Raw genomic sequence first — 64,797 nt, forward strand, 5'->3', positions numbered from 1 at the left:
TGTCTTGGCTTGCTTGCATCCATGAAATATTGTAATGTTATGGCCGAGCTGGCTACTGCATATCGCGAACAATCTGGGGATGAGGGCATCCCCGAATAATGATGGGTATTTCGCACACTGCCATCTCAATATATAGCCTAACATATACAAATATATCACTGTACTAGACACAAATATATTTTCCACTAGCTAGTGGTGGTCATTACATTGTAGTGAAACTAGTAAAGACAACACAGCCTTATGTTACGGCGAAACATGGAGGCACTGACTGCCGCTCTAGTTTCGACAATGCGTTACTTTAGTCTGGTCTTTCTCTTCACTGATTGGTTAGACAGCCTTCAAACTTAGTGGTCAAGCAAAGAAGGGGAGGGGCTCGTTCTGCATACCTAATAGCCGGAGTGAATAACTAATAGCCGGAGTGAATGACTAATAGCCGCGGCTATTAGTCATTCAAAACCGTACGGAATCCGTACGGAAACCGTACGGAAACCGTACGGATTCCGTACGGAATTCTTGCAAAACCGTACGGAAACCGTACGGAATCCGTACGGAATCCGTACGGAAACCGTACGGAATCCGTACGGTTTCCGTACGGTTTTGCACTTTTACCGCGCCAATCTAGGTCCGGATTGTGGCCTTCTTGGCTTTCCATACACGGCAGGTGCGCTCTCTCTCGGACATTCACACAATCACTCCAACTTCTCCAACTCCAAGGCAAGACTGTTTCACACACAAAATAGAACCTATTTGTGAATAAATGCTTTGAATTCTGAATACTGGACTTGGTGAGCTTAAATAGGCTACATTTAAGTGACATTTAGTGAGATGGCCTAAAACGGAATACAAATGAATTATTCTAGGACAAAGGCTTTCAGGATCAATTCAGAGGTTCAACTGTTCGGGATTCATTTTGCTTAGCCAGTGAAAGTGATCAGCTGTAGATTCCACACACTGTTAAAAATACTTCACTACAAGTAGGCTATAAGTCCTCCAAATAATTAAGCAGAATTGCATTACTGCCACAAGCATAGGCAGCAGTCATTATGCGCTAAAATGGTCCCTGCCAGTGTTTTTCTATTCTGATGTTTGTGGATGAATCTTTCAGCTACAGCTTTGTTACATTTCCTTGCGATGGTTTGCTAGTTTAACAGCAATACATCAAATTATGTAAGATGATGTGTCCATTGCGTGGCTGTCATGTGAGAGCCCGCGTATACGCATTTTAAAAACACCTGTAATCAGCGTGACTATGACTTTCCCGGCCGATCCAGGGGGACTCTTCCAATAATTTATAGAACACTGGCCGGGACCATTTTAGAACACTGGCCGGGACCATTTTTGAACACTGGCCGGGACCATTTTAGAACACTGGCCGGGACCATTTTAGCGCATAATGACTGCTGCCTATTATTCTTATGGCAGTAGGCCCAATGCAATTCTGCTGAATTATTTGGAGGATTTATAGCCTACTTGTAGTGCAGTATTTTTAACCAACCCGCTATCACGCGATTTCGTGCTCATGCGCCACGAACGTTAATCTATTGAAGCGTGTTCCAGAGCACAATAGTCCGACTTTTTGCGTGCTACACAGAACGAAATGTAAACCAATGCATTCTGAATGGGAGTGTTCTCAGACAATTAACGTGCTCCACAAAACGGTACGAGAGAGAGAGAAAGAGAGAGAGGGAGGGACAGAGAGAGAGAGAGAGAGCGAGAGAGGCTTCAGAAAGGGTGTGCGCAGATAGTACAGTGCACCCTAGTTATGTTTATGCCAAAACCACAAGTGCTATATATATATATATATATATATATATATATATATATTGCCTAATTATATATATTGCCTACATATATATATAGGCTATATATATAATTAGGCTATAATTATATTATTTAGCGTGTAATGAGACAATGTATAGCCAAATTGTCGAAGATGCCCGAGAATCTCCGGGGATATCAGCATGGGAAATCGGCGCATCAGACCCATGAACCTATAAAGAAAGACGTCATCTCAAGCGGGAGAGAACGTTTGCGGTGCTGGTTTGTGTCACGTAAGTACAGGGCTCTCATGTCTCATGCATTCGGCGTGAGACACACGCAATTCAACCCATGCACACGCTCGAACCTAGTCTCACGAAAAAACGTGACACTGTCACGTTATTTAATCTATTGAAACGTGATCAGGGACACGTAGGCCTATTTTCTAAATGTTGTATTTCAATTGGAAGTAGGCTATTTGTCGTGTCAGCACGACTTCCAAACTAAGGTTCTGTCCGGGAGCGTTCTCCCTATGTCCCTTATCCATATGAAATTTTACCATGGTACATAACTTAGTACCCTGGTATACCATGGTACATAACTTACTGTATCATGGTATATCATGGTACATTGCTCGATGCCATCGTGTACCATGGTACATGAGTATAATGTACCATGGTAAAGCATGGTACATCGCTAAGTACCATGGTACTTAGGCTTAATGTACCACAGTATGCCATATGGTATGTTTGAAATGTAAAATATTCAAAACAAATCGAATGCTGCCAGTTTCGCCACCATTTTGTGTATGACATGTTACATCGAAGGGCATACACTTCACTTGGAAATAATCTGCGTGGATTTACTTTACAAAATAGATAATGAAACCAAGAGTTTCTTGAATAAAACAATCTGAAGATCTAGATCTATATGTCAGAAAGTCGATATAAGTGCTGATAATATATCACGCATGATGTACAATGTTTGTCAAAATTAAACTAGCCCAGCAAGAGTCCCACCCAAAGTCAGTACCCCTCGCCACTACAAAGTCCTCTATTGCCCCTTCTATCCCTTGTACCTTTCATAATGCACAATATCATGTTACATGGAACTTTTACTATGAATGTATTTTCTTAAACAGCACAACGGTACATGTGTAATAACATCAAGACACAAGCATATCCAATTATAAATGATTTATTTTCTTTCAAAAAGGAATATACTTGTGGAGACACAGCAAATCACATTTTATGAAGATGTACAATTGATGTATTTATTTAAACAGCATCAACGTTCATGTGAGATAACTTATAGATACCAACATATCATCCACTTATGTATGCTTCATGTACGATTAAAATCAGTGTACTTTAAGAGACAAGTCATATGAAGGACATGAACATTATACAATAGTCGTGCACAATACGTTTGGCTTCACATTCCTCATTAGAAATTCTCTTTTACACTTTTGCAAATTGCAAAAGCAAAGCAAACATTTGGCACGGTAAGAACAAAACACAATCCATAATAGAAATGACATTTTAAATGTTAAACCGTTTACTCCTGTACACCATTCGTTGAATCATATGTTAATAAAATAAGCAACATGAGTTAAAAACTTACTCTGAAGTTTACTAACATAAATGCATGTAGCCGAATAAAATATGCACTACCCATTTAGGCCTGCTTCAACACCTACATATAGTGATATACATCAGTTTAGAATACTTTTCATGGCCTAATTAGTGCAAGAATGATGAATACGTTTCACAGCGGCCCTAAAACTGCAATAATACAGTATAGACTACACATACATTTATGACAGTTGTTAAGGATTAAGCAATTGTCCTGGCATATTTACCATTCTATTTCAAATAAATGTTGTAAATGAGGATGCTATATATTGCAAGATTTATTTCGCCAAGTTTTGTCAATTTGACCGAAAATTCTCTATAGAATAACTATATATGAACGAATGAGCAGTGTAGATTACCACAAAGAAACTTATTTTTAGTCCCTTTCAAATGCAGGCATTTTTACAACGTGAACACGGTTAGCATGTTCCACAAGAGTACACTTGGCCTTCACTTCCCTTGAGGTGCACACCATCAAACGTCCAGTGTTCTCAACCTGAACAAGGAACTTTGACACATTGACATTGATATCACAGTCATAGACGACAAATTGGTTTTGCGTCGGAGACAACTCATAATAATATATAAGCAACTCTGAGCATGAACAATCTTGTTCGCATTGACAGACTTTGGATAAGACTACAAAATAAGCTATCAACTCATATGTTCCTTCTGTTGCAATTACAGAATTGTTTCTCTTGTAGCCAGCTGCGTAGCCTTGGGTTGTCAGTAACATTTTCCATACAACACAACGTTTGAATATTCGACAAGGAATATTGTGCAGATAATCGTTTTAATGGGAATCTATTTTCCAGTGCAACCCTTTCACACGCAGATAACTGCCTGTAATTACATTTCCCCAACATCACTATGTGCCTGGCAATGACAGTTCCTGCCTTCGTCAGATAATCCAAACCGGTTAATCTACAAAAAAGCTCACTGACTGGTCTTGGTGCATCCTCAAACACTGCAGTTCCTGAATGAATTAACCTCTGCTGGGCAAAGAAGTACTTGAAAATCTGACAAGGTACCGCCTGCGTGCCATTGAACAAATCAAGTAACTTCCCATTTGCATCTTCATATACAAATGCAGAGTTGGCCCACAACGACCCCCAGTCCCTCACACTCTGTGCCAGATGCACAAGCAAATGAGAGTTATATGAGCAGTGTTCGATGCCATACAGTTGAGGAATCTGTGCCACAAACTGGACCAGACACAGTTCTGCACAGTTGACCTGATCCTGCGTTGTCACGGAGGAGAGAATAATATGTAGCCCAAATGCAAGTAGCATCCAATGTTTGTAAAACCTCCTGGGTAGAAAGTCTTTCATAACAACTGGGGAATACAACAACAGAAACGCTCTCCATTCCGTGGCTTTCCAAAAGGCTCTCTCAGAAAGCGGTCTTGGGTTACGCCTGACTTCACTTGGGGGCTTGATCTCACATAGGGCACTGTCAATCTGTCTCATTTGGTCAGGGAGTAGGTGATATTCTTCGGCACTATACTTGCCATCAAGCCACAGGTTGGTAAACTGTCTAACGACTCCTAGACACACAGAATGCATGTAATCTGGTACAAATCCTTTGACAAAGTCAAAGGAAGGTAACAGAAACAAAGGACTTGCCCCTTTTACACCCATCTGAGCTTCGCCGCTCTCAGTTGCTCTTTCGGCTAACTCAACTGTGCTCGCCATGGATCTTAACGGTACTATATCAGCTTGTACAGGATACACCCTGGTGTGCCCCTTTCCCTTGTCAACAACTTCACCTTCATGGCAACAAAAGCCACATCCATATTTTCTGTTAAACTGTTTAAAGTTTTGAATCATGGCCCGCGCCACAGCATCACAGACACAAACTAGTGCATGCACTCTACTATTCCTCTGCAGGCCAGTACTATCGATCCAAGCTACACCATTGTCATGTAAACTCTGGAGCTCAGCAATGAACGGAGCGAAATAGGTGTCGACCCGGGGTTTGTGCCGCCCAAACCACAAACTATGCAACATAATGGATTTGCCTCTTTCGTCCAGTGACAGCTCGTTTATTGTGCAGAGTATTGGCCAAAGAGAATACTGCGAAGATTTGAAAACGGGAACGCCGTCACAATTGAAAGATATGGTGACATTGTCCGGATTGTCAATAAAATCACCCTGATCTTGGTATAGCTTTCCTGTGTTTATGTCTCCTACACTCTCATCATGTCGAAAGTGGCCCCGCAGTGCCGACTGTGGCAAGATGTTTTTGAGCTGATTGGCTAAAGGCATCACCAGAAAGTAACTTGCAGATTTGAGAAGTTCCTCCTTGTGCCAATGCTTCAGGCAAGTTGCACAATGGTAGTCTGGTCCTTTGCCGATGTATCCTACACAGTCCGTGCAATAGAAATGCAACTCTGCCTTGTCGGACAAATTTAAGAAAGCTTTGTCCAAGTACCACTTGCTTGAGGGAACACATCCTGGAATGACGGTATTCAACAAATCGAGAAGGTCTTTCATGGCAACACCAGATAATCAGTGCCTTAGGCACAACCCCATCAGCATCGCTAGCAGTTGTCCCTTTGAAACATCAGCTCCTTCAAAGACAGGGTTGTTGGCGTCAAAGTGCTTTTCATCAAACAGCTTCTCCTGAAAAAACGTCAACAAATATTGCACTTTAATAGGTATTATGCTGATAATTGTCATTTATCCAATACTTGCTACACAACAAATCATTGTTATCCCATATACAGATCATAACAATTTGCATTATTGATATTGTTAAGCAGTGTTATACAATTATACAATTAAATAATTGCACAACAGTTACAAAGATTAATCACCAAAAATTATAACCATTTAGGTCAGGGCTGAAAGGTGCTGCAGTTGGTGGGGGGGCTGTTGAATCAATGCCATGCCTTTGTTGCGAATTTGCATAGGGGAACTAGCAGAATGATAAGAAGTAGCACGGCATATGGGAACTACCATAATGGTAGGAAGAAATACAAGGGCAGGGGGCGCGTGGGTGAGATTGCGTAGTAAACATCTGCCAGGAGAGGAAAGAAGTTGAAGCAAGTTCGGGAGAAGATTTAGAGGATTCGAGTATTTATCGCCAGTATATTTATGAATAGTTTATGTATCTTTTTTTTTTTATGTAGCAAGTTTCCCCAGTAGTTCGAAGGATAATGATGAGCATCTTAGCCCTATTTTAAAGTGTATGAATACAGTTTCTTTCATTTCAGTTTCGCTCATTGGTCAGTTTAGGGGTAGCGTCACTCGGATGTGGGTTTCAAAGGCCCTACATCAAGCTAGAAAGCCAGTTGGAGTTTGGGGGATAGGGCAGCATCAGCGCACCTCTAACACTCTCTCAGCGCAACATTTGCGCACCTCTCTCCCCTTAGCGCAGCATCCACACACCTCTTTAGTAACCTTCTCTTCTTAGCGCAGCATCAGCGCACCTCTTTACTCTTTTCTTTGAGTCTTTGCTATTTTCTTTTATAAGTATTTGTGCAGTATCAGGAAGGTAAAATGTGGGAATAAGCTTGTCTTGGAGGTCTAGGTCAGAGAGCTGTATTTTGGAGGTATATTGAGAGGAATCAGCAGTGGTATGTAAAGAATTAGCTTGAGGATAAGAGGAATACTGTAATAGATTTATGCGACCAGCAATTAGGCAACGAGAGGATATATTGAATGTAAAGAGAGACTTGAGGCAGCATGTACAGTGATATTTCAGTTTGTGACCATGGTGGTTCTTTGAGATGTAGTTATCAGTATATTTACCAAGAGGCTGATGCCATATATATTTCAATTATATTGATAGTTTGATCATACATTTATAAGTGGTGGCAGCACAGGCGCAGTAAATCCGTGGAGGGGGGGGGTAGGGGCCCCACACCGTATACTGTGCACTGGAAAAAGCCTTCTGTTGAACCAATTAAAAAAAACAAGGGTAATGGTTCACATCTATATTACATAACTTGAGCCAATGACAAATATATAGCTTGCCTCAAACAATATTTCCTATATTCATAAAAACTAAATAATACAACTTGGCACCAAGTATAATTCTATTCTTTGAATGAAGTTCATACATTTAAATCGTATGTTAAATCCTAAACAAAAAAATATTGATTCACTCCAACAATTGTTTCTCATTTAAGAAATATCTATCAGAAATAATTTGTTTTATCCAATCAAAAAGATTAAAATTTAATCAAACAATTGTTTCTCATTTAAGTCATAATATGCATCCGATATTTGTTTTATCCAATTTAAAAGATAAAAATCGAATCAAACAATTGTTTCTCATTTAAGAAATATCTATCAGAAATTATTTGTTTTATCCAATCAAAAAGATTAAAATGTAATCAAACAATTGTTTCTCATTTAAACATGAACATTTTTAAACATAACATATTTTTGTATACAATATATATTAACAATCTAAATGGCAGAGTTAGGCCTACTCCAGACCTCCCTCCAGGCACAGACAGGCTGTGCTAGCTCACAGAACCAGTGAGTCATCCTCACTCTGGTCAAGGCTCTCTACTGCAGGTTCAGCTCTAGGTGCTTGAATAAGCAGCCGATATTCCAAAAAGCTTCAAATCATGATCAGGCAGCTGGTGCTCAAAGCAAGCATCACCTGAGCCCTGTTTCAGGTAGCTGGTTTTGAGGCAACCCCGAGTTTGTTCGCTCTGAGTTAGTGGAAACTCTGGGTTTTCCGTTTCAGGTAGCAGGTTCAGCGCAACCGAGAGTTAGTTGCTGCGGCAACATACGCCGTGGACCTAACCTGCTCGGGAGGTGGTTAGACCTACTCTGAGTTTGTTGTCTATAAGGCTGAAGGCAGCTCTCCGACAGAAGGAAGCAGGGGCGGACTGGCCATCGGGAATACCGGGGACATCCCCGGTGGGCCGATGGCCCAAAATATAAACCCACCGGCCTATCACCATTATGTACCGGCCCACGCCCATCATCGCATCACGGCAGAAACGTAACAATGGTTAACACAGCGGCACAAGCGTGATTTTAGAGCTATACCTATCTAACCGCACTGACTGAGTTTTATACTGCTACTCGCAATCGGTCTTCACACTCATGGTGACAATTTTTTTCGATTTTTTTTTAAGTGTCTTCTAATATGTGTTTTACAGACTTCGGAAGTCCAAAGTAAGAAAAGATCTCCACCTTATTAATAAACACCTCTAAATTGGTTCTTACACAGCCGAAGTGTTCTCAGCTGTGCGGATTGGGTAGAGAATTTGGATTTGCATACATACACGCAACGCGGCACTTAGTTCTACGCATGCGCTCAACCCATGAGGCCCAGCTCTTCGTTGCCCCTTCCAAACTCTTGTTTTAGGTGTTATTAAATATCACTCACTCTAGCTTATATTATATTTTATTTATTTTGTGCCCTTTCCTTTTATTGTTTATTGATAGCACATTGAGTTGCATAAAAAAATAAAAAAAATGAAAAAACGGCACCAAAACGAAAAGGTGGAGCTGAAAAGCTAAGAGATAAAAAGAAAAAATGTCTGGAGGAAGGTGCCTCAAAACATTTAAAAATATCTAATTTCTTTGGAAAACCACCGACTGGTGACAGTGAAAAGGTAAGATGCGGCGTTGACCTTGCCAAATGTGAGCTTTCTATTCGCAGGTGAGGTAACGTTCCCTACAGCTAGCCTTGCATATGTAGACCGTTATGATCTGGTAAAATAAGCAAGATGGTGTTGTTGTCAACATCTAGATTATCTATTTTAACATGTTAGCCGTAGTCACTGGCTTACAATCGATGAGCAAGCTATCCATGGTGGTAGTTGTAAATAGGGAAATCTTATAATTTCTATTAACCTTTGACAAATAAGTTAACCTGCTAGTTTGTTATGCTAAAATCTAAAATTATAAATAATGTTTATATGTTATCTAGATTGTTAATATGTTATGACAGCATGCAACACTACTGATACCACTGATGTTCACACCCCATCGTATTTTCTGTTCTGTTCATTTCTAATATATTGTTCATACTAATTCTACCCTCTGATTCCAGTTTCTTTATTGTGTGGTCTTTCTCTGCTGACATTCATTCCTTAAGGCTTTGTAGTTATAATTGTATAACCATCTGATACTAGCCAAGAGTTAAGCATATTCATCTAGCAAACTATACCTACCTTGGAGTGTTACAATAGCCAATAATCATTTTATTCCATGTGTCCATCCAGGCAAATTGGTGGATCCAAATGTTATTAAAAAACAAACATACATATATGATGTAATTTCTTTGTAATCATCCAAAATAATGTTAAGTGTATGGGTATTTTTCCCAGAAGGCCACTGACTGTTCGATAAGCGCGATCCATTGAGTGGGCAACGCAGCGTGTACTTAGTGGGCCGCGCGCCGTGTATTGAGTGGGCCGGTCTGACAGAAACTCCCGGGCCACTTTTTTCCCCCAGTCCGCCCCTGGAAGGAAGTGTTAGAAATGGCATGTCCTTTTCTACGAGAGCCTGTGGACGTAGAGGCTGCGATCCTCAGAAGGAATCTCCGTGAGGCACGATTATTAAGACCCCGGTTGGATATACTTTATTTTCCTGATAATTTTCTCCACGAGCGCTATCGTTTTTCAGCGCAATCTATCATTTATTTAGACCACCTTCTCAGCCCCCATGTTAACTGTCAAACGCACCGGGGGCATGCTTTAAGTTTATTTTTTTATCGCAATTAACAGAATGCATGTGCAGAATGATCCGCCCCGTGCATCCCACCCGCTCTGTACTACAGTCACTTCAACGTTGTGGCTTTCCCATGATCAGAGTAGCTGACTAACCACGGACCTATAACTGCTGCAAGTCAAGAAACTAATTTTAAGAATGCAAGGCAGAAAAGACCCTGGTACTGCTTTTAACCAGATGCTGTTCTTCTCTACATGCACATGCTCAGCATAATCGTCTGCATTGTTCACTGAAGTAAAACCCTTTGAGTAAACTGTTCAACAAAATAACTTGTCCCACCACAGCCCGTGTTCTAATAAAGACAATCTACTTATTATGAGGATTGAAGTCATTTATATTGGGTATGTTTTTAGAGCAGGGAACAGTAGCCTATCCCAGTTTGCACCTCACCCACCTATAACTTATGTTCCAAAATGTGGATCTCCAAAGCATCCTTTTGCATCTTTTGAATTGTTACAATTGCATGGAGGTTGGTGAGGGCATCTGGTTCAAGTAGGGCGATGACGCCATCAGTAACTGGAAGAAGATGATTAGACAGTGCAATTATTACTTGAGCCAGAATATTGCCCCATCTAATTTGCAACGCGCTGGTTTGCGTGTACATATTTAATTATTTTGAATAACCAACCTCTTATACTGTAAAGGCACTTCTATCCTGGGGGGTGGGGGGGATCAGAGGAGCTCCCCCCAGGGATGCCCTCAGCCACAGGACGCATACTCTGTTGGCTGAGGGCCATCTCCTCAGCCTCTGTGAGGGCTGCAGGTGGTGGACCCCCTCCAGTCTGCCGGGCCTCTGCATTTTTTCGATTTGCTAACATGGAGGAAAATGTTACCCTAATATTCAGTAAGCGCTATTTTGAAGACACATATATATTTATAATGCATTTTGCCTAGGTGTAGCCTTCTAATATATCTAAATCCTATTAAATATTGGCAGTGTTGGGGTGGCTGGGAAATGTAGGCCTACTACTTACATTTACTGCTTAAATATAGTATACAAATATATAATACATGTTGAACATAGCTGTTAAATTAGGTAGAGCAGGCAAAACAGCACAATTGATTTGATTTCAATTAAACATTAGTTTACCTGTTTAAACTATATTTTTGTACTTCATTTGCTGCCAAGTCCTCGTGGGGCAACTCGGGGTTGCGTAAATTGACACACACACACACACACACACACACACACACACACACACACACACACACACACACACACACACACACACACACACACACACAATTTACATATTGAATAAGTGGAAGATATTAAACTTTCCTCTTATTTTATTTTATTTGACTAATTTATTTGACTCACGCATTGACTTGTTCAGCTATTTCCTGCCAAGCTCTCTCTCGCGCTCTCGCTGCCGCGGCGGTATTGCTTTTTTTTGTTAAAATGGGTAACTGCTCGGCATACGCGTTCATTAGAATTTCCAATTCCGTGGGGGAAAAGTAAGTGGATCTACGCTTTTGGTCCATGTTTGATCATGTTATCAGAGATCCATTGATGATGGCTCTTCATAGTCAACAGGCACGCCCTCAACCCAGAGTGAACATACTCAGAGTTGATTAACCCAACGCTGATCACCTGTTCTGAAACCGAAAACCCAGAGTTGCTTTTCAACCCTGAACTCTGAGTCAACCAACTCAGAGCGCAGGATTAAACTCAGAGTATGTTAAACCAGCTACCTGAAACAGGCCTCTGACAGCTTTAATCCATATCGGATGTATAGGATGGAGTTTAAGGTCTGCAAGGACATCCGGTTCCTGAGTTTGCTTTTTACCACGAGGACTGAGCTGCCTGTAGGGTACGGCCACACCAAACGCGTTACTCGCGTTGGATAACGCGAGTAACGCGCCTAACCTGACGCTTGATCATTGTGGGGTGGTTACTCGGTTCAACGCTTCCAACGCGTCAACGCGCCAACGCAGCTAGATGAGTCCATGTCCATGCAAGTGAACGGAGCATTCCCTCTTCGTCATAACTATCAAACCAAACAGCCTTCACATTCACCGAGCGAACATTATGAAAGTAAAATGCACATTTCTCGCTAAAAATGTTTCCATAAACGCATTTAATGGCGTAACTATGTTACTATTTCCACCCAGAATAAAGATAGTTGTCGGCCGTGGCTGCGCTGGAGTCCGAGGTAGGAACCTCAAACGCTGCCGTGTTTGGGTGATAGAGTTTAGATCGGGTTAGATTAAATAATCTCTGATATAAATAACAATAATCGGGTTAAATAACTTCACATGGTGTGTCTGGTGTGTTTCAAGCATTCGTAGTGTTGATCAGCAGAGAAATAGTCCGCCAAGACGTTGAGGTTGCTTAGCATCCAGACACTCAGTCCATGCAATGGAACGGAGCGTTCCCTCTTCGTCATAACTATCAAACCAAACATCCTTCACATTCACCGAGCGAACATTATGAAAGTAAAATGCACCTTTCTCGCTAAAAATGTTTCCATAAAAGCATTTAATGGCGTAACTATGTCACTATTTCCACCCAGAATAAAGATAGTTCTCCCATAAAGACTCGATCACTGATAAGTATGAACAGGATTTATTTAAATAACGACATGGGAATATTTTGCATGGTAAATCTTTGGCATGAGCCCCGTCACTGATCCAGGGTGACGTGCGGACTCGGCGTATCCTGCCAGGACTAGCAGGGGCGGAGCCTTCCCCTGGACAAGTAGACTGAGGCCGACCTGGTGGTGGTGGGGTGGATGGAGGTGCGTCGAACGAAGACCTGAGCAGCAAAGACATATGTTAGACTACTCTTTATAGAGCAGGTGTAGGCAGGTGATTGGTAGCTGGTGATTGGTGGCCAGCCGCGCGTGATTTGAGTCCTCCTGGTAGAACTACCAGCAAGCTTAACATTTCTCCCATAAAGACTCGATCACTGATAAGTATGAACAGGATTTATTTAAATAACGACATGGGAATATTTTGCATGGTAAATCTTTGGCATGAGCCCCGTCACTGATCCAGGGTGACGTGCGGACTCGGCGTATCCTGCCAGGACTAGCAGGGGCGGAGCCTTCCCCAAAAGAGAGGACGTAGGCCTACGCCGGAAATAGGTGATAACTCGGCATGTCCTGCCGGGACTGGCAGGGGCGGAGCCGACCCCAAAAATAGAATAGCGAAAGGAGGTAATGAGACCATACATACCCGCGTAGAAGAAGTGGACAAGGATCTATACTGCTTCTGGAAGATAAAAGGCATACCCAATATACGACATATTAAGAGTCAATCATACATACCGTAAAACGATAAGCTTAAAACCGTCAGCGAGATCGATGAATCACGTAAAAGCAGTTGACTTGAAATACCTCAGCGAGATCAATTAAAATTTAGAGCACTCTGCAGCTGTTACGCAGCGAGCCACGAGTGCTTTCGTGCTCGCTGCGTAACAGCGAGCACGAATAATGATGCTTATATAATGATGCTTTTTTTAACACTTCAAAACAGTAAATTTTGAAGTGTTAAAATAACACTAAAAGAGTTAAATTTAACACCATTTCCGAGTGTATTTGGTCCTACTCTGAATTGGAGTTAAATTAACTATTTTCAAAGTGTTATTTTAGAGTTAAATTAACTCCAAATAGAGTTAAAAAATTAACACTCGTATACACTGTATAGTGTTACCTAAATTTAACACTGAACTCTTCTGTGATAACAAATCAACTCTGATGGTGTTAATTTGAATGCTGATTGACACTGCATTGAGTTATTTGAAGGTAACACTGGCCATTAAAATAACTCTGGCTAGTGTTGATGTTACACACTACTGTGTTGAAAAGTTACTCTATTGCAGTGAAAAGGTAGTGTTGATGTTACACACTACTGTGTTGAAAAGTTACTCTATTGCAGTGAAAATGTAGCTCTGGCTAGTGTTGATGTTACACACTACTGTGTTGAAAAGTTACTCTATTGCAGTGAAAAGGTAGCTCTGGCTAGTGTTGATGTTACACACTACTGTGTTGAAAAGTTACTCTATTGCAGTGAAAAGGTAGCTCTGGCTAGTGTTGATGTTACACACTACTGTGTTGAAAAGTTACTCTATTGCAGTGAAAAGGTAGCTCTGGCTAGTGTTGATGTTACACACTACTGTGTTGAAAAGTTACTCTCGTGCAGTTAAATAACAGTAAAATAATGACACTAACACTGAAGTATCATTAAAACTTCTGAATGTTCTAAAAAGCAGAATATTTAAAAAATGACAAGTTATCAGAAAATAATGCAGTTCAACTGGTTTATTTTAGTGCAAACTGTCAGGCGGACAGGCTTGAATGTCAAGGCAGAAAGAGACAATTCATTCAATCATTGAGGGCTACATAAAATGGCAGTATGGGATTATGTACTTTGAGCAATCTATATTTCCATAACACATTTGAACATCAAATGGTTTGAAGTAACACAGCTCATCAATGTGCAACACTTTTCGAACATTTTCTGGATGCAGTCTGATCTTAAAGGCATGGTAATGATGCTCAAAACAAACAGTTTCCATCAGTTTTCCGCAGAGTAATACATTTTCATCCTTCACAGCAATAGACTATCTTACAAAACAAAGGCATCTCAAATGCTACCTCAGTACAGATAATGAAGTCACGGCGGTACTCGGTACCATGGTATTTAATCCATTTGGCAGAAAAAATACTGGTTGTCAATTCAGCTCCAAATTTGGAAGCAATGTCTGGGCCATTTTTGAGCTCACTTAGTGGAAGCATTTTTCCAGGGCCTAAAGTTAGTCTTTCCTTGGTAAAGGATTCTCGATAGAATGCCATACAACTCTGGTGCTTTTTGGCTAATGTTTGTGTAATGTTTTTAAAGTTTTTTAATTGCTTCTTAAAGAAATTATGTTTAGCTTCGTAACGCATGCACCACATGTGCAGAATTGGGCCAATGGTCCTTATAATACGAGGGTAATGAATCATGAAATGATGCTTTGGTAAGAGATTGCGCTGAGGAAATAACTGCTTGAAGAGTTGATGATGATCAATGATTAAGTGTTTGAGGTATGTGGTCATGCCCTCTGAGAGGACGGGTGAAAAAACAATGTTAACAATCTGTAGAAGCAAAAGTAGAAGACGCCAATAACCATCACCTGTCTGAAATAAATCACCAAAAAGCAACGGCATGTTGCGCAATATGCACCAGGATTGTATAGCATTCAGTCCCAAATCATTACCTCCATCAAGCATTTTTACTCTAGGTGGTCGATTTCGCTGTTGATTATAACCATAATCAAAAGCATGGATTCTACCAGCCAGTTGTTCGGCATTCAGGAAGTTGCCCTGAATGTACTGTAAAACAAGTTTGACCTCAAACTGAGCAACCCCTTCCAAGATATCATGCATTATATCTACAGAAAAGTTGTTTGATGTGTTAAAATACTGTAGTGTATTCAACAGACAAGTGCGTTTCACACCATATGTATGAGGTAGCGTAGAGTCAGTTTGTAAAGTTTGACAGTGCTGGGTGTGCATCTCAATAGTTCTTAATACAACTTCAGGATTATCTTCACAGAACACAGTTTGAAAACAAGTTTTCTCAAGGAGACAGAAACGACAGCAATAGCGAGCACTAAATGATTCCACAAAGCCAAACAGACCATGCAAACCCAAATTATCCCCAGTGACCTGGACAATGGTACCATGAATAACACGTTCAGACATGGAAATGTTAAGTCCCTCTGTCTCAAGTACTTTTATATCATTCACCAGTGGTTCAAGTATCAGATTAAAACCATAACGTTTTATGTCCTGTGCGTGGAAAAGAGCACATAAATTAATATTAATCAAAGCCGAATTAAAGATTGGGGGGAAATTTCTCAGAGTAAAATATATAGCCCCTAATTTATGGATACCCTTTTTGGAGCCCAAGGGATTTGCTGTTTCAAAGTCGTCATAAAACAGTTGAGTCTGCAATGCATCATTCTCTTTAGAAAATAACAGATTTTCTTTAAAATATTTGGCATCTCTTATGTCTGTATAAACACCTTCTTTGGGAATGTGCCTGGGCTTGAACAAGTTGGTCAGTTCTGGGTTATCTAAAATGTTCTTAAGCGTTTCTAGGATGGGAACATATGAAAACTTATCTGTTATAATGACCTGGTCATATGTCCCAGTAGATTTGTTTCTTCTGCTGTCAAATCTTGTGCCGAGCACCTTTTCAACAGGTTCAACGTTTCCCCATTTCTCTTTTAAGTGTTTGTTTCGTTTGGTTTCTGTATTCAAGCATGCAAAGGGATTTCCATTTTCCAACTGTTTGAAGGATTCCTCTATTTTATTCTTATTTTCAGTGTCCTGAGGAGATAAGCACTGTAAAGCTGCATCTTTAGCCTGACTATTAATCTCAAAAAACACTTCTTCCATGGATGAGACAAAACTGTTTACAGTAGACTGACTTAATCCAGCTGCCTTGAGTTGTGCAACAGCAGAGGCACACATATCAAGAGTGCTGTTCTCGGAATTTATAGAAGGTTCAGATGATGTTGGCGTCTCATCTACATTACTTGCCACAACCTCTACTGCACCGTTTAACGCAACATCAGTTTCAGCCTGCTGGTCTAAATACTCTGTGTGCTTGGTGTTTAAATGCTTCCTAAAACCAGAAAAAGTACCGAACACAGATCCACATCCAGTCTGAACACATTTAAGGCGAAGGTTTCTACCAGGCACGTAACCATGAACTAAACGCAAGTGCCTAACAAGCATATTGGAACTTTTTAATTCAGCCTGACAAACAAAGCACCTCATGATGGAGGAAAACCCTCAAGCACTAATTGAGTAACCTTGCCCTTACTTCAGCAACACGAGGACTCTCCTTGACTTTCCCAACATCAATGTTGTACACCGTGGTCTGGATGAACATGTACATGTTATGGAGCATGGAGTTGTATGATGTGTCGAACACAAAATGTGCCTTAAACAGCTCATCGAAAGCCCCTAGAGAAGAAGTTGACCTGCAAGGTATGGCACTCCGATCCAGAATGATGAAGAACTGGTGGACTGCATCCTTCCTTACTCCAACAGCCAGTAGATATGGTTGAGCGCTGGTAGTAATGGTGTCGATATGTTCTTGGATGCTTGTTCCAGTCTGAGAAGATACACATACACAGATGACAAAATTAACTTGGTTAAATATATTTTTTATATATTATTGGGAAGAAATATGCACATTATACAATACATGCATATTAATTAGGAAAAATATAAACCTTCTTGAAGATGACGAGATGTTTCTCTGCTTGGGACGCGGACACTTTCCCTGGTCTCTTCCGTCCCTGGGCAGACGGTGGAATCAGGTGTGACAGCAGTAAAAACGATGAGAGGTCACTGTCCCAACCTGTAACAACACCAGTTTCATGTTTACAGGCTTGAATTGTGTGAACTCTGCATTACAATTCATCTGCAATGTAAGCATTTTCACAAAAAAGAATGGATAGCGGTTTTAAATCTGCAGAAAAAGATGCCAGACTAGAAATCTTGCCAACTCTTTTATTGGAAACTTTGTTGAATATACTGTACCAGTCAAAAGTTAGAATGCATTTTCTCATTCAAGGGAATGACGTTTTTGACTTTTACTATATAGAAAAATGTCTGACATTTTTCATAAAGGCATTGCTCCTTAAAATGATTGCGCTGTCTGCCATCTCCCATAAGGTAAAATACTAACTATGCATAAGTACCCTATGCAACACCAAAAATACTGAAGTATCCTTTTAAGCCTACAAGTCTAGTACACTCAATACCAGTATGTTTACAGATAACTTACCCAAGTCATCTTCCACGTCAATGCGATCCAGAGGAGGATCAGCTGCCAGCAGGAGTTCTTCAAGCTCACCGATGTTGGGAAGCTTTCTGCATTGTTGGATGATCTTTTTCTTGAATGTGCCTGGCCATCGCTCCAGAAACTTGTCGGACACACCCTCACCGAACATCAGAACGAAATCCTGTTCAACCTGGATTGGGGCAGTGGGTGAGAATTTGAGGACCTCATATGTGCTAGTTGTTTGACTATGAAACACAATTTATTTGTTATACTCCTGTCAACAGAAATAATAGAAAATTACCAAGCCTTTGACGTCTTTGAAACGTGGAAAGACAGATAGTATGTTGCTTGACTGCTGGGGGTCGAGGAGCATGTTGCGGCGATGGAAAAATGTCAGCTTCATCTTCTTCTTGACCAAGTCCTCGTCAGCTGAATGTCTCATCAGTGACATTGCTTCCTGGCACTCATCTACACTTAGGGATGCCTCAGGAAAAAATTGGGTCTCTCTTCTGACCGTTGGTCCTCCAGACAAGTCTTTACCGGATGATCCTTCCCCTGATTCTATGTATGTTTAAACAAATGGAAAAATATGTATCTTGAGAAATAATGTACAAAGAGGCAATAACTCATCTTGTGATTGTTTCCGTTTACACATTTAGCCAGTTATTACAGGTTTACCTCCAAATGATGATCGTCTGTCTTTAGCAGCAGATCTTTGAATGGTTTTAATCCTCCAAGCCAAGTACCCAGTGCCACTCTCCCCATCATAGTAATGCTCCTTGGCAGAGGAAAGGATAACAAAAATACAATTAATAAAAGCTGGTAGGATTTTAACTTTAATACACTATTTTCCATTGCAAAAACTATTACTCTACGCAACTCACATAGCCATTCTTAGCGTATGGGTCACTGAGGTAGGGGAATAATGTCACAATTCCTCTGGCGTACTTTTCTTTCAACTGCCTGGGAGGTGATGTTCTACAAAATAAAGAAGATTTGTCACTCATATTCCCTAGGTTCAACTTTAACCCTGAAAGCTAGATGAAGGACATAAGGTCTGACTAAAAACAATCATCAAATTACCCATTCTTCTCGGTCAAGTCAGCTGCCAGTATGTTGACCATTTTCCTCCTGGTTTCGTCCACCAAAGACTTGGTTCGATTGTATTCTTGTAGTATACGTTCCCCTCCAGGTTTTGTGGAAAGGATGGACTCCACCAACTTAAAATACAAAGCAAAACAATTCAGCAATATTGGAAAATATATAGACTTGAATTCAAAGTTAAATCTTAATGCTTTTAGCTTTTATTAAATAACATCGTTACTTCTAGTATTGAACCCATGTAATATACAACCTCCATTTGTGCCAATCTGAACTAAACTCTAAAAAATATTCAATAACAGACCACACTGTTTCACAAGAAAGAATTGAAGTTTGTGTTTCAACTCTTACTTGTTTAGCTTCTGTATCAACCCTCTGGCGTTTTCTGGAAGGGCTCTCTGTAAGGATAATTGTATCCTGCGAGTCAGACGAATCGAGTGATGATGGTGGGGACGGCTCAGAAGAGGATGCCACTGTGTGGACAGGTTCTAACCATGATTGGAGAAGCAGAATAAAGAAAGAAAATGACACACTTCTTCATAGAGCCTTACCATATCTAATCAATAATATAAGCTTCACATTACAAATCCATAACTTGTGAATTAAATATAGATGAATGTTTTACTGAAACAGACCTGTGTCATACTTGATGGTTAGTACCCCTGTTGAAGGATCCTTTAGTATGTCCTCAAACACATCTTCATCCAATTCAGTGCCTGAACTGTCAACCACTTTCACACCTTCTGTTACTGGAGGAACACCAAACTTTGCAAAAGCTAGGAAACAAAAATAAAAGCTGATGTAAAGAGAAAGGGTAATTTCAAATCAATCTACTATTCACTTTCACAAAATCTGTAACACCTTCAGGTGAAATAAAAACAACTTAATTGCTAAAATGTAGGATCCTAACTGCAGAGTAATGTGTGCATCCAAAGCCATGTGGATATAAATTTAAGTGACTTAAAGCTGATCACAAATATCGATTAAGTCAAAAGCTTACCTGCAATCAGAAACTCTGACAGAGTCGGCTCCAGTATTCTGACAAATTTTTGGCAATCACCGAGTTTCACCTTCACTAACATTCTCCCTGCAGAAAAAAAACATTTCCCAATTAATGTCTCAGGCTTATTATTACAATGAAAATGCATAACCGGGTGCAATTTTTGACACACACACACACACACGCACACACTGTTAATAAGATCCATAATATATTTCAGCATCATTGCAAAGTTTAGTTGTTAAACTGTATATTTTAGTGCAACCTGAAATGTATTATAGCATACCCGTGTGACAAATGCACAAAAATGTATATAAATTATAATAATAAATAGAATAATATGCATTCATACAGAACTACTGTTTACTTTTTGGTAACCAAGTATCCTTCACCGCAAATACCCATGCCATGCAAAGCAAACGGCTTGAAAATCGTTTGAAAATTCAGCAAGTAATGATGATTTAGATTATTGATAAAATGTCTGCCTCCACCGATGGCTATCCCGTGACAACGTGACAGGCAGACGCAGCGGCGTTGCACTTGGATGTGCTATTCCCGATGGCGGACAAAGCAAAATGGTGGACTTTGGCGCGCGTGTAATGTGAGCACCAGACAGTGACCATAAACTGAAGACAAGCACCGTGGCTGAAAACTATGGAAAGCCAAGAAGGCCACAATCCGGACCTAGATTGGCGCGGTAAAAGTGCAAAACCGTACGGATTCCGTACGGTTTCCGTACGGATTCCGTACGGATTCCGTACGGTTTTGCAAGAATTCCGTACGGAATCCGTACGGTTTCCGTACGGATTCCGTACGGTTTTGAATGACTAATAGCCGCGGCTATTAGTCATTCACTCCGGCTATTAGTTATTCACTCCGGCTATTAGGTATGCAGAACGAGCCCCTCCCCTTCTTTGCTTGACCACTAAGTTTGAAGGCTGTCTAACCAATCAGTGAAGAGAAAGACCAGACTAAAGTAACGCATTGTCGAAACTAGAGCGGCAGTCAATGCCTCCATGTTTCGCCGTAACATAAGGCTGTGTTGTCTTTACTAGTTTCACTACAATGTAATGACCACCACTAGCTAGTGGAAAATATATTTGTGTCTAGTACAGTGATATATTTGTATATGTTAGGCTATATATTGACATGGCAGTGTGCGAAATACCCATCATTATTCGGGGATGCCCTCATCCCCAGATTGTTCGCGATATGCAGTAGCCAGCTCGGCCATAACATTACAATATTTCATGGATGCAAGCAAGCCAAGACAATCGATCTATATCTATAGCCTACATGACAACACGCACACACACACACACGCAGACACACACACACACACACACACACACACACACACACACACACACACACACACACACACACACACACACACACACACACACACACACACACACACACACACACACACACACACACACACACACATTAAGCACACATTAAGCACACATTAAGCACACTGGTAAAGCAATAGGAGCCTGCATTGGCTAAAGTTGTTGGGATGCACCTTATTTTATAACAGGGAGGGGCAAAGTTGTGCATTACAATGCAAACACGACAATAATTGGCACCGTTCTTGCGCACTCAGAAGAACATGCAGTAGGACCGATCTTGTGACATTATTTAACCATCCATCTACAGCCCCCCATCTTCATCTGCCTGGAAGCTGCCTTCTCCGGGTAAAATTCGTCCTGAATGGGCTTCCTTCCAATCGGGCTCTGCTCCTCACATTAAGCATAGCCCATCTTTACCCAAGACGCAGATGTTTTATTCACTGTTATCCCTCAATAACGTTGATTTGATGTGTTGTTAATCATGTATGACTAATGCTGCCCTACTGTGTGAAAGGTGTGAAACGTTGGGATAGCTTATGGTCATGATGCTTACGTTGAGAAATATGTAGTAGGCCTACTGCTTAGAAATGAATTTTTATGAAGCTTGTTTATATGCTATTTCCCATGATGATAAATTAACATTTCATTGCTGTGAGTTGTGAAGATTATACAAATAAATAGTAAATGTGCTGAATCAGAATACTCATTTCCCATGATGATATATTAACATTGCATTGCTGCAAGATTTGTGAAGATTATACAAATACATTTTAAATCCGCTGAATCAGAATATTCTATTAAAACTTTAGTGATGGATTGTAAATGCCCTTACCGAAGTACTGTACAATAAGTGCAATTTGGAGGTACACTTGTATTTCACTTGAGTATTTAATTAAACCGACTTATCTCCAGATGTTTGCAATAAACTGGAGGATGACGGGAGAAAATCCTGAAAAATAAATGATTGAAGAGCCCCACATGATCCGCTCGGAAAGTCATAGTCACGCTGATTACAGGTGTTTTTAAAATGCGTATACGGCTCTCACATGACAGCCACGCAACGGACACATCATCTTGCATCATTTGATTTATTGCTGTATAGTTAAACCAGCAAACCATCGCAAGGAAATGTAACAAAGCTGTAGCTGAAAGATTCATCCACAAACATCAGAATAGAAAAACACTGGCAGGGACCATTTCAGCGCATAATGACTACTGCTGCCTATGCGTGTGGCAGTAATGCAATTCTGCTGAATTATTTGGAGGACTTATAGCCTACTTGTAGTGAAGTATTTTTAACAGTGCGGAATCTACAGCTGGTCACTTTCACTGGCTAAGCAAAATTAATCACGAACAGTTGAACCTCTGAATTGATCCTGAAAGCCTATATGTCCTAGAATAATTCATTTGTATTCCGTTTTAGGCCATCTCACTAAAGGTCACTTAGATTTAGCCTATTCAAGCTCACCAAGTCCAGTATTCAGAATTCAAAGCATTTATTCACAAATACGTTCTATTTTTTTGACAAGCGGAGCCGACAGTCCGGTGCAAACTATGCAAATTAGCCATGTGCACCAAACAGAAGATAGACGCAATGTATAGAACTGATTGTTGTGCATTATTGTGGATATGTAGGCTGGTTAGTTGTGGTTGTTTGTGGTCTTAGTGAAACAGCCTTGCCTTGGAGTTGGAGAAGTTGGAGTGATTGTGTGAATGTGCGAGAGAGAGCGCACCTGCCGTGGTGATGTTGGGCTTGTTGTGGGCTTTTATGTGATCGATGATGTATCTGTCTGATCGTATTAGCTGTAGATGGATGGTTAAATAATGTCACAAGATCGGTCCTACTGCATGTTCTTCTGAGTGCGCAAGAACGGTGCCAATTATTGTCGTGTTTGCATTGTAATGCACAACTTTGCCCCTCCCTGTTATAAAATAAGGTGCATCCCAACAACTTTAGCCAATGCAGGCTCCTATTGCTTTACCAGTGTGCTTAATGTGTGCTTAATGTGTGCTTAATGAATGTGTGTGTGTGTGTGTGTGTGTGTGTGTGTGTGTGTGTGTGTGTGTGTGTGTGTCTGCGTGTTGTCATGTAGGCTATAGATATAGATCGATTGTCTTGGCTTGCTTGCATCCATGAAATATTGTAATGTTATGGCCGAGCTGGCTACTGCATATCGCGAACAATCTGGGGATGAGGGCATCCCCGAATAATGATGGGTATTTCGCACACTGCCATGTCAATATATAGCCTAACATATACAAATATATCACTGTACTAGACACAAATATATTTTCCACTAGCTAGTGGTGGTCATTACATTGTAGTGAAACTAGTAAAGACAACACAGCCTTATGTTACGGCGAAACATGGAGGCACTGACTGCCGCTCTAGTTTCGACAATGCGTTACTTTAGTCTGGTCTTTCTCTTCACTGATTGGTTAGACAGCCTTCAAACTTAGTGGTCAAGCAAAGAAGGGGAGGGGCTCGTTCTGCATACCTAATAGCCGGAGTGAATAACTAATAGCCGGAGTGAATGACTAATAGCCGCGGCTATTAGTCATTCAAAACCGTACGGAATCCGTACGGAAACCGTACGGATTCCGTACGGAATTTTTGCAAAAAAAAAATCTTTTTCTCACCATTACTGCCAAATTCCGGCCGAGATAACTACCATTTCATGTCTTTACCTTTTGTGGAAGAGTGAGAGACGTCGGAGAACCTGACGCAGTCTATTCATACGCCGCGTAATCAAACCCCGAGAAGCCCAATCCCTACGAGAGCTTCCCGTGAACATCCGGAGGCGAACAGAGCTTTTGGCCGTGATATTATTATACTATTATATAAAGAGCTCCGGGAGTCGAAAACGGCAACGATCATTTTCTCTTCCATGATGCAGTTTACCCCGGACTGCACTGCACTGAGTTGGCCGGTTGAACGCTGATTGGCTGTTACGTTACACATGTCACTCAGTGGCCACGCTGTTGAACGCCGATTGGCTGTCATCACGCGAATGTCGCGTCAAAGTTTAAATATTTTTGAAGATTGATAGATTGCGGTGAAAATAGGACCCTTTTCCCAGAAAAGAGTCCTATGTTCCCCGCTTTTCCCAAAAAGGGTCCTATGCTCCCCGGTATGTATGGCTACAGGGGAACATAGGACCCTTTTTGGGAAAAACGGGGAACATATGACCCGGGGAACATAGGGATGTTCCCGCTGAAAACCTTGACCTCTAATAAGCCTGTTTCAAACTGTCTCGTAACTGCACCGAAATCACGTTTAAAACGGCCAGGCATCAGAGAGAATGTCTACAATTTAAGCGGAGTTGAAAGTAATTAACAGTAACTTTATTTGGATAACGTTCACAGTAAATTGTAAATCCGAAATTAATTTACTAGGGTTAGGGTAATATTAGAGTGGCTAGGCTAGTAAGCAGAGATGGAAATTAACTTTTTTGCCCACCAGCCACTGTGGCAGGTAGATTTAAAAATCTACCAGCCACTCATCTTTTTTACCAGCCACTTTTTATACGCTATATATTTTTTAATATATGCGTACATTTTAAACAATATAATAGTAACAATAGATAAGAAAAGTGTTTTTCATACACATCAGTTGGTGTTACGATGACAAGTTTAGGGATAATTCATCTAAACAAAGTATTTTCATTAAAAAACGAATTGACATATTAATAATAAAACAACATGCATGGCTACACCATCATAAGTCAATAGGAACATTTGTTTTTTTGTATTTACATGTGACTGCATACAAATGTGTCCACACAGACATGGTAACTAACGTATGCTAGCAAGCATTATATGCCCTTAACACTAATATTCAGAAGAAAATATGTGTGGCATTCAGTCCAATGCTGAAAATATATCTGTGGCATTCAGTAGGCCAATGCTGTGGTAAAGTGTGTAAAGTATGACCAAGTGTTTCTTTCTGTTCAATAGATAGAACTTTATCAATCCCCTGTAGGAGAAATTTGTTAATGTTTGTCCTTATAAAACAATAATGGTAAAATAATAAATACAAAACACGACGGTAACTGAGTAGGTCAAACCGTCCAATCTGAAGGCTCTACTTAACCACTCCCCCTACTCACTTCCACCAATGCGAAGCGAACAGAACTGAGTAGGGGAGGGCGTAGCCTAACTAGTTTGTGAACGACCCAGAGAAACGCAACTCAAATTCAATGTGAACAAATATGAGGGTTTAATAAAATCCCGGACGATTTTGAAATTCCGACACACATTTTTTTTAAAGTGTGTCAAAAAGAGGGCATGTCCGGGCAAAAGAGGACGTCTGGTTACCATACCGTGTGGCGTGTGAGCGTGTGCATGGGTTGAATTGCGTGTGTCTCACGCCGAACGCGTGAGACTTGAGAGCCCTGTTACCGATATTATCCCGGATATTGACAGTCGCAGTTCAGCAAAAGAGGCGAAGAGGAAGAAGGGGCCCGGATGTTGACAGTAATGGTTGTGGAACTGTGCAGCGCCGTATAACGAATGTATTAGATATGCAAATTTGATCGGACCTGACTGGAAAGTATTACCCGCCACAGTGGCGGGTGAAGTGACACAATTCACCCGCCACCATACAAATCCACCCGCAAATGGCGTGTGGCGGGTGTTAATTTCCATCCCTGCTAGTAAGGCTACACAATTGTATTGCCCGCGCAATTTGGTCCACTCCTCACATATGCAGTCTTCCCATTTTACCTACAGGAGTCTAAAATTATTACAGGATAACCACCAATGCACTTTTTATAAACCTTCATAACGTGAAAGTAACCTCTTACTGACTAAATCCTGTTTATGGTAGCATGTTAGCCGAAATGAAGAAGCTAGGTACTGCTTATTTGTTCAGCTAGCCACAACTGGATTTTCTATTTCTACAGTACACAACTAACTGCAGTACACGGTAAATGACAACAAGGCAGTTTAAAAACATGTCATGTAGATATGCTAAACATTTGGTAAAATGAAAGAAGAGGAGAAACTTACCAGACTTCTTCGACGACGAAAGCAGTTGAAAATGGCGGAGTGCAGACTCAGTCGTGCAGTTTTGAAATGAGAAAGGGGTGGGCGGAGCTTTATAGAGTACTTTTTACACCCCGTGTTTTAACTACCGAAATTGACACCAACACTAGGGGGCATTCTACTCCAGCTGTTATATTAACTCAGATAGAGTTAATGGAGTTTGACACTGCATATTTAACACTGGGGAATTTACTGTGTACCAACTACCGTGGTCGATTCACTCTCCGGGGTCGCTGCGTGACCCGAGTGCTTTCGCGTTGAACCACCGACGTGGTCAACGAAATCACGAGTGCCCTTGATGTGCCACCGACGTGGTCACGCACTCACCGGTGTTGCTGCAGCAAATATTGTGTACTTCCGTGTTGAACACCGACGTGTTCAATGAACTCCGAGTGCCCTGCACTTGAGTGTTTGATATTATGCCACCGACGTGGTAATTAAATTTGCATGTGCCCGAGTTGTGCCCACCGACGTGGTCAACGCACTACCAGGGTTGCTGCAGCGAACGTGGAGTTCTGAGTTGTACCGCACCGACGTGCGCAACGAACTCACGAGTGCTTGGGTTGTTCCCACCGACGTGGGCAACGCACTCACCGGGGTTGCTGCAACGAACTAGAGTTCTGAGTTGTACCGCACCGACGTGCGCAACGAACTCACGAGTGCTTGAGTTGTTCCCACCGACGTGAGCAACGCACTCACCGGGGTTACTGCAGTCAAACCATGAGTATTAGATAACGTGCCACCGACGTGGTCATACTCACGAGTGCCCGAGTTGTTACCACCGACGTGGTCAACGCACTCACGTCACCGGGGTTGCCGCTGCAACCTTGAGTTTTATTTTTCTATGTACGCCACCGACGTGACAGCGAACTCAAGAGTGTTTTCTAGATGATCCACCGACGTGGTCACACTCGCCGGGGTTGCTGCAGGTTAACCTGAGTTATGAAACCGAATTTTGCTTTATAAATTTAGTACCCGATAACCACCACCGCCGGTAGTTGCAAATAGTGTTGCTTTTGGCAATGAAAATTATGACTAAGAGTCGTCATCAACAAACCTTTATCGCGTGAGAAAAACGAGACTGGATGCAACGTGGATGCTGGGCATGTGACAATAGCAGTGATTAAATGCATAGTACAATATAGTTGGCGAATAAAACAAGACTAAAGTGTTTTACGAAAATAAGACCGCTAAAATGTCTCTTCATTTTCGTTGACCTAAACTAGGCGATAAAGACTTATAACGTTATTTTGTTCGACTGGAACTTCAACTGTTCCAGACATAACATCAATTTTCAACCATTTACCTTATTTAACAAAACTACGCACTTGTAACTTCGATAATATCTAAATGGAATTACGATAACACTGGAAAGAGTATGAATGTAACTAAAACTAATAAAAACTAAAATGACAGCTTGACACAAGACTAGACCAACACTAGAAAGGAAACAGGCCACCAAAAACAGCTATGGTTGCAAACGTGTGAAACCTGTCTTAACCGACGTTAGAGAGCATCGTGTTCGCACTCACCGGGGTCGCCGCTGCGAACCTTGAGTTTTATTTTTTCCATGATATGCCACCAACGTGACACCGAACTCAAAGAGTGTTTTCTAGATGATCCACCGACGTGGTCGAACTTGCCGGGGTTGCTGCAGGTTAACCTTGAGTTATATATGCAGAGAAGGTGACATCAGCGAAAGTTAGGCCCCGTGTAGGGGAAAAAGTCTGAGTAGGAGACGTGTACGCATTTGCGCATAAACCCAAGAACGCATAAACCCGAGAACGCATAAACCCGTAAAACGCATGAACCCGTAGAACACATGAACCCGTAGAACACATGAACCCGTAGAACACATGAACCCGTAGAACACATGAACCCGTAGAACGCTGTGAGAAACACTGACTCGAGTAATATGTTAAAATAAGGATGAAAACTCCCAGAAAGAGCACACTAATCTATTCAAAATATCGAGTGAGTTGGAGTGGCCAACACACATAAATAATTGTAATACACCAAAATTGTTAACTGACATACATGGCTAAACAAGCAAATGAAAAATTAAATACCCCGTGTAGGGGAAAAAGTCTGAGTAAGAGACGTGTACGCATGAACGCATGAACCCGGGAACGCATGAACCCGTAGAACTGTGAGAAAACACCGTCTCGAGTAATATGTTAAAATAAGGATGAAATCTCCCAGCTCTGAGAGAGCACACTAATCTTTTTGAAATATCGAGTGAGTTGGAGTGGCCTACACGCGTAAATAATTGTAATAGGCCTACACCAACATTGTTAACTGTCATACGTAGCTAAACGAGCAAATGAAAAATTAAATACCAACGCGACTGAAACTATTAACAATAAGACTAAATAATAATATAAAATGATACCATAATGTACCCGTTCTTTGTCTTTGGATCTTTTGAATAAATTGAACGATATGTGAATCGCATTGCGAGCAGAGGAACGTGAGAGTTAGTGAGCAGCAGCTGAACCAATCTAAAAGGCCCTTCGTCAATAAAAACCTTTTAATAATAATCAGTTACCACAGTGCCTAAAACCCATCAACTTCATTCATGTTAAAGTGAAGGGAAAAACCTCAGACACAAGGAGTTAACCGAACAGTGCACGGTATAAAGATAATTATGAACCTTTGATTGCGAACGTAGAGTTCTGTGTTGTACCACACCGACGTGTGCAACGAACTCAACAAATTCAACCGGATGTAAAATCCGTATGCTGTGGAAGACCACCTTCCCAGCCGTTTTGACGCTGCTTTGTTATCGCAAAACATGGTTATACGTTAACGCCGCCATGCTTTGCCCCACAGAACGCTAGCTGCTACGATAGCGTAAAGCTCGAACAGCGCAGACGACTCTGACCCGAGGGCGAACGTACCAGCTTCGACTGGCCATCCCTCAGCAAACCATTGCCCTTGGAATAAACCCCCTAACCCAACCGAGGGAGCCGCAACCTGAAGCTGGACTGTAGAGCTGTGAGAGAAAATACGCTGCGGGGGCTAACGCGGGGACTGCAGTAGCCATGGTAGCAGGGCACGTGCCAGGTGCGTAGCCTGTGAAGGCGGAGGAAGCCGAGCCTGATGGTTGCTGGAAGTAGAAAGGCGCCGTGGCGACCGACGACAGCGGGTTGGGGGCCTGGACCCGTCCGGGAGTTCCGCATGGCGTTTCGACGGCGTCCATCCTGGCGCCAATGCTTTGCACCAACTCGGCGAGGGTTTGTAGAACCAGGCGGATGTCCGTGTTGGGAACTTGTTGGTGGTGTTGTTGAGGATACCGGGGACCGAAAAGAACGGCTTTCTGCGCTCGCTTGCCGGGACCAGAAGTAGTAGGCCGACCAGCACGAATCCGAAGTTATAACCTCTTGGTGTGTATTAACCGACGTAGCAACTAAGCGACGAGATAATCAGAAGCACAGTAAAGCAGCAGTATGCGTCGAACGAAGACCTGAGCAGCAAAGACATATGTTAGACTACTCTTTATAGAGCAGGTGTAGGCAGGTGATTGGTAGCTGGTGATTGGCGGCCAGCCGCGCGTGATTTGAGTCCTCCTGGTAGAACTACCAGCAAGCTTAACATTTGTCGGCCGTGGCTGCGCTGGAGTCCGAGGTAGGAAACCCAAACGCCGCCGGGTTTGGGTGAAGAGTTTAGAATAGAATAGAATAGAATAGAATTGACTTTATTTGTCATTGTGCATTGGATACACAACGAAATTTGTTTGTGCAACCACTAACAAAAGTGCAGTTGTGCTGGGTGGAGGGTAGGAGTGTAGTGTGATTATTAAGTTCTGCGATGGCCCTGGGGATGAAACTCTTCTGCAGTCTGGAGGTGCGGGCTGTGGTGGCCCGGTAGCGCCTGCCAAAGGGTAGCAGGGTGAAGATCGGGTTAGATTAAATAATCTCTGATATAAATAACAATAATCGGGTTAAATAACTTCACATGGTGTGTCTGGTGTGTTTCCAGCATTCGTAGTGTTGATCAGCAGAGAATTAGTCCGCCAAGACATTGAGGTTGCTTAGCATCCAGAGACTCTGTCCATGCAAGTGAACGGAGCGTTCCCTCTTCATCATAACTATCAAACCAAACATCCTTCACATTCACCGAGCGAACATTATGAAAGTAAAATGCACATTTCTCGCTAAAAATGTTTCCATAAACGCATTTAATAACTATGTTACTATTTCCACCCAGAATAAAGAAAGATGTCGGCCGTATGCTTCTGTCCAAGCTCACTACTCTCTGCCAGTGACGTCGGGTCAAGCTCAACGCTGATTGGCTATCGCGGCCAAGCGTCACGCGTTGGAGCGTTGAAAGTTCAGATTTCTGAACTCCGGGCGTTGGCGCGTTGGGCGCGTTACTGCGTTTACGTGCGTAATTACGTGCTTCTGACGCGCCTAAAGGCCTCTACATACCTCCGGATACGGACAGTTTCGTCCGGTCCCGGAGGTGTTTCGTGGGAACAATAACAATAAACAATAAAATAAAAATGTCAGGTATATAGTATAATATAAGTATATACAAATAACATATATATATATATATAGATGAATGGATGGATGGATAGATGGATAGATAGATAAGACGAAACACCTCCGGGACCGGACGAAACTGTCCGTATCCGGAGGTATGTAGAGGCCTTATCGCCCCTAACGCGACGCTTCATCGCATGTAACGCGTCTACGCGCCTATACCAATGGTTCCCTATGCAAAAATGCCGAATTTTGACGCCCCTAACGCGAGTAACGCGTTTGGTGTGGCCGTACCGTAACGCCCCGTGCCCACTACATGCGTCCGTTGACTGATGTGGGAAGGCGTGGCTGACTGATGGGGGAGTAGTCTTTGCAGATGCATCCGTCAGCCAATCAAATCGCTTCGCCGGGTTCTTCCCACTACTTCCTGCTTGTTGCGATGCAAGATGACCCACTTTCCATGCAGTATCGTCAGAGGCCGAGTCGCGTCACAGTGCTTCAATTTGCATACGCGATTGTTACGTCCTCCGCTAGGGGAAGGGGTGGCAACATAAAACCAGATGTCTTTGGTTAACTGGAAGTTGTTTATTTGTTTATTTAGCCCAGAGCATGGGATAAGTTCCCGTGTAGCAATTAACAAGAACCTCGATCAACCAACAAATAACCATTCGAAGACCCAATATGGCAAGCTTCATATCCAAGGCCAGCTGCCGTGGATGTTGAGCTCGCCCGTGCTTTATCCTCCCGGATCCTCGGCCCTCCGATGCAGCAGCCAATCACGTCCGGGGACAGGCACATCAAAATTAACATAATGGTCAACAAATCACACGCGGGGAAAAACACATGATCATTAGCATGAGCATCGACAAACTGAGGATTTTACTCATGAGGGCGGGGTGTCAATCAGCAACCGTACAGCGATCTGATTGGATGACGGATCCGTCGCTGCCAAAAAGTTGAACATTTTTCAACTTTCTGACGGCGCCGAAGGCTCCAACGGAACGTACGGATCCACAATGCATTGCGCGTCCGTCCCCATTAAAGTCAATGGGGATCACGCAACGGACGCATGTAGTGGGCACGGGGCGTTAGTGCGTTGAGACGGGGGAGGGGCCGCGCAGGCACCCGGTGCTCGTTGTGAAGAGGTAATAGCGATAGTGCTTTCACCTCAAAAAGTCGCCAAAAGTCACCAATAGCAGCTGAAAAAGGAGCTAGATTTGTCGCTTGTCGCTGTTTTGAAAAAAGTCGCCAAAGGGGTCTGAAAAGTAGCTAAATATAGCGTCAAAATCGCTAAGTTGGCAACACTGCGGTTTGGTCCAGTAGCCGTAAGCGTCTTTGTATTTAATGCGCATGCGCAGGCTTGTGCGGAACCTTGAAATTGTACATTTGTCTAAACAAATATTTCTAAATTGAGCTCCTAATCAAATATAACTGTGTTTTAGGAAGAAAACAAAAAATGTTTATTTGGATTGAATGACAAAATTATTAATCAGTTGAATACACAACCTTAACATTTTACATTTGTCAAAATGGATATTTCTTGATTGAGCTCCTAATTAAAAATATCTATATTTCACAGTATTTTTAAATAAAAAAAGTTATTTTAAAAATAAAACAATTTTTTTTTATTTTAATTGAATTACAAAATAATAATCAGATGAAGTACGGCTTAAAAACCTTTTTCCAGTGTGTTTAGTTTACGATGTGGGCCCCAGAGCAGTGTGTAATTACAACATACACCCTTGGCACGCTACAGTTTTCGTGGCAGCGATACGATTTGGCCACTTACACCCTCGGCACGCTACACCTTGATATGGTTCTCTAAGTAAAACTAAAAAGTCACCAGTTTTTACACATTACTTGTTATAACAGACAAGTTATATATATAAACTAACCTGACGAAAGCCAGGCTGTCCATGTTCGTGGCCATCCCCTGCTATATATTGCTCTGCGCCTTCATATTCTTCTTGTTGAGCATTCTGGAAATGAAATATCAGGATTAGTATTAATGCAAGGTTCCATGGCTATATTGGCTTGGTAATTATTTTCTATCCTGCTTATGAACACTGCTGCTTTGAAGAGGATTCACATCTTGTTAACATAATCATTATCGTTTATGTCCCACCAAAGTTGAAGAATAGCCTTATTCTGTATTCTTCTTTTCTCTCTCAGCTCCTTTGCTTATCGCTTATCAAACTTATTCCAGTTGTATTAGGTGAAATGTTCTTTTTACTTAACTTTAACATTGTACACAGTTGCATTAATTATTGATACATCGCATAGGTCATCATTAAAAAATATGCCTACCATATGCTGTAGTAGCTCACTGTCACATGTGTTGCCTCCATGTTCATCCATATTTCCAACTTCCATTTGTATTCCCCTTTCTGGGCCAGAGCCAGCAGAGACATCTTCAGATGAATCACTGATGTCACTAGAAAGACAATATATAAAAATATACATAAAGGGAAAATTAATGTAAATATTTGTGCTTCAGTTACACAGTAACTGACCATATGGTACCATGTTGACACTTATATTATACCTATAAAACATGTCACATAAGACACATACAAATGTTTGACATAGAAATTAATGATTTATATAATTAAATGATATAATCTTTTTTAAAGAGAGTATGAGTTATTGCTTATACACTGATTATTTTACTGCCTCGATGTACTAAATATAGAGTACCATAAATAAAAAAGGGCAAATAGATGGTATATAGAATGTAGCATATATAATGCATATTTTGTGTCATAAACTAATAATTCAACCCCATGCAGTTCAATTCAGCCAATTATAAATTGACCCAATGCACCATAGATGAATAAAAATCACTATATTGCATCGATATTAAACAAAGAATATACAGACTGAACATTAAGATATGTAAAATGAACATTCATAAAAATGGAATTTCATCAATTTCAGATCATAAAATGACTAATTGTACCCAAAATGTTTAGATTTGAATACGTTTTTCTTAGTTATTTAAGTATCACATGGAAGATTTTACTTACAAGGTTTATTTCTTACACTGTAAAATATATTAAATCTCGTGTAACAGTGTTATTTTTGACTTTTGACCCTGATTGTGATTTACCCGTTCATGCCTGTATAACCATAGACATCTATATGATAGACGGAGCATCGAATGCTACCGCCTACTGGCGCCGACGAGACGCGGGGCCGCCATCTTGGAGTGGTCATCCGCTCCACACTGTCATACGTGTAGCTATGATAAAGGCCACATGGTTTGGCGTGTTTTATTATTCAATACTAATTATACCAATAGTACGGTAATGTTAAATCTTGCTTGTGAAAAGTAATCCCCCGATTCCTATTATGGATTGTCCGCCGATTTGAGCAGGAATACGCTGAACAACAGCCCGGCATCCTGTTTCTGCTGCTGTTGCTGCTCCCGGTTGACCACTCCAAGATGGCGGCCGTATTTCTCGCGTCCCAGCAGCCAATGCTCCGTCTATCTATAAGATGTCTATGTGTATAACTATAAGCACATAACTTTTATGCAATAAATTACCAGCCCTGCTGTGGTTATATAAGCCATTTTGTAGCCAAATGGGTGAACCTTGTGTGGACAATTATGGCTGTGTTATGTAACTTAATATTACTATACCATCAACATTTGCACATTACAGCATTGCATTTACCTTCTAACATATGATCACACATCTACTCATGGAGCCAACATTACAGAACGTTTTGCCAAAATAACATTTCTAAAATCAAACTGTAGGTGAAAAATTGCTGTATGAGCAGCTTAAGCAGCTTAAAACAGTTAAAAAGTTGCTCAGGTAATTTATGGCATCAGGTGTAAGTTACACCGATCCACTTATACTTACTCTATTTGACATTGTACAACAAGTTCTTGTTCTGAAATCTCTGATGCAGACGCAGGCGGCAACCCGTGTGATTCATCTTCAGAATCTGACGATGACGTCGAATCCGTCCTCGCCGACTTCGGAAGCTTTCGATATAACTCAGTAGTCCGAGGAATCTCTTGTGATTCGTCAGATAAATATCGCTTGTAAGATCGCGGAATCTTTCTCCCACGATCCATTTCTCGATCCCACTCTTAAAAACAACTACAGGTAGGTCGCCATTGCTCTTTCATCTCAATCAATATAATTACCTAATCGAAACTCCAAGTGTATATACCCGGGAGAAGCTAAAAGCGTACAAGTCTCTGGATGCTTACAATTTTGTTCTGTGTGGTCATGTCCAAGACATACTATGGCATGATTACAATGTTCAAAACTTTGTTTGAAGACGGAGGTTCTGCCTAGCCAAAGACAGGGAAAGAAGACAGAATTGTACAAGGCCTGGGTTATTGTCAACAAGACCAACAACTGTATTCTTACTGCGAACTGCACCTGTATGGCTGGGTATGTAAACCAACATAAGTTTACTATTGTAAATGTTCATTATTTACCCAATTGTCAGTGTCAGCAACGTATATGTAAAGCCTAACGTACAAAAAATGTTTTGTTCAGGTTAGGGTCATGCTGCAGCCATGCAGCTGCACTAATGTTCAAAGTTGAGGTGTGGGTCAGGATGGGAAAGACGGAGAGGTGTTGTACTTCAGGGACAAATATGTGGATCCACACATCCAAGAGAGAGGTGAAACCAGCCAGACTAAGCGAGATCAGCTTCAGAAAGGCTAAAAGGACAGACACCCAACTGAAGCCAGTCAGAGTAAAGTGTAGACAGAATAATGTAAACGGTAGGCACAATCTGAATGTAGGCAAGATCAGGTCATGTACATATAGCAATAAGGTATTCATTATATTTTATAATTAATGTAAATACATACGTTATAATCAGGGTCATGTAACTATTAATGGCAGATGTATGAAAATAAGTTATCTAATATTTATTTTGTGTATTCAGAACTGACAGATGAAGACATTGCGGAATTGAAACTACTGGCACCTAACGCAGCTGTACTCACTACCATGGAACTCAGTGACACAGATTCTGCAACAGAATCTGACACAGAGGCCGAAGACCTCCCAGAGCCACTAGTAGCTCTGTATGATGCCTTTTGAGACTTTTGAAAAACTGAGGAAGGGTTTAACTAATGAGCAGTGTGTAAACCTTGAGCTTACAACTAAAAATCAGGCACAGTCTCAGGCCTGGCACACACACAGAAATGGAAGGATAACAAGCACAACCCTACATCGTGTATACACTGTAGTAACCGAAACAGCTAAACTAAACCTTGTAAAACAGGTAATGCACTACAATAAACAAGACTTGTCCCATGTGCCAGCAGTACTTTGGGGAAGAGATATGGAGGACACAGCCAGAAGACAATACACAGAAATAATGAAAGCACAACATTCCAACTTTGAAGTGGAGCTTTGCGGTCTTGTTGTGCGGCCAGACAAACCACATCTTGGGGCATCGCCGGATGGAATAGAAAACTGTATCTGCTGTGGGAAAGCAACCCTAGAGATTAAGTGTCCATACAAATACCGTGATGGTCTTACAGGGAGTAGCGAGGACACACAGTTCTGCTTAGACAAAGCACTACAATTAAAGAAGAATCATGAATACTACCATCAAGTTCAGCTACACATGTTTGTATGCAACACCCAGTACTGCGACTTTGTGGTTTGGACAAAGCAAGTTGTTGCTATCAACCGCATCACCAGAGATGAAGAAATGCTACAAGCAGTCCTGCCTAAAGCTGAAAAGTTCTTCAAACAGAGTATTTTGCCTGAGCTGTTAACACGCAGCATGGATCCACTGATGCAGTCACCTACAGTCTGCTCACACTGTCAAAGGCCAGACTTTGGAATGATGATTGACTGTGCAAAGTGCAAGAACCATTTCCACTACACATGTGCCAGAGTAAGAAGAAAGGTTGTGGATTGGTGTTGTGAACAGTGCAAAAAAAACCAAGTCAGAATGAAATGTTCTTCGAAGCAAATGATTTAATACAGTACTAATATTTTACATTTTAACACTTGAATGTGCAATTAATTGTGTTGATGACAATAAACAGTTACTTACAGAATACATCTAAATTAAGCTATCTTGGGACTATACATTTACAAAGGTTTGTTAGTGCTCCACAAACAATCACTATATCGTCTAACAGGTCAACCTGTGTGAGTGGAATAATAGTTGTCAGAATTTTAAAATTTTTCCATCTACCTATTATTCGTTCAATGTGTATTCTCACATTAGACAAACGCCTTGATATTTCCACTTCTTGAGCAGAGAGCTGCTTTTTACCTTTGGTAAAGTGAGGGATCCTAAGTGTGGCACCACGTGTGGCAAGCTCATCTCTGATGGTAAAACCCCGATCTGCTAGTATCTCATCATTATGCTCTAGAAGGTCATAAAATCCAGACTCAGCTGTAATTTGTTTGTTTGAAACTCGCCCACCCCAACCTGCCGACAGAAAAGAAATGGCTCGTGAAGGTGACATGCCAATCAAATATTTAATAGTGTTGTGGCTTTTATAATTCGAGTACGTCTGGGCTCTGGAGGTTAAATTTGTGGGTCTATTGATAAAAAATTCTGTACAGTCAATAATGCACCTGCAATGTTTATATTTAGGTTTAAAACATTTTGGCATATTCTTTAATACTGCATGCTTGCTTGGCCACTTTATGAGAGGCTTTAAAGTCGCAGACATAACAGGGAGCCAACTTCTCAAAATGTTTGAAATGTCACTTTCTGTGACATTAAATCTGAAAGCAATATCCTTGTTGCAGAGCCCTAGTCTAAGTTTCATTAGGACGATCAATAGATGATCCTTCAGGTTCATAGAGCCACGCACAACCTCTACACTGTCTTTAAGTTTGTGACTCAACCACTCAAATAAGACACTGGTCAGCCCTGTGAAAAACAGAACCTGCACTGCTTTACTCTTGATAGAGCTAAAGGAAAATTGTGTATTCATGAGTGTTGCCTTTAGTTCCTCATTCTCAGTTTTCAGTTTGTCGATCTCCAAACGCATGTTGACACACTCTGTAGAAAGTTGGCTGTACTTGTGTTTCAGATCATCATGGAGAACCTTTGGGACTGTGGCTTCTGAAATAGATATTAGATAGTAATAGACTTAAGACTTAATAAAATAAGCACTGTCACTTGTTTAAGTTGAGCTTTTCTCAATAAAATCTCAAAAAAAATTTAAGGATGTTTTCAAACAGCATGTGCTAAACAGAATAATGATCAATGTCATTAACAACACAGTTATGCTGTATTCAACAATATATAAACAAAACCTGATTCATCCTAATAATGACTGCCCTACATTAGTTAAGGTATTATAAGCTCTTACCAGTGCATTGATCAGCACCAGGCTCCATTCTGCAGTCATCTGAGGACAGGCAAGCTCCAGAAGCCTCATCACTAGCTTCTTTGGACCGCTGTACATCATCTGGTGGTCTGTGGATGGTTTCTTCCCTTTTTCTTTTCCTCTTAAATCTGATACACAGAGATGAAGTCAAACAGTCAGTCCAAAACAGTTTAGTTGCTTGGTAGATCATAGGAGGTTATCAGGTACCAAAACCAAGTGAAGTGTAAATTACATAGCATAGCTTAACAGGGCTTCACAAGACAATGTAGACATTACAAAAATCTGGTCTGACAAATAATCTAAAAACTATCTGACCTTACTTGCCATACATTCTCTGCATTTTGATGCATGCAATGTGATTCCAGTTAGCAACTAAATAAGGCTAAAGTGACAATATTTACCTCTCAAGTTTTGTATCTCCTTTGTCTATTTCACACTGGGTTGCGAAGGAAAAGACAGAAGGTACAAAGTCGGGACTATTGAAGTCCATGGAGACCTCTCCTGTCCAAAAAACAATATTCTAGTTATTGACAGTACGATAGTGTAACAGGTAAATTTAGCCTGAGTTTGCCAAGCTTACGAGACTAGCTAGTCGTCAAGACAACGTAACACAATTTAAGGTAAGTTAGCTAAAACGACTAAAACTACATTATTCTGTGTTCTAGCGTTAGATAAGCGTACAACTTTACCATTATTTTGTTGTTGTAAGCCAAACCAAGTGATGTGTCTGATTGAGTGAAGCTCTAAAGTTAACTTACCTGATATAACAGGTACATTTAGCCTGAGTTTGCCAAGTTTACGAGACTAGCAAGTAGTCAAGACAACGTAACACAATTTAAGGTAAGTTAGCTAAAACGACTAAAACTACATTACTCTGTGTTCTAGCGTTAGATAAGCGTACAACTTTACCATTATTTTGTTGTTGTAAGCCAAACCGAGTGATGTGTCTGATTGAGTGAAGTTCTTAGGTTAACTTACCTGATATGAAGTGTGAACTGCAAAGTCTGGCATTTTTAATAAGGTCTATGTTCCAATCTGATCTTCTGATAGCTTGTAACCAACGACGTCTGCGGTTGGCATTAAACGAGTTGTTATCTGCTGGTATTCTGTAAAACTTCAGGTCACTGTTTACAGAATTACGATTCTGGCATCCCACGGCACAACACGACATTTTTCTGTTTGTCTTTTGCCACCGTCATGCGCGATTGAGCCTGTGTGACGTCGTTCTGACGTAAGGTGAAAATTGGTCTATACAATATAAGATAAACAATACTCTTAGATAACTATAAAAAGTAAAATAAACAGTAAACAATAATTATAATAATAATAATAATAATAATATAAGATAAACAATAAACTCTTAACTAACTAACTATAAAAAGTAAACAAAAACAGTAAACAGTAAACAATAGGGGATTATCACGCTTCCTGGTTCCGGTGGTGGGATTTGTCTTCGTTGTGCATGAAAACTTCCGGCGCACTTCCACCATGGCTGGAACAAAGGCTAGATGTCACTGCTCTGTTCCACTTTGTACATCTAACAAACAACACCAACCCTACTTAAGTTTTCATGGATTCCCGACTGAAATGAGTCTAAGGAAGAAGTGGATTCAAGCGGTTCGCCGGGATGAAGGGACAAACTTTAAAATAAAACAAGGTAGCACGTTTGTTTGTAGCCGGCACTTTAGTGAATCAGACTACAAACGCTACAGCTAGCAACCAACCGGGGTCACACCAAGCGACTGAAAATCGGGTCTGTACCCTCCCGTTTCCAGTGGAACAACTGGGGACTGCCAAGAAGGGGGTCTTTTTATAAAAGAGCATCAACTCGCTTAGGCCAAGACGTTCACCCATCCCTTCCTCTGGAGCAACCGCTGCCCTGTGAATAAGAGCCGATGGAGGAGATCTCAGCTTCGGTGGTGATGACAGAACATGATTTCGGTTCTGCTCCTAAACCAGGTTTGTCAGTGTTTGTTAGTGTTCTGAAATATTGGCTTACTATTACCCCATACTGTTCTTAAACCACCTACCTGACAGGATGTACTACCTATGGTTTAATCACAGAATGGGCTCTTAGTAGGTTATACCGAGGAGGTAGGTCAACTTTTCAGAACTCGGGCACAAAATGTTTAGTCTTATTAATGTCCCAGCATTTGACCAAACCACAATGTGAAAAGCTTCATCACAAGTACAAATGTTGCATTTTATATCTTACTTAATTGTAAAGGTGAATATTGAGCTATAAAAAGCAAAATTTAAAAGCAATATTGAGCTACAAAAAGCAATTTCTTTAGAGGTCCAAACTGCTTCCAATATGCAAGTCACAGCCAAAATCTGGGTTAGATGTATTCTTTTTTTTTCCTCATCTCATAGGTGCACTGGATGCTGCTGCTGTACACATACAGCAATTGGAAGAAACTGTCAAGGAGATGATGAGAGCTGTCACAGCTGAAAGTGGTTCAAGTGCCTTTTCACAGATTCTGTGTCTCAGACGCGGACACCCTTTTTTACACCAGATTCACGTCAAGAGATGTTTTTTGTGACTTCTGGGAGGTTATTCAACCATCTGCCTCCATGTTGGTTTATTGGTCGAAAGCTCAGAAAAAGAAACAAACATTTGAACCCATTTCTCCCAGTCCAACGTGTAGACTGCAACTGGTTGAGTTTTTCCTCTTCTGCTGCCGGGTTGCTGCAGGACTGCAAGAGAAGGTGCTGGCTGACATGTTTCAGGTCAGTGTGTCCACTGTCTCCCATGTTGTTATACCGTGGGCCAACTACCGTTACCTGCTCCTTGGCTCCCTCCCCATCTGGATGAGTAAACAGCAAGTCAAGAATACCATGCCAAGCTAATTTGTGCAGTACAGTCCAGATGTTCGGGTAATCATCTGATGATTACCCGAACATCATCTTACAAGAACACAACAACCTTTAAGGCCTTGATTGGGATTGCCCCTTGTAGTGCTGTGACTTTTGTGTCAAGTCTCTTCACCGGCTCCATCTCCGACCCAGAGCTGACTGAACGAGGTGGACTGCTGGATTTACTGGAGCCAGGAGATGGCTGCATGGCAGACAAGGGTTTCACCATCGAGAAGCCACTAGCTGATCGTGGGGAGTTTTATCTAGGCTATAATGCTGGAGATGCTGAGCACATCACAGTCGTTTCAGATGACCCATCCAAGATTTGTATCGGCCTCCTATCATACAAAGAATATTGTCTGAGTACTATGCCGAGAGGCATTTAGCCTACAACATAAAGTATAAAATAGTCCTAACGGACTTGCATCCACTGGAGAATGTTCGATCGTAGCCGGCGGCTTCCTTACAAGCACTGATCCATCTGTGAAGTTGATGAATTGTCACTTTTAGGTTTTCTACCCAGTTACCGAAAAAAGAAACATTTGGAATAGTATGCGCTGTGGCAAGCACACGGTTTGCATGTGTTACTTCGAAGGCAAAAAAAATCTAAAATAGCCTACAAGAAATCACAAAAACCTACATTCAACCAGTGTGGGGTATGGCCCATGACTCTCTGAGGTGGTAGGTACCTCCAGGTACCCCCTCCATGCCAGGGCGCCCTGAATTCATGTTTATTAACAGCTCCTCCACCGGGGTCAAGACAATTTGAGGGCCAGATCCAGTCTGCCGACTGTCGGCCTTTTCACGATTGGCTTAAAAAAATGCCTTATTTAAATTTATACCAATACGATGGTGGGAAAAGCTTGTTTGTATGTTTTTTATACTTAATTTTTATACTTGATCCTCTGACCGCTTGGAAGCAATCGGAGTACATATTGTTTTAGAAGAAAGGGGTTATGTGGTAGATCTTTAAGAATGCTTAACTGGGATATTTATATATTCATGGCTCAAATATTAAGGATCATGCTTTTGACGTGTAGGCCTAACTAACGCATTTACGCGGTCAGCGATCCGCTGCCAGGCTTTGGTTCTCCGGGTTCCAGAGGTTTTAGCGTTCCCTTTTCTTGTGATAATGTCCTTCTCCTCGTCATAGCTCTCCAGGAGAACCTGGAGTTCCATTTCATTGAAGCGGCCCATTTCGCCATATCGATCAGGGTTTCCATGATCCATACATCACGTCTTTTTAAGTTTGGCGTGGACGCGCACAACCCTGTGTTAACCAACCCCGAGTTGATTGAACTAATGCCTAACCGCTGCTGTGGAACCGAAAACTCTGGGTTGGTCGGCACAGGGTCAATCAACCTAGAGTTCAGCGTTAACTCAGTGTTTGTTAAACCTCCGTTCGTGGAACACCCCTCTGTTCTGAAACCGAAAACCCAGAGTTGCTTTTCAACCCTGAACTCTGAGTCAACCAACTCAGAGCGCAGGATTAAACTCAGAGTATGTTAAACCAGCTACCTGAAACAGGCCTCAGCCCACCTCGGTTATTGAAACATGTGGTTGTCCCTCTAGTATCTCCTACGTTATGAGAACACTGATCCTCCTCCTCCTCCAGGATCAGACTGCACCCCTCTGCGGCAGAAGGAGGTGGAGAACAGGAGCCTCTACTGCTGGCCTCCTCCACACCGACTGCTCCCCCCCTCTCCTTCAACGCTGACTCTGACTCCACCCATTCAAAGTACCTGGACGCGCAATCATGCACGAGCGCGAACACAGATGCGCGAGAGCGAGCCAGGCTAGCGTAGGTTTTCGTTAAACAACATGGCACTACATTCAGCTGTAAATTGCACCAGATATTATAAACATTAAACGGTGACATAAATCATTACTATTTTTAGAAAATGTATGTTTGTTTCATATAATTGTATTGGAAGTCCTGGTTTTCACTAGGGTTGCCGCGGTGTGGACATTTTCACACCGAGTAATACACTCGTCTCAACACCGGTATTACCGAGTATAAACGGTATAAACTTTGAAACTAGGTCAACCGCCATCTTCTCCGTCAACTCTCCTCTCACACTGTAACAGCGTCTGGCAGCGCGCCAATTCTCGATGACAGCGTCTTATAACGTTCTATATATAATTAAGCAATAGATCACGACAGGCTGTGGTATGTGCTCATTATACCACTCTTAAGGGTCGTTGTCCGGCCCCGACGCGCAGCGGAGGGCCGGCGACCCCCTTCACAGTGGTATAATTAGCACATACCATTGACTGAAGTGATCTATTGCTTTTATACAACGGTTACTATTATGGCGAAACGAAATTCATAGACACACTACATTTAAAAAAACCAAGAAAGTCAAAGTACCCGTTTTATTAAAGAATACAAAAAAGTAGTCCCTCCTGGCTGCCTTCAAAATGCACGACGGTCGCTATGCAAAACACTTTAGCGTCCCTCCGAGAGAAGGCTCGGCTAGAGCGGTTCGCCGGCAATTTATCTTATGGAGCAGTTCACTCGCCGTGTGCCTAAGCTTTCGTTGGTCTCTCCATCGCCTTGCTCACTCCCAGAGTAACAACATTTACACCCTCTCCAATCATCCAACATATGTTTTACTTTGTAACTGTTTCTACTTTCAGGCGCGGAGTGATATGCAAACTTTCACAAAATGATCGGGCGTCATAGCAGTTATGTATACGCTCATTATACCACAATTAGGAACCAATCAGATCGCTGGATTAAGGTCCCCCGTTGTATAATAGTAATATAATTGTATATATAATATCACGGCAAAAAGCTCTGCGCCTCCGGATGGCCGTAGCGGGTGAGCTCTCGTAAGGATTGGGCTTTGCAGGTTTGTTTACCAGCGTTGCTATGATTAATAATAAATCGCTGTCTAATCAATACTTCATTCACTGCCTCTTCCCACTAACATCGGTAACACGGTATACGCGGCAACCCTAGTTTTCACCCAAGTTTATGGCAAAATATCATAGCCTGTCATTACTCTCTGAAAAAGAGTTTTCCTTCTCTTTGCTGGTGGTGGTGGTGGTGGTGGGGATGGTGGCGTCTTGTCTGCCATGGAAATTGTCTTCTACTGCTAGGTCCAAATGTGGATTAACTAGTTCCAGTAGCTACCGCAGGATAACAACAAACAGGAGCTTGCTCTGGGTCACGAGCTCTGGGTCACGAGTACTGCACGAAGGGGTTGCGCGCGGGGCGCGGGGGGAGGGGGAGTGCAGTACGACCGTTTGATTGACGTACTTACTGTCCAATGCAACTCGGTGGCTCTGGAAATCATTGGCTGGAGTTTTTCGAGCCCTGCCCGTTCCAAAGATGATTGACTTGTTTAACATTCATGTCAGTACTTCTAACTCAGTGGCTGTAAGTGGGTTATGATAAGGATTTCAAGTAATTTTGCAAAAATGGCCAAAAAAGCGAATTCCATACCCAACCTTTAATGCTTAGCGCTTTATTAATGTTAAAACGTTGGCATTTGAGTCGGGTTCAAACTCGCCTGACAGTTTAGTACTAGTTTCTCTCCAGCTGTCAGACAGCCTGGATGTTTTATCACTTTGTGCTCCACCATAACAGAGTGTTATCATCTCCTCACCATAGAGGAACGGTTATTCAAACGTACAATTGATAAACTGTAATCCTGCGGATTACGGTCTCCAAGGTGTTTAGGATCACACAGACAGACAGACAGACAGACAGACAGACAGACAGACAGACAGGCAGGCAGGCAGGCAGGCAGGCAGGCAGGCAGGCAGACAGACAGACAGACAGACAGACAGACAGACAGACAGACAGACAGACAGACAGACAGACAGACAGACAGACAGACAGACAGACAGACAGACAGACAGACAGACAGAGAGGGGGGGTCCACGCCCTGCCTTGCCCTCCACCAATCAGAGACCGAAATGGGCTGCCTCACATCCTCCTCGTTCTCGCCCAATGAGCGCTCTCCCATTCCAGAGAGCGGACCGCGCCCCCATTCCTGTCTGTGTGCTTCCGGCGAGTGAACCTCCGAACACACAGCTCCTATAAACCGTTATAACATACATGATAACATATAACCCCTAGCACGGAAGGAACGGAGGCTGTAACGCTGAGTTCATAGCCTACACCTGTATGTACCTGTATCTAGAAACACAGCGGGTATGATACCGTGGGACACTGGTTAGAATATAAATTTAACTCGGCGGGTGATTAATATCGTTTCAGTTGAGAAATACGTTCAGGTGGATCAGAAAGGCTTTAGGGTTAGTGTTAGAATGCCATCTGTGTGTCCCTACGTCGGTAATAAAACCACGTCGCGTCTCCTCCGGTATTCTGGTCCTCTGCTGTCGGCGCAGACCGTTGGTCCGTGTCCAGGCCCCAGGGTTGCCTCATTCTGCGTGATATATGCCCCAATCTGGCAACACCGTCCGTGACGCACATGATATGGGCGTGGCTTCATTCCACAGCGTCACGTGTCTTCTGGTGACCGCAGCCAATCAGAACGACGGCGGGGGTCGTTGACAGAGGGCGTGACCCGGAGCTTGGACCAATCACAGCGCGCGGTGTTCTCTTCCTCTCTGACACGCGGCCCCGCCCCCTCGTGAGGCTATAATTTGTGGCGCGCGGGGCGGCGAGCGGAGATGCCGCTGCTCCTGAGGAGGAGAACATCTACCTGGAGAACATTTGAAGTACATCTACCTTCATACTCAAGAACATATATTGAACATAAACCTGGAGAACATCTGAAGAATATATACCTTCGGACCTTTGAGAACGTCTACCTTAAACCATGCTGCTGGAATACTTTTATATTATTAGGTCATCTCACTCTTGTCTTTTTGCACTACTGAACTACTGAGGATCCACTTTTATACAAACTAAAGTAAGTATCAGACAGCGTTAATGTCGGCTCACTGGAGTAGCCTACATCTGCTGCGTCAGGCCGTGTGTGCGTTTGTGCGTGTGTGCGTGTGCTTATGTTAACCTAATAGGAGACTGTTAATTACTGAGGTGTATTCCCGTCGGAGCACCCCCACCCTGTCGTAGCACCCTCAGCCCGTCTCTCCCTCTCTTGCTTTTTCGCTGACTGTCGATCCGTCTGATCTTGATTCAGCTTAGTTCTTGGTATGGTCGCCCTTTAGACAACCGGTCAGACCTACTGAGCCTCATGGATATGCGGTCGGAGAGCCCAGTGAGCGTAGAGCGTTATCGTCTGTGTGTAAAACTGACCCGACGAGGAGGAACGCGTCGGATCGGTAATGGGACCACTGCGCACGTCACGTGTCATCGGCTGCGTTACGTGTTAATATAAAATAAACAATACAGCATCGGTGTTATTTAAAATCCAAGTTGACGATGATGATGAACCAATCGGAATCGTTATGTGTCATGAATGCTAATCCTCCCCTCTCTCCTTTCTCCTAGGAGACGTGACCTACTTCTGTGGAAGGACACTACTTACTTTTTTTCTAAGTTCTTACCGGTTTCCACCTGCTCTACCAGATCCAAACCAGTGGATCTCCTGAGCTGGAGTCCTTATCACAAAAAAAAAAACCTAGCAGACCGCCCTGACCCCAGAACCCCAGAAACCCTGACCCCCATACCACAAGACCCCCAGATCCCTAGATCCTGAGGCCAATAGACCCCCAGACCCCCTGGCCTCTAGACCCCCGGCCCCCAGCATCCTCCCCCCCTCAGCGATGCAGCTGGAGATCCAGGTGGCTCTGAACTTCCTCATCTCCTACCTGTACAACAAGCTGCCGCGACGCCGTGTCAATACCTTCGGAGAGGAGCTGCAGCGCCAGCTGGAGGCCAAGTTCAAGGGCCACTGGTACCCCGACCGGCCCTCTAAGGGCTCGGGGTACCGCTGCCTGCAGGTTGGTGTGAAGGTGGACCCTGTGGTGGAGCAGGCCGCGCGGCAGAGCGGCCTGGACCTGGTCGACGTCCGGCACAACCTGCCCCAGGACCTGAGCGTGTGGATCGACCCCTTCGAGGTGTCCTACCAGATCGGAGACAAGGGCCCCGTAAAGGTGCTGTACGTGGACGACAGCGGGCCGGAAGGGGGCGGGGGCGGGGCCGCGGGAGCGGACCTGGACAAGGAGATCAGGAATAGCTTCAACCCCGAGGCGCAGGTGTTCCTGCCCATCAGCGAGCCCCCGGGTGGGGGGGGGGTGGTTGGCGTGGGGGGCGGCGGCTCCCCGGCCTCCAGCTCCCCCTCGCCGCCCTTCGGCCACTCGGAGGCGGGCAGCCCCTGCTTCCTGCCGCGCTCCGCCCAGCCGCTCACCTTCACCACCGCCACCTTCGCCGCCACCAAGTTCGGCTCCACAAAGATGAAGAGCAGCGGCCGCGGGAACAACAACAACCCCAGCGGCAACCACAGCAACAACAACATGGGAAACAACAACAACAACAACAGCAGCGGCAACGCGGGGAAGCAAACAGCCCGCAGCTCGCCCAGCGGCCTGAAGCACCCCTCCATGCTGTCGCTGTACGGCCCGCCGCACCTCAAGCCCTCCGCCCTCTCCCCCAACGCCAAGGAGTTTGTGTTCCCCAGCCTGCAGTGCCCGGGGAGCCCCGGGGGGCCCCTGTTCCCCGGGGAGGAGTCCCTGGGCCTGGGCCCGCTGGGCTACGGCCACGCCCTCGATATGCTGGCGGCGTACGGGGGGCTGGGAGACGCAGCCCTGATGGACGGCCTCGGCCCGGGGGCCCTGCAGTACTCACACCAGCAGTACTCACACCAGCAGTACCAGCCCGTCATGGCCAACTAGTCGGGGACTAGTCACCGGTACCAGCGTACTGGTAGAACTACTGTTCTGTAGTACCAGAGTACTAGTTGAACTACTGCTCCGTGGTACCAGAGTACTAGTAGATCTACTGCTCTGTAGTACCAGAGTACTGGTAGAACTACTACTCTATCGTACCAGAGTACTGGTAGAACTACTGCTCTATGGTACCAGAGTACTGGTAGAACTACTGCACTATGGTACCAGAGTACTGGTAGACCTACTACTCTGTAGTACTACTCTGTAGTACCAGAGTACTAGTAAAACTACTGCTCTGAGTACCAGAGTACTGGTAGAACTACTGCTCTGCTGCTGCTCCTCTAGTACTACTACTCTACTCCTCTACTACACCCTCACCCCCAGAGGGAGGAGGGGGTCCTAGTGGGAATCAAAATGCACATAAACCCGGAACAGAAACCCAGAAACAAACAGGATGTCACGGCCAACACTAGGACCATGGGGCCGGGGGGCGCGGTCGCCGTAGCAACATGAGGCGAGGAGACCCCCCAACCCCCGGAGGGGAGGGACCCCTCGGGGGGGGGGGGGGGGGGGCATCTGGACCCCCCAGGCTTGTAGGACGAGATGCTTGGTCACTTTAGAACGAATCATTGTCATTTCATTTGCCAACCTAGCACAAAATGTTTTTTTTTACGTGACAATTTTATGCTACATATAAATATATAAGGAAGAAAACAACTTCCCAGTTCATGGCCTCTTTCAGTATTTGAAGTATAACTGGACATCGCCAATGTTCAACTTTGGCTCGAGTAAATGGAATTCGCAGTCTTTATTCTGATTGTATAATTTAATTTAGTACAGAGTTTGTAAGATATCAGAGTATATATTGTTTCTATGACATGGTATTGCATTTCTATCTTTTTACTACTCCAGTGATCTGTGATGGCTGCAGCAACCTGTGTTATTTCTTTTTTATTGAAATTGTAAAATGAATCCATCTTAAAAAAAAAAAAATAGGACATACTGAGTCTCAAACGAATGACGACTATTCCAGCGGTGGGATTTAAGAATGTTTGCTTTTTTGAAAAAACAAGAGTTGTATTTTCTGTTAAAAGTTGAAAAGATTTTTGCTATATTATGGACAAAATGTAATCCTATATTAATTTTGTACCTACATTGTGCAATACTTGATAAAAGAAACGGTATAACAAAGTATTTGGAGTCAGTGTCTTACATGTTAAGAAGGACTGATGGTTTATTAAGTTTGTATTAAAAGCTTGAAATAATTGCACTTGTTTTCTCATTACGTAGTGCTCTACTCTCACCTCTTGTTAAGGGGACAGGATTACTCTCACGGTGAGAGTAATCCTGTCCCCTTAACAAGAGGTGAGAGTCTCACCTCTTGTTAAGGGGTCAGGTCTACTCTCGTCTCTTGTTAAGGGGACAGGTCTACTCTCAACTCTTAAGGGGACAGGTCTACTCTCACCTTGTTAAGGGCACAGGTCTACTCTCAACTCTTGTCGAGGTGACCGGCCTACTCTCACCTCTTGTTAAGGGCACAGGTCTACTCTCACCTCTTGTCGAGGGGACAGGCCTACTCTCACCTCTTGTTAAGGGGACATGGCTACTCTCATCTTGTTAAGGAGACATGTCTACTCTCACCCTTGGTAAGGGGACCGGTCTACTCTCACCTCTTAAGGGGACAGGTCTACTCTCATCTCTTAAGGGGACTGTTTGACTCTCGCCTCTTGTTAAGGGGACAGGACTACTCTCACCACTTGTTAAGGGGAAAGGTCTACTCTCACCTCTTGTTAAGGGGACAGGTCTACTCTCACCTCTTAAGGGGTCAAGTCTCCTCTCACTGCTTGTTAAGGGGACAGGTTTACTCTCACCTCTTTTTAAGGGGACGGGCCTACTCTAACCTCTTAATGGGTCAGGAATACTCCCACCTCTTGTTAAGGGACAGGTCTACTCTCGCCTCTTGTTAAGGGGACAGGTTCAATCTCACCTCTTGTTAAGGAGACATGTCTACTCTCACCCTTGGTAAGGGGACAGGTCTACTCTCATCTCTTGAGGGGACAGGTCTATTCTCACCTCTTGTTAAGGGGACAGGTCTACTCTCACCTTGTTAAAGGACTGGTCTACTCACACCTGTTTTTGAGGGACAGGTCTGCTCTCACCTCCCCTTAAGGGGCAAGTCTACTCTCACCTTCTTAAGGGACAGGTCTACTCTCAACTCTTAAGGGGACAGGTCTACTCTCACCTTGTTAAGGGTACAGGTCTACTCTCAACTCTTAAGGGGTCAGGTCTACTCTCACCTTGTTAAGGGCACAGGTCTACTCTCACCTCTTGTCGAGGAGACAGGCCTACTCTCACCTCTTGTTAAGGGGACAGGGCTACTCTCATCTTGTTAAGGAGACATGTCTACTCTCACCCTTGGTAAGGGGACAGGTCTACTCTCACCTCTTAAGGGGACAGGTCTACTCTCATCTCTTAAGGGGACTGTTTGACTCTCGCCTCTTGTTAAGGGGACAGGTCTTCTCTCACCTCTTAAGGGGTCAGGTCTCCTCTCACTGCTTGTTAAGGGGACAGGTTTTCTCTCACCTCTTGTTAAGGGGACAGGCCTACCCTAACCTCTTAATGGGTCAGGAATACTCCCTACTCTTGTTTAGGGGACAGGTCTACTATCACCTCCCCTTAAGGGGATGGTCTTCTCTCACCTCTTGTTAAGGGACAGGTCTACTCTCACCTCTTGATAAGGGGACAGGTTCAATATCACCTCTTGTTAAGGGCCAGGTCTACTTCCACCTCTTAAGGGGACAGGTATACTCTCCCCTCTTGTTAAGGAGTCAGGTCTCCTCTCACCTATTGTTAAGGGGAAAGGTGTTCTCTCACCTCTTGTTAAGGGACAGGTCTACTCTCACCTCTTGTTAAGGGGACAGGTTCAATCTCACCTCTTGTTAAGGGGACAGGTCTACTCTCACCTTGTTAAAGGACTGGTCTACTCACACCTGTTTTTGAGGGACAGGTCTGCTCTCACCTCCCCTTAAGGGGCAAGTCTACTCTCAACACTTAAGGGGACAGGTCTACTCTCAACTCTTAAGGGGACAGGTCTACTCTCACCTTGTTAAGGGTACAGGTCTACTCTCAACTCTTAAGGGGTCAGGTCTACTCTCACCTTGTTAAGGGCACAGGTCTACTCTCACCTCTTGTCGAGGAGACAGGCCTACTCTCACCTCTTGTTAAGGGGACAGGGCTACTTTCATCTTGTTAAGGAGACATGTCTACTCTCACCCTTGGTAAGGGGACAGGTCTACTCTCACCTCTTAAGGGGACAGGTCTACTCTCATCTCTTAAGGGGACTGTTTGACTCTCGCCTCTTGTTTAGGGGACAGGACTACTCTCACCTCTTGTTAAGGGGAAAGGTCTACTCTCACCTCTTGTTAAGGGGACAGGTCTACTCTCACCTCCCCTTAAGGGGCAAGTCTACTCTCACCTTCTTAAGGGACAGGTCTACTCTCAACTCTTAAGGGGACAGGTCTACTCTCACCTTGTTAAGGGCACAGGTCTACTCTCAACTCTTAAGGGGTCAGGTCTACTCTCACCTTGTTAAGGGCACAGGTCTACTCTCACCTCTTGTCGAGGAGACAGGCCTACTCTCACCTCTTGTTAAGGGGACAGGGCTACTCTCATCTTGTTAAGAAGACATGTCTACTCTCACCCTTGGTAAGGGGACAGGTCTACTCTCACCTCTTAAGGGGACAGGTCTACTCTCATCTCTTAAGGGGACTGTTTGACTCTCGCCTCTTGTTAAGGGGACAGGACTACTCTCACCTCTTGTTAAGGGGAAAGGTCTACTCTCACCTCTTGTTAAGGGGACAGGTCTACTCTCACCTCTTAAGGGGTCAGGTTTCCTTTCCCCTCTTGTTGAGGGGACAGGTCTACTGTCACCTCTTGTTAAGTGCACAGGTCTACTCTAACCTCTTAAGGGGACAAGTCTACTCTCACCTTGTTAAGGGACAGGTCTGCTCTAACCTCCCCTTAAGGGGTAAGTCTACTCTCACCTCTTAAGGGGACAGGTCTACTCTCACCTCTTGTTAAGGGGACTAGGTCTACTCTCTTCTCTTAAGGGGACAGGTCAACTCTCCCCTCTTGTTAAGGGGACAGGTCTTCTCTCACCTCTTAAGGGGTCAGGTCTCCTCTCACTGCTTGTTAAGGGGACAGGTTTTCTCTCACCTCTTGTTAAGGGGACAGGCTTACCCTAACCTCTTAATGGGTCAGGAATACTCCCTACTCTTGTTTAGGGGACAGGTCTACTACCACCTCCCCTTAAGGGGATGGTCTTCTCTCACCTCTTGTTAAGGGACAGGTCTACTCTCACCTCTTGTTAAGGGGACAGGTTCAATCTCACCTCTTGTTAAGGGCCAGGTCTACTTCCACCTCTTGTTAAGGGGACAGGTTCAATCTCACCTCTTGTTAAGGAGGCATGTCTACTCTCACCCTTGGTAAGGGGACAGGTCTACTCTCATCTCTTAAGGGGACAGGTCTACTCTCACCTCTTAAGGGGACAGGTCTACTCTCATCTCTTAAGGGGACTGTTTGACTCTCGCCTCTTGTTAAGGGGACAGGTCTTCTCTCACCTCTTAAGGGGTCAGGTCTCCTCTCACTGCTTGTTAAGGGGACAGGTTTTCTCTCACCTCTTGTTAAGGGGACAGGCCTACCCTAACCTCTTAATGGGTCAGGAATACTCCCTACTCTTGTTTAGGGGACAGGTCTACTATCACCTCCCCTTAAGGGGATGGTCTTCTCTCACCTCTTGTTAAGGGACAGGTCTACTCTCACCTCTTGATAAGGGGACAGGTTCAATATCACCTCTTGTTAAGGGCCAGGTCTACTTCCACCTCTTAAGGGGACAGGTATACTCTCCCCTCTTGTTAAGGAGTCAGGTCTCCTCTCACCTATTGTTAAGGGGAAAGGTGTTCTCTCACCTCTTGTTAAGGGACAGGTCTACTCTCACCTCTTGTTAAGGGGACAGGTTCAATCTCACCTCTTGTTAAGGGGACAGGTCTACTCTCACCTTGTTAAAGGACTGGTCTACTCACACCTGTTTTTGAGGGACAGGTCTGCTCTCACCTCCCCTTAAGGGGCAAGTCTACTCTCAACACTTAAGGGGACAGGTCTACTCTCAACTCTTAAGGGGACAGGTCTACTCTCACCTTGTTAAGGGTACAGGTCTACTCTCAACTCTTAAGGGGTCAGGTCTACTCTCACCTTGTTAAGGGCACAGGTCTACTCTCACCTCTTGTCGAGGAGACAGGCCTACTCTCACCTCTTGTTAAGGGGACAGGGCTACTTTCATCTTGTTAAGGAGACATGTCTACTCTCACCCTTGGTAAGGGGACAGGTCTACTCTCACCTCTTAAGGGGACAGGTCTACTCTCATCTCTTAAGGGGACTGTTTGACTCTCGCCTCTTGTTTAGGGGACAGGACTACTCTCACCTCTTGTTAAGGGGAAAGGTCTACTCTCACCTCTTGTTAAGGGGACAGGTCTACTCTCACCTCCCCTTAAGGGGCAAGTCTACTCTCACCTTCTTAAGGGACAGGTCTACTCTCAACTCTTAAGGGGACAGGTCTACTCTCACCTTGTTAAGGGCACAGGTCTACTCTCAACTCTTAAGGGGTCAGGTCTACTCTCACCTTGTTAAGGGCACAGGTCTACTCTCACCTCTTGTCGAGGAGACAGGCCTACTCTCACCTCTTGTTAAGGGGACAGGGCTACTCTCATCTTGTTAAGAAGACATGTCTACTCTCACCCTTGGTAAGGGGACAGGTCTACTCTCACCTCTTAAGGGGACAGGTCTACTCTCATCTCTTAAGGGGACTGTTTGACTCTCGCCTCTTGTTAAGGGGACAGGACTACTCTCACCTCTTGTTAAGGGGAAAGGTCTACTCTCACCTCTTGTTAAGGGGACAGGTCTACTCTCACCTCTTAAGGGGTCAGGTTTCCTTTCCCCTCTTGTTGAGGGGACAGGTCTACTGTCACCTCTTGTTAAGTGCACAGGTCTACTCTAACCTCTTAAGGGGACAAGTCTACTCTCACCTTGTTAAGGGACAGGTCTGCTCTAACCTCCCCTTAAGGGGTAAGTCTACTCTCACCTCTTAAGGGGACAGGTCTACTCTCACCTCTTGTTAAGGGGACTAGGTCTACTCTCTTCTCTTAAGGGGACAGGTCAACTCTCCCCTCTTGTTAAGGGGACAGGTCTTCTCTCACCTCTTAAGGGGTCAGGTCTCCTCTCACTGCTTGTTAAGGGGACAGGTTTTCTCTCACCTCTTGTTAAGGGGACAGGCTTACCCTAACCTCTTAATGGGTCAGGAATACTCCCTACTCTTGTTTAGGGGACAGGTCTACTACCACCTCCCCTTAAGGGGATGGTCTTCTCTCACCTCTTGTTAAGGGACAGGTCTACTCTCACCTCTTGTTAAGGGGACAGGTTCAATCTCACCTCTTGTTAAGGGCCAGGTCTACTTCCACCTCTTGTTAAGGGGACAGGTTCAATCTCACCTCTTGTTAAGGAGGCATGTCTACTCTCACCCTTGGTAAGGGGACAGGTCTACTCTCATCTCTTAAGGGGACAGGTCTACTCTCACCTCTTAAGGGGACAGGTCTACTCTCATCTCTTAAGGGGACTGTTTGACTCTCGCCTCTTGTTAAGGGGACAGGTCTTCTCTCACCTCTTAAGGGGTCAGGTCTCCTCTCACTGCTTGTTAAGGGGACAGGTTTTCTCTCACCTCTTGTTAAGGGGACAGGCCTACCCTAACCTCTTAATGGGTCAGGAATACTCCCTACTCTTGTTTAGGGGACAGGTCTACTATCACCTCCCCTTAAGGGGATGGTCTTCTCTCACCTCTTGTTAAGGGACAGGTCTACTCTCACCTCTTGATAAGGGGACAGGTTCAATATCACCTCTTGTTAAGGGCCAGGTCTACTTCCACCTCTTAAGGGGACAGGTATACTCTCCCCTCTTGTTAAGGAGTCAGGTCTCCTCTCACCTATTGTTAAGGGGAAAGGTGTTCTCTCACCTCTTGTTAAGGGACAGGTCTACTCTCACCTCTTGTTAAGGGGACAGGTTCAATCTCACCTCTTGTTAAGGGGACAGGTCTACTCTCACCTTGTTAAAGGACTGGTCTACTCACACCTGTTTTTGAGGGACAGGTCTGCTCTCACCTCCCCTTAAGGGGCAAGTCTACTCTCAACACTTAAGGGGACAGGTCTACTCTCAACTCTTAAGGGGACAGGTCTACTCTCACCTTGTTAAGGGTACAGGTCTACTCTCAACTCTTAAGGGGTCAGGTCTACTCTCACCTTGTTAAGGGCACAGGTCTACTCTCACCTCTTGTCGAGGAGACAGGCCTACTCTCACCTCTTGTTAAGGGGACAGGGCTACTTTCATCTTGTTAAGGAGACATGTCTACTCTCACCCTTGGTAAGGGGACAGGTCTACTCTCACCTCTTAAGGGGACAGGTCTACTCTCATCTCTTAAGGGGACTGTTTGACTCTCGCCTCTTGTTTAGGGGACAGGACTACTCTCACCTCTTGTTAAGGGGAAAGGTCTACTCTCACCTCTTGTTAAGGGGACAGGTCTACTCTCACCTCCCCTTAAGGGGCAAGTCTACTCTCACCTTCTTAAGGGACAGGTCTACTCTCAACTCTTAAGGGGACAGGTCTACTCTCACCTTGTTAAGGGCACAGGTCTACTCTCAACTCTTAAGGGGTCAGGTCTACTCTCACCTTGTTAAGGGCACAGGTCTACTCTCACCTCTTGTCGAGGAGACAGGCCTACTCTCACCTCTTGTTAAGGGGACAGGGCTACTCTCATCTTGTTAAGAAGACATGTCTACTCTCACCCTTGGTAAGGGGACAGGTCTACTCTCACCTCTTAAGGGGACAGGTCTACTCTCATCTCTTAAGGGGACTGTTTGACTCTCGCCTCTTGTTAAGGGGACAGGACTACTCTCACCTCTTGTTAAGGGGAAAGGTCTACTCTCACCTCTTGTTAAGGGGACAGGTCTACTCTCACCTCTTAAGGGGTCAGGTTTCCTTTCCCCTCTTGTTGAGGGGACAGGTCTACTGTCACCTCTTGTTAAGTGCACAGGTCTACTCTAACCTCTTAAGGGGACAAGTCTACTCTCACCTTGTTAAGGGACAGGTCTGCTCTAACCTCCCCTTAAGGGGTAAGTCTACTCTCACCTCTTAAGGGGACAGGTCTACTCTCACCTCTTGTTAAGGGGACTAGGTCTACTCTCTTCTCTTAAGGGGACAGGTCAACTCTCCCCTCTTGTTAAGGGGACAGGTCTTCTCTCACCTCTTAAGGGGTCAGGTCTCCTCTCACTGCTTGTTAAGGGGACAGGTTTTCTCTCACCTCTTGTTAAGGGGACAGGCTTACCCTAACCTCTTAATGGGTCAGGAATACTCCCTACTCTTGTTTAGGGGACAGGTCTACTACCACCTCCCCTTAAGGGGATGGTCTTCTCTCACCTCTTGTTAAGGGACAGGTCTACTCTCACCTCTTGTTAAGGGGACAGGTTCAATCTCACCTCTTGTTAAGGGCCAGGTCTACTTCCACCTCTTGTTAAGGGGACAGGTTCAATCTCACCTCTTGTTAAGGAGGCATGTCTACTCTCACCCTTGGTAAGGGGACAGGTCTACTCTCATCTCTTAAGGGGACAGGTCTACTCTCACCTCTTGTTAAGGGCACAGGTCTACTCTCACCTCCCCTTAAGGGGACAGGTCTACTCTCCCATCTTGTTAAAGGGACAGGTCTACTCTCACCTCTTGTTAAGGGACAGGTCTACTCTCACGTCTTGTTAAGGGGACAGGTCTACTCTCACCTTGTAAAGGAGACAGGTCTACTCTCACCCCTGTGAAGTGGACAGGTCTGCTCTCACCTCCCCTTAAGGGGCAAGTCTACTCTCACCTTCTTAAGGGACAGGTCTACTCTCAACTCTTAAAGGGACAGGTCTACTCTCACCTTGTTAAGGGTACAGGTCTACTCTCAACTCTTAAGGGGTCAGGTCTACTCTCACCTTGTTAAGGGCACAGGTCTACTCTCACCTCTTGTCGAGGAGACAGGCCTACTCTCACCTCTCGTTAAGGGGACAGGGCTACTCTCATCTTGTTAAGGAGACATGTCTACTCTCACCCTTGGTAAGGGGACAGGTCTACTCTCACCTCTTAAGGGGACAGGTCTACTCTCATCTCTTAAGGGGACTGTTTGACTCTCGCCTCTTGTTAAGGGGACAGGACTACTCTCATCTCTTGTTAAGGGGAAAGGTCTACTCTCACCTCTTGTTAAGGGGACAGGTCTACTCTCACCTCTTAAGGGGTCAGGTTTCCTTTCACCTCTTGTTTAGGGGACAGGTCTACTGTCACCTCTTGTTAAGTGGACAGGTCTACTCTAACCTCTTAAGGGGACAAATCTACTATCACCTTGTTAAGGGACAGGTCTGCTCTAACCTCCCCTTAAGGGGTAAGTCTACTCTCACCTCTTAAGGGGACAGGTCTACTCTCACCTCTTGTTAAGGGGACTAGGTTTACTCTCTTCTCTTAAGGGGACAGGTCAACTCTCCCCTCTTGTTAAGGGGACAGGTCTTCTCTCACCTCTTAAGGGGTCAGGTCTCCTCTCACTGCTTGTTAAGGGGACAGGTTTTCTCTCACCTCTTGTTAAGGGGACAGGCCTACTCTAACCTCTTAATGGGTCAGGAATACTCCCTACTCTTGTTTAGGGGACAGGTCTACTATCACCTCCCCTTAAGGGGATGGTCTTCTCTCACCTCTTGTTAAGGGACAGGTCTACTCTCACCTCTTGTTAAGGGGACAGGTTCAATCTCACCTCTTGTTAAGGGCCAGGTCTACTTCCACCTCTTAAGGGGACAGGTATACTCTCCCCTCTTGTTAAGGAGTCAGGTCTCCTCTCACTTCTTGTTAAGGGGACAGGTCTACTCTCACCTCTTGTTAAGGGCACAGGTCTACTCTCACCTCCCCTTAAGGGGACAGGTCTACTCTCCCATCTTGTTAAGGGGACAATTCTACTCTCACCTCTTAAAGGGACAGGTCTACTCTCACCTCTTGTTAAGGGACAGGTCTACTCTTACGTCTTGTTAAGGGGACAGGTCTACTCTCACCATGTTAAGGAGACAGGTCTACTCTCACCCCTGTGAAGTTGACAGGTCTACTCTCATGTCTTAAGGGGACAGGTCTACTCTCACCTCTTGTTAAGGGGACAGGTCTACTCTCACCTCTTAAGGGTACAGGTCTACTCTCCCCTCTGTAAGAGGACAGTCTACTCTCCCCTCTTAAGGGGTCAGGTCCCCTCGCACCGCTTGTTATGGGGACAGGTCTACTCTCACCTCTTGTTAAGGGGACAGGCCTAGTCTTACCTCTTAAGGGGTCAGGACTACTCCCACCTCTTGTTTAGGGGACAAGCCTACTCTCACCTCCCCTTAAGGGGACAGGTCTTCTCTCACCTCTTGTTAAGGGACTGGTCCAATCTCACCTCTTGTTAAGGGCCAGGTCTACTTTCACCTCTTAAGGGGACATGTATACTTTCCCCTCTTGTTAAGGAGTCAGGTCTCCTCTCACCTCTTGTTAAGGAGACAGGTCTACTCTCACCTCTTGTTAAGGGCACAGGTCTACTCTCACCTCCCCTTAAGGGGACAGGTCTACTCTCCCCTCTTGTTAAGGAGTCAGGTCTCTCACCTCTTGTTAAGGGGACAGGTTTACTCTCACCTCTTGTTAAGGGGACAGGTTTACTCTCACCTCTTGTTAAGGGACTGGTCTACTCTCACCTTGTTAAGGGACAGGTCTACTCTCACCTTGCTAAGGGCACAGGTCATTAGGGGTCAGGACTACTCTCCCCTGGTGTGGTTGTTAGGGGTCAGGACTACTCTCCCCTGGTGTGGTCATTAGGGGTCAGGACTACTCTCCCCTGGTGTGGTCGTTAGGGGTCAGGACTACTCTCCCCTGGTGTGGTCGTTAGGGGTCAGGACTACTCTACCCTGGTGTGGTCGTTAGGGGTCAGGACTACTCTGAATAAGTCCTGCTCTGACAAGACCCGCTCCTCAGTCTTATCAGAGCAGAGCTGGAGCTCTGATTCTCTGGAGCCACAGTGACCTCCTGAACCCTGGGGCTGGGATTAGAGGCTTAAGGCCTTGTTGTTTCCTGAAGTCATACACAGACATGTGTAGCCTGCTGGCCAAGGTCACGACCCGCGTCAGATCACTTACTAAGCGGATTGGTTTCTTCCTGAAAGATAACCCATGTCCGAGGCTCTCTCTACAGTGCTATGACTGCTGTTAGCACTGTAGCTAACACCAGTTAGCAGCAGTTAGCTGTCACAGAGTCACACAGGTCAGACGTTAGATTCATCTCTACTGTATGACGACATGATGGTTAAGTGGGTCTGCCTGCAGGCAGACCCACTTAACCATCTTGTAGCTGGAGGTGGGCATCTAGAGCGACTGGTGGACACCTGGTCAGCAGTGGTTAGCTCAGAATGTTTCAACCCTTGGTAGATTGTCCTCTGCAAGCTTTAATCAGTGTATGAGTTCTCTTTAAGGAACAGGAAACTGTCTCTGTGCTGCTGGAACACAGTACGACCCGCTAACACCTCCTTCAGCCGACTGCGCTGGTCTAAGGCCCCAGTCCCCTAGCTCTCCTCCACCAGGGTGGGATGCTTCTCACGGCCTCCTAAACTTCAGCTGTAATGACTGTGAGTTGGTGAATGGAGGGTGAATCTCTGTGCTGATAGGAATGTGTGTGAGGGTGAATCTCTGTGCTGATAGGATTGTGCTGTGAGGGTGATTGGAGGGTGAATCTCTGCTGATAGGGAGTTTGTTGACACTAGCAGATAGAGAGAGAGGCTAGCTGATAGAAGCCTGCTGCGTGTCACATTTCACCCAGAGTCCCCCGGTCCACGAGGGCGCTGTAAACAGATAACTACCACTAGGCCTGGCCCTGGAAGCTGAATGGATAACTAGCACTAGGCCTGACCCTGAAAGCTGAATGAATAACTACTAGTAGCGTAACTACTAGTAAGGCAGCTGGATAACTACTCTTCTAATAGTTATCCATTGAAAACCCTTGTAGCTAGTAGCCTAGCTTCAGGGCTAGGAAAGCACATCGTATCCCATTCAGGGAAGCCATTTTGTTGGCTCACTCTTTGATTCATTAGGTAATTCCTGTTTTAGTCTCTCTGTTACGGACTGAGAAACTGTGCTGTTGTACAACCGTCAAATGAAACTTTCATGCTAGGTTATAGCTAGCAGGAGTCAAGGTATCTGGCTGTGAGACGGTTCTAGACCACTGGTAGGATCGGGGAGGTCGTTAAATGCATCAGGGCTCAAGCTACTTCAGGGCTAGTTAGGGGCTCAAGCTGCTATACCTGAGTCCGATTATACGAGTACTCTGTTGATTACAATCAGTGACATGTCAGAAAGCAGCAGGTCTGCATGTTACCCAGGGCAACGCCTGATGGTCACGTGACGGCGGTCGGTGGCACTCTCTATGGTGGAGAGGTGCATGTAGATCAACATCAGAGACGTGAGGAGAGGATGTGGCTCTGATCCCACCACCCCACTGCCCACTTACCCTTTTTCTGCATGAGTGGTTATACGAAATAAAAGACTGTTAACCCACACCTTGTTTGGTCCGTCTCCTTCGGAAACCTCAGCCGCCGACGATCGGGGCTGCCACAGTGTGTGTATGCATGTGTATGCGTGCCTGTGTGTATATTGTGCGTGTGTGGGTGCGTGTGTCTGTGTGTGTGCGTATATGTGTGTTTGTGTGTGTGTATGTATGTGCGTGTGTGTTTGTGTGTGTGAGTGCGAGTGTGTGTGAGTGCTTCTAAATCAGGAGAGAGCAGCAGCAGGTCTGTATGATCTCTGGTGATGATGCCCCGAGTGCCAACACACCGCCCCGAGACCCAATGTCCGGAACCCCCTCATACCGATGCCGCTGATAGAGGTCCCGTTCAACCGGCTGGGGCTAGACATCATAGGTCCCCTCCCCAAGACTAGTCGAGGTCACCGCTATGTCCTAGTTATGGTGGATTACGCCACACGCTACCCAGAGGCAGTTCCTCTATGGGCAGAGGAGGTCGACGAGGCGTTCTCGTGCCTCCGACGGGCCCTCTGCACCGAGCCCCTCCTGATCACCCCGGACTTCAACCTCCCCTTCGTCGTCCACACCAACGCGTCCGAGGTGGGCCTGGGAGCGGTCTTATCCCAGGTCCGGTCGGGCGAGGAGCACCCGGTGACTTACATCAGCCGGAAACTCCTGGCCAGCGAGAAAGCCTACTCGACCGTGGAGAAGGAGGCGCTGGCTATAAAGTGGACCGTGCAGAAGCTCCGCTACTACCTCCTCGGACGCACCTTCACCCTGGTCACAGACCACGCCCCCCTGAAGTTGATGGCCATGGCCAAGGATACCAACGCCCGGGTGACGCGCTGGTTCCTGGCCCTGCAGGATTTCCACTTCCAGGTGGTCCACCGGCCCGGACGCGCACATGCCAACGCAGACACACTGTCCCGGAGGGACGCCTGCCTAGGCCTATGCCGGGCGGACCCCGATTTGCAGCTGAGGGGGGGGGTGTGTGGCAACCCCGATCCAACGGAGGAGTTCGAGCCCCGCCAGCGCCCTCTCCGCGGGCAGGTAGTCAGGGGGAGATATGTGCCGCTCGGCGCAGCGACGCGGGAGCGCGCATCGAGCGCACCCGCGCAATCACAGAGATGCGGAGCACCCGGCGGAGCAAGACGGCGGAGAGTACTAAACGACCGCGTGGACACCAGTCGGGGGAACGCGACCGAGTGGGAAAGACGCAGTAGGTGGAGATTACCCGACCCCCCGCTAACGCCATTACGCTTCCCCCAAGGAAGCAGCCGAAGACGCCGGGGATTGAGACCCCGCCCCCCGCAGCAGGACCAGACCCGGCGCGGTGTCCTTTTTCCCAGACCAGGAAGAACCTGAGTTGACTCCTTTGTTACCCTTTTTCTGCATGAGTGGTTATACGAAATAAAAGACCGTTAACCCACACCTTGTTTGGTCCGTCTCCTTCGGAAACCTCAGCCGCCGACGATCGGGGCTGCCACAGTGTGTGTATGCATGTGTATGCGTGCCTGTGTGTATATTGTGCGTGTGTCTGTGTGTGTGCGTATATGTGTGTTTGTGTGTGTATGTATGTGCGTGTGTGTGTGTGTGTGTGTGTGTGCTTCTAAATCAGGAGAGAGCAGCAGCAGGTCTGTATGATCTCTGGTTCCCTGCGCTGAACCACCAACACTGTCCTCTGATGCTGAGGAGTTAACATGCTGGCTAGGTGTGTGTGTGTGCGTGTGTGTGTGTGTGTGTGTGTGTGTGTGTGTGTGTGTGTGTGTGTGTGTGTGTTTGTCATAGTTCCTCACGTCACAATGCTGCGTGTCACAGTGAGCAAATTAAAAAGAGTGCTATGTGTGTGTAAGTGTTTAATGGACGTGTGTGTGCATGTGTGTGTGGTTTAATGGATTTGTATATTTAATGGTTGCGTGTGTGTTTGTCAGAGTGGGGGATTGTGTTTGTGTTTATCACTCTGTGTGTGTGTGTGTGTGCATGTGCATGGGTTTGTGTTTGTCAATGTATGTGATTGTTCTTGTGTTTATCACCGTGTGTGTGCGTGCATGTGCATTTGTGTGTGTTTGTTTGTGTGTGAGAGAGAGAGAGAGAGAGAGAGAGAGAGAGAGATGACATAGGCGGTATGTTCTCTTGACCATGAGGACTGAGAGGGGAGCCGTTCTGTTCCCAGGGAGCCGACAGAGGCTTCAGGTTATTGACACAGCGAGGGGTTCCACCCTGCTAGGAACACAGGTTCCCTGTTAGCTCCTCTGTTAGCTCCTTTACCCCATCCTCACCAACAGGCTCCCTGTTAGCTCCTCTGTTAGCTCCTCTACCAAATCCTCACCAACGGGCTCTCTGTTAGCTCCCCGTTAGTTCCTACACCATCCTCACCAACAGGCTCCCTGTTAGCTCCTCTGTTAGCTCCCTGTAAGCTCCTCTACACCATCCTCACCAACAGGCTCCCTGTTAGCTCTCCTGTTAGCTCATCTATACCATCCTCACCAACAGGCTCCCTGTCAGCTCCTCTATTAGCTCCTCTACACCATCCTCACCAACAGGCTCTGACACACCGGCCCTCCCTGCCCTGGGGCTCACCACACACCCCCACCCCCACCTCATACCCCACCTGACACCCCCACCTGACACCCGGGGGTCTGCTCAGGGAATTAATGGAGGGCCGGTCCCTCTGGAGATGAAGAGCAGGTTCAACTTCCATGTCTGACATCTGAGAATACATATATATATATATATATATATACACACACACACACACACACACACACACACTAAAACACCCATGAACATACACTTTACATACACACACATACAACCAAACACCTTCACACCTAGAGACACCTAAAAACACACACCTAGACATGCATGCAGACACAAACAGCAGCAGATGCCCACACATTCCCCTGCTCATCTGCTTCTTATCTGTTTCAGAGGCCACCAGGGGGCCCCCAATCGTGTGTTGAGAAATTGGAGGAGGGGGTCTTTATGCATCTTTGCATAAAGACCCCTGTAATGGCGAAAAAACCGTGGTTGGGTTTTTCCTATAACCCCAAGATCCCAAGTTGTCCCCACACGGAAAAAGCTGGTGATGGCATTGTTTGACGCGCAGTTTGTGTCCAAAAAAGAGTAAGAGTTTGACTGTCCAAGACCGTCCTTTGGCCGTCATTTATTGTAAATAAAATATAACAAATTAAGGATGCATAATATATATCAAGCTGCACAGTTCACAAACAGACGGTCAATAACTGTATCTGCTTGCCAGCCTTCTCCACGTCATGCACTTCCGTGGCCTATTTAAAGGGTGCACCATCAGCACCTGTCGCAGGTGTGCACTCACCAAAGGTGGGAAAGAAGGAGAAATTAGTGAGTCACTCAAATCATAAAAAACTTAAATGCGGCTCCTACAACCCCCCTCCCGCAGTTTTTGTCAATAATCATTAAGCACAGATGACTCCGTGGTGGTGGGAGAGGGTCCCAAAAAGGCTTGTAGCAAATACTGCTTAGGGCCCCCAAAAGGCTTTGGGAGGCAGACACCTCAGGTTTATGTTCCTCGTTTTACATAAAGATTAAAATTTTATATTTTCCTAAAGGGTGTGTGCCCATGTGCGTGTGTGTGTGTGTGTATGTGATTGTGCGTGTGTGTATGTGTGTGTATGCGTGTGCATGTGTGTGTGTGTGTGTATGTGTGTGTATGCGTGTGAATGAGTGTGTGTGTTTGTATGTTTCAGAAACATGTCTTCTTGCAAGATTGTTGCTGATTCACGAGTCACTGGGAGCCAATCGGAGCGTCACAATCTGCAGAACGGTGTGAGGCTGGTCGCACAGAGGAGACCACTGACACCTGCTATGCATCACCCCCAGTGAGTTATGGGAGAGACAGAGAGAGAGAGAGAGAGAGAGAGAGAGAGAGAGAGAGAGAGAGAGAGATAGAGAGAGATGGAGAGAGAGAGAGAGAGAGAGTCGAAGGAAAGAGTGAGAGAGAGAGAGAGAGAGAGAGAGAGAGAGAGAGAAAGAGAATGCCATAGCAACAGAGTAATCTTCCGGTAGTTTCGGCGCGGCGTCTGTCCTTGAAGAGGTTGATTTGTATTGCAGCTGCAACTTTAAATCACGAGGAGGAAGACATTTTTCTCTGGGAGCACAATGGTAGAGGGCTGTCTCCGTGCAGATCGGAAAAGGCTTTCCTTTATAGGAAGGAGAGTCAACAGTGGGCAAAGCCTCAGATATATGTACATGCATCATCGTGAACACATCCACAAAAAAACACACACACACACACACACACACACGCACACACACACACAGCCCAGCCACTGATTGCG

General features: G+C 44.5%; 2 protein-coding genes across 7 annotated transcripts; one reads left to right on the forward strand and one right to left on the reverse strand.

Annotated features, from left to right (window-relative positions):
- Positions 1 to 13,786: 13,786 nt before the first annotated feature.
- LOC130375809 (uncharacterized) lies at positions 13,787 to 29,979 on the reverse strand. Of its 6 annotated transcripts, none has more exons than XM_056582960.1 (11): positions 26,351 to 29,979; positions 19,986 to 20,072; positions 19,621 to 19,761; positions 19,337 to 19,473; positions 18,968 to 19,104; positions 18,769 to 18,862; positions 18,563 to 18,662; positions 18,186 to 18,445; positions 17,888 to 18,074; positions 17,331 to 17,458; positions 13,787 to 17,209 (listed from the first exon to the last, which is right to left on the reverse strand). In XM_056582960.1, exons 2-11 carry the CDS (start codon positions 20,065 to 20,067, stop codon positions 16,892 to 16,894), a joined length of 1,584 nt encoding a protein of 527 aa, XP_056438935.1. In that variant the 5' UTR covers positions 20,068 to 20,072; positions 26,351 to 29,979; the 3' UTR covers positions 13,787 to 16,891. The 6 variants fall into 5 exon arrangements, with proteins under 6 accessions (XP_056438935.1, XP_056438927.1, XP_056438912.1 ...); XM_056582952.1 differs by lacking the exon at positions 26,351 to 29,979 and adding an exon at positions 20,353 to 21,114; XM_056582929.1 differs by lacking the exon at positions 26,351 to 29,979 and having other exon boundaries at positions 19,986 to 21,114.
- Positions 29,980 to 45,701: 15,722 nt separating this feature from the next.
- Positions 45,702 to 49,102, forward strand: tob1a (transducer of ERBB2, 1a). Its single transcript, XM_056607120.1, has 2 exons — positions 45,702 to 45,960; positions 46,503 to 49,102. Exon 2 carries the CDS (start codon positions 46,778 to 46,780, stop codon positions 47,843 to 47,845), a length of 1,068 nt encoding a protein of 355 aa, XP_056463095.1. The 5' UTR covers positions 45,702 to 45,960; positions 46,503 to 46,777; the 3' UTR covers positions 47,846 to 49,102.
- The last annotated feature ends 15,695 nt before the right edge of the window (positions 49,103 to 64,797 follow it).

Source organism: Gadus chalcogrammus, chromosome 2, assembly GCF_026213295.1.
Source record: "Gadus chalcogrammus isolate NIFS_2021 chromosome 2, NIFS_Gcha_1.0, whole genome shotgun sequence".
Taxonomy (NCBI): domain Eukaryota; kingdom Metazoa; phylum Chordata; class Actinopteri; order Gadiformes; family Gadidae; genus Gadus; species Gadus chalcogrammus.

Excerpts from the sequence above, each read along its gene's own strand:
- LOC130375809 (XM_056582937.1), bottom strand. The coding sequence starts at position 16,869 with ATGAGGTGCTTTGTTTGTCAGGCTGAATTAAAAAGTTCCAATATGCTT.
- tob1a (XM_056607120.1), top strand. The coding sequence starts at position 46,778 with ATGCAGCTGGAGATCCAGGTGGCTCTGAACTTCCTCATCTCCTACCTG.